The following is a 72,089-nucleotide window of genomic DNA, read 5'->3' as shown; positions in this document are numbered from 1 at the left end:
TATGATCAATATGCTACGGTCAAGTGGGACCATTAGCATGTATGTTGTGAACCTTGCCTGTATCTTGGAATTGAGCTATGATTAATTTACAGGCTATCATACACTACAACACCTCACCTAATGGCATATGGTTGTGTGCCTAAATCAGTCTATGGTGTTTAACCAATATGGTGTGTGATATGTTCCAGGTACAAGGATACGATGGTACGTACTAGATCCGGTAGTAATGCCCGAGGTACCTCGCGGGGTCCTCGTCGGGTCGGTCGACCACAAAATCCCAGAGGGGCCCGTTCTGTGGGGCATACCTCACCTCCGCTACCTGCAGAGACCCATGGTCAGGGTGGGGCACATGGGGACCCACCTATGACTGCACTCCCGGACCCTCCACCGGTCATTACACCGGGAGATGTTGCTACAATAATTCAGCAGTCCCAACAAGCTTTCCAGCAACAAATGCTTCAGCAACAGCAAGCATTTATGACTGCCATCCAGCAACAGTTGGATTTTTCTCAACCGGGTCAACCTCCCCGGGTACTCACCCCACGGGACCCACCTGTAGGGTCGGGAACGGGACCACAAGTGGGTACACCTCCAATCCCACCATTCGGTATTCCTCAGCATGGGATGCCCCATCCGTACTCCTACTATCCTGCCTATGCTCCTAACTTCCCGGCGACGAGTAATACGTCAAGGGTAGTGGAGTCGTTCAAGAGGAACTTACCACCGGTATTCTCTAAGGTGGGGAGTGATCCTCTAGAACCGGATCAATGGATCCAAGAATTGGAGAAGATATTTGAGGTGCTTGAGTGCACGGATGCCCAGAAGCTCATTTGTGCTGGGTTACAACTCAAGAAAGAGGCAAATTCGTGGTGGCAAGCTTCCAAGCCTATATTGATGGCTGCTCATCCAGAACCCACTTGGGAGCAGTTTAAGGAATTGTTCTTGGATAACCATTATCCGCGCAGTTTCAGGGACCGAAAAGAGACTGAGTTCATGGCCTTAACTCAAGGAGGTAAGACTGTCCTTGAGTATCAGCAACAGTTCGAAAGTTTATTCCATTTTGCCCCAAGGCATATGCGAACAGCTGAAGAGAAGGCAGCAAGGTTCCTAAAGGGCCTAAAAGCGTCTATTGGGTCTGTGCTGGAAGTCTTGGATTTAACCGAATATGGCCAGATTGTACAGAAGGCCAAAACGATGGAAGATAAGCAAAAGGGTGAACAGTCCCTCACTCCTGGACTGTGGAAGAGATCAAATCCATTCCCAGATGTGGGAAATTCCTCCAAGGCATACCGTGGATCATACAGTTCTGGGCCTATGTATAGGCAGCCCTATAGGCCATCTGGCTATCCTCCTAGGCCAGTCGGTGGTTCGGGTTCAACCTCTGTTCGCCCGAACACTAGTGTGGCTCCTACAGCTCCAAGGCCACCTCGACCTTCATCTGCATCGGGTCAAGTGCAGAGGGGCCCCGCTCCAGTTTCGACGTCTCAGATTCGTTGTTTCAATTGCCATTCCTATGGGCATTATGCGAAAGACTGTCGGTCCCGACCAGCCTTGCCCTCCAGTCAGCCCTCTGCTTACCGACCTCCCTTGCCTCGAGGCAATCAACCGCAGGGAAGGATGTATGCCCTATCAGCCGAGGAAGCTGAGGCTAGTACAGAAGTTGTAGCAGGTACATTTTAAATTAAGAAGTTCATTATGATTAATATTGATGACCTGCTGAAATTATATACATTGTTATATTAGGTATCCTACCCATATCGGGCATACCAGCCTATGTTTTATTCGATTCAGGAGCTACTCATTCATTCGCATCTAAGAGATTTGTAGGGAAGCTTGGGATGTCACCCAGGATCCTAGACCAGGGGATGATTGTTAGTATGCCTACTGGTAAAATTGCACAGTTGAAGGAAGTGTATGGACCGTGCCCAGTGGAGATTAGTGGGAAGAACTTTGATGCACAACTTATTAAATTCAATATGCAGAATTTTGATGCTATATTGGGTATGGATTGGTTGTCGGCTCATCGAGCTAATGTGATCTGTGCGGAAAGGCTGATTAAGGTAACAGATGACGAAGGGAAAGAGTGGGTGTACCGAGCAGATACCATGAAAAGGGTGAGGAAGGTTCTGGTCTCCGCTCTCCAAGCGGTAAAGTTACTAGAAAGTGGATGTCAGGGTTACATAGCCTCGGTACTCGATGTTGATGCAAGAGTTACACCTCTAGAAGAAGTAAAGGTGGTTAAAGAGTTTCCCGATGTTTTCCCAGATGATCTGATGCATTTACCACCTGACAGAGAGTTGGAGTTTGCCATAGACTTGATTCCTGGAGCAGCTCCAGTATCAAAGGCTCCATATAGGATGGCACCAGCTGAATTGAAGGAGTTGCAGATGCAGTTACAGGAACTATTGGAAAAGGGGTTTATTCGCCCAAGTGTTTCACCTTGGGGTGCCCCGGTGTTGTTTGTCAAGAAGAAGGATGGTAGTCTGCGTATGTGCATAGATTACCGGGAGTTGAATAAGCTAACCATTAAGAACCGGTATCCATTGCCACGCATTGACGATTTATTTGATCAGTTGCAGGGAGCCAGAGTATTTTCGAAGATAGACCTTCGGTCCGGCTATTATCAGCTCAAGATAAAGAGTAGTGATATACCCAAAACAGCATTTAGGACTCGATACGGCCATTATGAGTTCCTAGTGTTGTCCTTCGGGTTAACCAATGCGCCGGCAGCATTTATGGATCTAATGAATCGAGTATTCCAGGATGTGCTCGACAAATGGGTAATTGTTTTTATTGACGATATCTTGATCTACTCCAAGACCGAAGAGGAGCACACTCAACACTTGAGAATGGTATTACAGAGGTTGAGAGATCAACAGTTGTTTGCCAAGTACAGCAAGTGTGAATTCTGGCTTGAACAAGTGGGGTTCCTGGGGCACGTAGTGTCTAAAGCCGGAATCGAAGTGGATCCTGCTAAGGTAAAAGCAGTAGTGGAATGGGAAAGTCCCAAGAATGTTACTGAAATTAGAAGCTTCCTGGGTTTGGCTGGATACTACCGGCGTTTCATCGAGAATTTTGCTCGGATCTCAGCACCAATGACCAAGTTGACTAAAAAGGGTGTGAAATTTGACTGGGCAGAAGAATGTGAGAAGAGCTTCCAGGAATTGAAAGAAAAGTTAGTGACTGCCCCTGTGCTGACTATTCCTGAAGGCACAGGTGGAATGACGGTCTATACCGATGCTTCCAAAGTTGGGTTTGGGTTGTGTTCTCATGCAACGCGGGAAGGTAATAGCATATGCATCCCGACAACTAAAGGAATATGAGAAGAATTACCCCACTCATGACTTGGAACTAGCGGCAGTCATTTTTGCCCTTAAGATCTGGCGACACTATTTGTATGGAGAGAAGTGTGAGATATACAGTGACCACAAGAGCCTGAAATACTTCTTCACCCAGAAGGATTTGAATATGAGACAGAGAAGATGGCTTGAACTCATGAAGGATTATGACTGCGATATTCAGTATCATCCCGGCAAGGCTAATGTAGTGGCAGATGCATTGAGTCGGAAGACACAGACTGTGTCGCTTTCATGCTTAGCAGTAAGCTCACCACTTGTGCAAGAGGCGATGCTAATGGAAGAGACCCTCTTGTATGAAGGGGCAACCCTAGAGCTTGAACCTCAACCAGAAAACCTTAAATGGTTGACGGCATCCTTATCGGCTCTACAGGTGCATCCGGCAATTAGGCAAGAGGTGATACTGAAGCAACCTTTGGATCCTGAATTGCAGCGAATCAGAGTTAAGGTTCAGGACCAAACAATGAACGACCCAGATTTTACTTTAGCCAGTGATGGGGCATTGATGTTTCGAGACAGATTGTGTGTACCCGATGATTTGGATATACAGGATAAAATCGTGAGAGAAGCACACAGCTCCGAGTACTCACTTCACCCAGGAAGTACCAAAATGTACAAAGACCTCAAACAGAGTTACTGGTGGCCAAGCATGAAAGTCACCATAGCTTTGTATGTGGCGACTTGTCTTACCTGTCAGAAGGTGAAAGCTGAGAGGCATCGACCTTATGGTACCCTTCAGCCACTCCCAGTACCAGAATGGAAGTGGGAAAGGATTACAATGGACTTCGTCACCGGACTACCAGGTACACCTAAGGGAATGGATGCGATATGGGTGATGGTGGATCGGCTTACCAAGACTGCTCATTTCATTCCTATCAAGACCAAGTTCTCCATGGCCAAACTAGCACAACTTTACATGGACAACATAGTGCGTTTACATGGAGTGCCAGTGAGCATTGTTTCAGATAGGGACCCAAGGTTCACTTCCAGATTTTGGAAAAGCTTACAGCGTGCCTTGGGATCGCAACTGAACTTGAGTACAGCTTTTCACCCACAGACGGACGGTCAGTCGGAGCGAACCATACAGATATTGGAAGACATGCTCAGGGCGTGTGCAATGGAGATGAGTGGCAGCTGGGAAGAATATATACCTCTTATGGAGTTTGCATATAATAATAGTTACCAAGCTACAATTGGGATGGCTCCATATGAGGCGTTATATGGCAGAAAGTGCAGAACTCCTTTGTATTGGGATGAGGTAGGTGAACGTCGAATGTTAGGACCTGAGATGATCCAGATGACTTGTGACAAAGTCGACGTTATTAGAGAACGGATTAAAGCAGCTCAGTCCCGTCAAAAGAGCTATGCGGACACCCGCAGGAAGGAGATTGAATTTCAGCCAGGAGAAAAGGTATTTCTCAAGATCTCTCCTACTAAAGGTTTGCAAAGGTTTCACAGAAAGGGGAAGTTGAGCCCAAGATACATGGGACCATTTGAGATCTTGTCCCGGGTTGGCTCAGTAGCCTACATGCTTGCTCTGCCACCTTCACTTGGAAATGTTCACAATGTATTCCATATATCCATGCTGAAGAAGTACGTGCATGATCCATCTCATGTACTACCCGTGGAACCAGGGTACCTAGAAGCTGATATGACCTATACAGAGCAGCCAGCTGAAATTTTGGACCGTAAGGTGAAAACCCTTCGTAACCGCTCCATTTCCTATGTAAAGGTGCGATGGGCTGATCATTCACTTGAAGAAGCATCTTGGGAGGTAGAAGAAGAAATGCGAGCCAAGTACCCTCATCTTTTTGATCAACCAGGTACGCAATTTCGAGGACGAAATTTTTCAGAAGGGGGGGGTAATGTAATATCCCGCTTCTTAAACCCGGTCTGATTTCGTGGTTGAACCGGTTTAACCATGCAGGAACCGAGCCAGAGGATGTTAGAGCGGGTTCCTTATGAGCTATGATGGCACGGGTGACCTTAAACACCGGCTGGCCCGACAAGTCCGAGCCAGTGCCAGAAGAGACGGGAGTGCCCAAACCGTGTACGTGCACCTACCATAAGGCTATATACGGATAAAACAGGTATTATATCTGTATTTTAAGATATATACGTAAGCTACCATGTATGTCTGGGGTGGGGTTTGAGCCGGGGTCCAGAGCCCGGTCAAAATCCCAAGTTTTGACTCTCGGGTGGGTATGTCAGGTGGGTACACCCACCCACCTGAGTGACCCACCCAACACTATTCACTTAATTAGGAATAGTATATAAAGCTTTATGACTTCTTTTCTTTCCATTTATTACCCCCGTACGTTTGGTGAGAAAAGTAAAGAGGAGAGAGAAAAAGAAAGGGAAGAAGAAAGGAAGAAGAAGAAAGGAAGGATTTCAGCGGCGCCGAAGCTCGATCTTGCCATTCCGGTGCCGGGAGTGTAATCTTCAACTCGAGATCTACAGTTGGAGGTAAGAAAAGCTGGGTTTTATAAACATTCGCCAAACCCACGCTTTAAACCCTTGATTCGAGTATGATTTCTTAAGATCTTGTAAACACCTCTTGAAATGATTGGTCTAAGGTTTAATAGATGATTTATGTGTTGATCTTGAAGGATTTGAAGAGATATTGACAAGGTAGAAGGAGCATTGTGAGTTGGAAGTGATTTGGAGGGTTTGAAGTCATTCTTGAGCAAAGAAGGTAAGATGGTTCCCCTCACTTGAATCTAACTTAGATCTAAGCTAGAACCATCCTATAGGACTTTAAAGGTGTGAGGAATGGGTTGAGAAAAGCCCTATTTGGGTCCCCAAGGAATGGGGGAAGTTGAGAAGAAACTGGAGTTTTTCCGCCAAAACCGGCGGGTAGGACCGGTGGGTAGACTACCCGCCTGAGTCACCCACCTGAGAGGACCAGGGGGGTTCTGGCCAAACCGGCGGGTAGGACCGGCGGGTCCATACCCGCCGGTCCAAAACCGGCGGGTAGGACCGGTGGGTAGACAACCCACCTGAGTGACCCACCTGAGTGGCCAGAATGTGATTTTTAGGTCCGATCGAGCCCAAATCGGACGTGGGACCTTCTTTCGACGTTCTAAACACGATTTTGACGTCGGATTTCATTAATTTTGATTCTAAAATGGTGAAGTACTAACCCCTCTCAATTTTGTTAGGTTCACCAAAGCCTACCCGTTTCGCTCCGGATCTCACCCGTACCGAGCGGGAATCCTTGTACGCTACAAGTAAGTGGAGAGAGGACGTTTGGCCTTGTTTCAAGGCATTTGTTTGGCATTCATATAACTATATCTAATCTAGTCATGTCATCATGAATATGCTATATAGATTAGTCATTTCACACATTGATGTGCATTTATGCTATGTTTACTTTTCAAATGCAAATTGAATGAGATGTTATATGTCGAATGTGTACATCATGTTGCATAATGCATTGATAGACTAGATGCCGTGGTCGGCTTGGAAACGAATGCATTGGTGGCCCGTGGTATGGGACACGGTGGCACTATGCAGTCGTACTACATATAGGAGCATGCGGTATTAGGATTTTCACCATCCCGTGCTACGACCCTTCCCAACAGGGGTTGAGGTGTTGGGTTGCCATTTGGGGGGAAGCAGGGGTCGCGGTTGTCGGACACTGTGGCGGTTAGGCATTACGCTCGGCGAGTCGTGTAGGACAGCCGGCAACCCCGGTGGTATTTCAAGAGGGCCAATCGTACTGCTTTTAAATTGCTGGAGTCAGCACTGTCATTTAATTTATTTACATTTCTGTTGAGAGCCGGTGGACGGCATTGTCTTTATTTTTCCGAGTACTCACGGTGGGCCTTCTCCAACAGCCCTATGGGCGTATCGCGGGAGGGAGTTCGCGGCTCGTACCCGGAGTATACGCGCACTGTGGTTGTAGTAGCACTAAAACCAAAGACTTAGTAATGTTGACTAGGTGTATGTGATTTAAAATGACTTGCATGGCATGTAGTGCATATGATGTGTTGTGATGTGTGGACTGTTGTGTGTGGTCCACCTCTCTACTTACTGAGCTAGTGAGCTCATTCCACGTGCACACCCCTTTTTAGATGATTTTGCAGGTCATGCATCTGAGGAGCAGGGGGTGGGTCCCACAGTCGAGTTTCCTGAGGAGGACTGGTGGACCCCTGAGGAGTTTGAGCACGGCGTAGACTGCGCGTGTGAGAGCTGTGTTGCGGGGCAGCGGTTCTGAGGCCGAGCTGAGCTCCAGCCTTGATACCGATGCCGGGCTGTGTACTCTGATGTTTTTGATGATTTCCTGTATATATTTGATATTCAAACTTGATTCTTTTTGTGTATATATATCATGCCTTCGGGCCCAAATGTATATAATTATGGTATCACCATTTGGGTATCAGGTATATGAGAATTATTTACAGGTAAAAAAAACTTAGTCTTCCGCTGATATGATGAATTGATGTTAGTGTGTGTATGCTGTGGTGGAATACAGTATCTGATGATCCTGGCAGGTTTGGGTTAACCGGTGTTAACTCGGTCACCGCTCCGGTTCAGGGTGAACGGGGTGTGACAAACGGTGGTATCAGAGCGTGATGCTCTGCTCCACTCACAGCATACCATTAGAATCCCGTAGATTCTATAATAGGAAAATGGGGTTGGGCAAATATAAAAGCTTTAAAGATTAAAAGTCAAAGAAAGGAAGTATAAAAATGGAGTTATATTATAAGTTGCATTCATGGCATGCGTGAGTGTAGATAAAAGGTAATTAGGTTGGTACTATAACCTATAAAGTACTATTTCGACGAAATTTCGGCAGCATAACGGCGTAAAGTGGGATTTCCAAAAATTTTACACAAAACCTGATAAACAACAGATAATAATATAACAAAGAGCACAAATAGAAAAGTCACATCACCACAAAACCACACAGGTACTCCACATATGAAAACACCATAACAGTCCACTATCCAAAGATATTTCATTCCATAAATGAAATTCAAGTTACATCGCAATTACAAGGAATGAGAAGAAATAAATCTACAAGGTCTACAAAAAGAGAAAAAAATGGATAAATAGCTGGGTGGGCAAGCTAAGCCTCACTGGGCGTCGTCATCGTCGTCGATGATCACCACGTTCGCTGGAGGCCTGGAGTTAACGTCGAAGCGGTGATCGTAATAATCGAACCTCGCGTTCACCACCTGTACCTCCCTCCTAAGCCGGCCATAGTCTGCTGAGATAGCATTGGCCCTGGTGTCCAAGTCCTGACCCAGCCTACGGAAGGAATCCTCCAAGGTGATCTGCCGGGAGGCAATCTCGTCCAGCCGCCTCAGTATCTGGACCTGGCCATCCTGCAAGGCCCGCATGGAGGCTGTCCTACCCTCATAGTCGTAGTCACCACTCCCAGGTGGTGGGGCTGTAGCTCTGGAAGAACTAGGACCCGGACCTCTCGACTCCTGAGGCGCCTCCTCAGGGATACTGCCGCCCATCAGATCCGCCTCCTCGTCCTGAGGAACGTAGTCCTCGTCCTCCTCACTGGACTCCTCCTCCATGAGGACATCCTCTACAGGGGCAGCCCTCCTACCCCTACCTCTCCGAACTCCCGATCTAGGAGGTGAATCCATGAGGGTGTGGAGACCCATCTTCAAGAGGTTGCTTCGATCGAACCTATCAGCCGGAGTCTTCCCCTCCTCTCCGCTTAGATCCACCCTGAAGAACTCGAAGATCCTAGTGAGGATCCTACCGTAGGGGAATCCTCCGTCCTCTGGGTGGGAAGCATGGTGCTCCATCGCTCTGAGGATGATATAGGGAAGGCACAAGTGCTCCCCGCCTCCCTCTGCGGCTGTGAAAATACAAAATGCTATGAAAGCCGCCATGAAACCTACCTGGTTCCGATGACCTCCTCTGGGGAGCAGGTTGAACTGGATCAACCGGGCGAAGAGACGGACCTCAGGGAAGAAAGATGTCTCGGACTCCGGGCGACTGCTGCTGCCGCAGATGGTCTCGTAAATGAAGTCCGGTGTCTCCATGCTCATGAACGGTCCCTGAGGCCTACTCCTGGGGGGACTGTAGTATCGGTGTCCCGCCGCCGATATGCCCAGAATACTGGCCAAGGTGTCTACCGTCAGCTGGATATCCACTCCCTTCACCAGGCTGCTGATAGTGAATTCCCCGTACTGATACGACACCGCGAGGTTGCAATAAAACCGACGGACGAGCTGCTCGTAGCACGGTCGGTCCACCTGAAGAATAGTGTCCCAGCCCAATGCTGAGAACCTCTCCTGAAGTTGGGCCTTGTGGAAGTCCTCGACTACCACGGTCTTTTCCATCAACACTGGCCCCTTCAGGAAGTTAGGCCAGTTGGCTGCGGCCTCTGCACTAGTGAAGTGCTCCTCATCATAGTCTGAAGGGTCAGATTGAGCAGGTGCAGGTCTCCCTGTGCGATGAGCTGAAGTGCTGGTCTCCGCACTTTTCCGCTTAGAGGCGGTGGTCTTGCGTCGAACGCCAGAGGAAGATGGCCCTTTGCCGGTGCGAGAAGACATTCTGGCAATAAGGAAAGAAAGATGGGTTAGTACAGCAAGAAAAGACAGCAGCATTAAAGAAGGAAAGCCAAAATCCAATTTATGCAAAACGGGAACGGCAACGATCTAGGAATGATAGAAAACTTATGACATGAACATGGTAGATGACAACGCATGGAAAAGTGCCAAAACAGTAAAATGACAGCAAAGGAGAGAATGAGTATAAATAACATGGAAGGGTTCGGTTTCGATGCACCGACCCATTCATAGGGAAGTAAAAGTTTGAACCCTAGGGTCTAGAACGAAATGCCACCGTAGTGGGATGTCGAAATTTGCAAGAACATACCCCCAAATAGGTTATGGAATTAGAAGAATACAAGTATGGGATGAAAATTTAAGGAACCAAGACAAAAAGAGGGATTTCTACGGAACTACATGGGGATTTCAAGCATAATGGATGATTCAATGAAATCTAACTCATATCTAGCGTAAAACAAGCGAAATGTATTACAAAGGAGTCGTCAATTTGAGCAAAACAGTAAGGATTGAAGAAACCCCAAATTTGGGAACCTAGGGCATCAATTTGGGTTTTTCTCCAAATAAAGAGAGATAATTCCTATAAACTACAAATGAGCACAGTGGAATCATCACAAACACATGATAATACTTTTCTATGGTGGAAAATAGAGAAAGAAAGCTTAGAAAGTAAACCTATACAAGCATTTCACCCAAATTGAAATTCTGGAAAAAAAAGAGAAGAAGAGGAACTTACTTGGATGAAGACGAGTTAACTCTTCACTAAAGCGCCGTGTGGATGAGTGGAATCGCGAGTAGGAGCGCCGAGTAAACTCCCAAAATCGTCCAAGGGGAAAAGGAAGAAAGAGAGGGGAGAGAGTGAGAGTGACAGACAAAACAGGGCCTTTTTGGCCCTGTTCGTGTTTTATCTCGGGCAAGACCGGGCGGGTCCCTACCCGCTGGTGACACCCGCCGGTTTGGGGTGTTGGGACCGGCGGGTCACACCGGCGGGTCCCTACCCGCCGGTTCATCCCACCGGTTTGGACAGAAGGGAAAAATTTTAAAATTTTAAAAATTTTCCTTCTTTGTCTTTTCCCTTCTTTTCTCCTATTATGAATGCATTGGTTTTATGGTGGATATTAATCCTATGATCAATATGCTACGGTCAAGTGGGACCATTAGCATGTATGTTGTGAACCTTGCCTGTATCTTGGAATTGAGCTATGATTAATTTACAGGCTATCATACACTACAACACCTCACCTAATGGCATATGGTTGTGTGCCTAAATCAGTCTATGGTGTTTAACCAATATGGTGTGTGATATGTTCCAGGTACAAGGATACGATGGTACGAACTAGATCCGGTAGTAATGCCCGAGGTACCTCGCGGGGTCCTCGTCGGGTCGGTCGACCACAAAATCCCAGAGGGGCCCGTTCTGTGGGGCATACCTCACCTCCGCTACCTGCAGAGACCCATGGTCAGGGTGGGGCACATGGGGACCCACCTATGACTGCACTCCTGGACCCTCCACCGGTCATTACACCGGGAGATGTTGCTACAATAATTCAGCAGTCCCAACAAGCTTTCTAGCAACAAATGCTTCAGCAACAGCAAGCATTTATGACTGCCATCCAGCAACAGTTGGATTTTTCTCAACCGGGTCAACCTCCCTGGGTACTCACCCCACGGGATGGCAAGATCGAGCTTCGGCGCCGCTGAAATCCTTCCTTTCTTCCTCTTCCTTTCTTCTTCCCTTTCTTTTTCTCTCTCCTCTTTACTTTTCTCACCAAACGTACGGGGGTAATAAATGGAAAGAAAAGAAGTCATAAAGCTTTATATACTATTCCTAATTAAGTGAATAGTGTTGGGTGGGTCACTCAGGTGGGTGGGTGTACCCACCCGACATACCCATCCGAGAGTCAAAACTTAGGATTTTGACCGGGCTCTGACCTCGGCTCGGACCCTACCCCAAGCATACAATGTAGCATACGTATATAACCTTAAAATACGGATATAATACCTGTTCTATCCGTACATAGCCTTATGGTAGGTGCACGTACACGGTTTGGGCACTCCCGTCTCTTCTGGCACTGGCCCGGACTTGTCGGGCCAGCCGGTGTTTAAGGTCACCCGTGCCATCATAGCCCATAAGGAACCCGCTCTAACATCCTCTGGCTCGGTTCCTGCATGGTTAAACCGGTTCAACCACGAAATCAGACCGGGTTTAAGAAGCGGGATATTACAGGATAAGTTTCTGCATTGCAAATCAATTTTTCTATTCCATAACATGCTTAAGTTATCGAGTATATAATTAAAATTCTACTATCAACCTTAATTAGATGGTTATTCTTGTTCCCATTCCCCTTTTTATTAGTTCTTAGTTCAAATAAGATTCCCATTCAATTATGTGATTTCTGGGATTGAAGTTTATAAATACTAGAACCATCAATTAAGGACTACATTGTCCCTATTTATACGTATTATAGGTCTTAAACAAGTTTACAAAGATGATAGGTCCAATAGTAGCCATACTATTTTCTGGAATCCCAACCGACGGGAGACAGTAGGGACAACCGACTGGCCGGTCGTGTCCCACCGGTTCCCTTGGCTCGCAGCAAATTTTTTTAAGAGAATTTTGTAAAAATTTCATGGAACACCTTTGTTCCTATTCTGTTTTTAGTATATACACACTGTATGTACCATAGATGTGCAGGGTTTCAATCTCAACTCATTAACCCTAAGTTTTATTAACTCAAATTCTAGCCTTTAAACATAAATGATGAAACCCTAACTCAATTGGGACCTTTAGTAACAGCTACTCCTACCCTATTTCATTTCTACCATACTAACACTATTTATAGCTTGAGTAAAGGGTAGTACTTACCTGAGGGTACAGCCGATCCAAGGTGTGCCTTAGGTAAATCAATTCCTCCCTTAGTTCTCTCTCCTCTTTCATTTCCTTCTTTTCTCTTCTTCTCCTTCTTCTTTCCCTCTTCTTCGCCTTGCTGTTTACAATAGGTAGCAGCTCAAATGGGTGTTCGGTGATAACCTATCTGCTTATATATATCTCTCTCCACCGAACTTGGCTGAGGGCCTATTTGGGTGGAGAGATATATCTATATATATAGTTATATTTATACCTATATATACTCATTTAATTAAGCTTCATGTATTTATACAATTTTTCCTTCTGTACATCATTAAAATATAGGGGAGAAGGGTTGCATAGTAGGGAGATGTGTTGGGCCCACAAAAGTTACACAGAATTCCAAATTCTGTTTCTGCTAGGTAAACCAGTTAGCCGGTTCTCTCCCACCGATTGTGCCAAAATTAATCCCCCTATGGTTTGTAACATTCCCTTCCATACTTAACCCATTTCCAGGTTAAAATTATATGTTGGCCCATACTTCTTGTTGTTTTCTCTAGTACTATTGGTAGGCTGAATAGGTATATGTGGGATCATTTCTCTTCTCTTAGCATTCCACTGCTACCAACCAAGCTAGTATTGGCCTTCTCTTCCTAGTATTTCTGCCTATCCATAGGTAAAGTATAAAAGTGAAATTAGGGTGTTACAATCTCCTCCCTCCTTACAGAAATTTCATCTTCGAAATTTGTGAGACATACCTAGTAATCCATACAATTCTGGATATTTCTCATTCACCTTATCTTTCCTCTCCTAAGAGGCTTCTTGCTTGAGTGGTTCTTTCATTTGATCTTCACATAAGGTATGGTATGATTCTAGAGCTGATATTCCTTCCTATCAAAGATCCCTTTAGATCGTTCTTCATAGCTCAGATCGTCATCTAAGTCCAATGGTTCCACAGTGGGCATTGCATGTGAAAAGTCAGGAATATACCTTTTTCAACATGGACACATGAAACACATTATGGAATCTTCCCAATTCTGGAGGTAATGCCAACTTGTAGGCTGTTTTGGAAACCCGATCTAGAATCTCAAATGGTCCCACGTATCTAGGACTTAGTTTCCCTCTCTTCCCAAATCTCTTAATACCTTTGACCGGTGAAATTTTCAAAAACACTTTATCACCCACATCAAACTCCAAAGGTTTCCTTCTATTATCTGCATAGCTCTTTTGTCTGGATTAAGCAGCTGTAATTCTTTCTCTTATCATATCCACTTTCTCACAGGTAGTTTGAATCAACTCAGGTCCCAAAATTCTTCTCTCTCCAACTTCATCCCAATACAATGGGGTCCTGCACTTCTTTCCATACAAGACTTCAAATGGTGCCATACTAATAGTTGTTTGATAATTATTGTTATATGCAAACTCAATCAATGACACATGCTCATCCCAACTATAGCTCATATCTATAGCACAGGCGCTCAACATATTTTCCAACATTTGGATTGTTCTTTCTGATTGACCATCAGTTTGTGGACGAAATGCTATGCTAAAATTTAACTTGGTCCCCATTATTTTCTGCACACTTTTCCAAAATTTAGAAGTAAATCGAGAATCATCATAAGAAACAATGCTAACTAGTACTCCATGATACCATATAATATTATCAATAAACAACTGTGCTAATTTCTCTACGAATAAGATATTTTCATAGGTATGAAATGTGCTACCTTTGTTAATCTATCAACAATTACCCAAACAGTATCATTTCCTTTCCTGGTTCTTGGTAGCCCTGTCACAAAGTCCATGGTAATATGTTCCCATTTCCATTCTGATATTGGAAGAGGCTATAATAATCCATGGGGTCTTTGTCTTACTGCTTTCACCATTTGGCAGTTCATACATTTTTCTACATGTTATGCCACATCATTCTTCATATTTTGCTACCAATATAATTTCTTCAGATCTTTATACAATTTAGTACTTCCAGGATGCACAGAGTAAGGAGTGCTGTGAGCTTTATTTAAAATCAACTCTATCAATTTCTCCTCCCTCGAAACACATAGTCTATCTTTAAACCATAGAATTCCATCCTTTAGCAAGAATCTAGAATCCTTCTGTCTTCCAACATTGATAGTATCAATTGTTTTCCTCAAGATATCATCATTAGACTGAGCTTCTTATATTCTCCAATAAGGAGGGTTCAATAACTAAAGTGGCAAGTGACACATCCTCAGTTGTTTAATTCTACCTCAGTAACTACTTCCAGATCAAACTTCCTAACTTCTTCTATCAATCTTTGATTAGTTGTGAGTGCAGCAAGTGTAGTAGTCTTATGCTTCCTACTAAGGGCATCTGTTACTACATTGGCTTTCCCTGGATGATAATGAATAGTATAATCATAATCCTTTAGTAACTCCAAGCATCTTCTCTGTCTCATATTAAATTCTTTCTGAGTGAAGAGATATTTGAGGCTTTTATGGTCACTATATATTTCACATTTTTTACCATACAGATAGTGACGCCAAATCTTTTAACACCCTAAATTCACTAATCTATTTTACTTGTAGACAGGTAAAGATACTAGGCAAAGAAGGCCAATACTGTCTTGGCTGGCAGCAGTGGAATGCCAAGAAGGGAAAAGTGACCCCACTTGTACCTGTGCATTCGACCAACAGTGTTGGAGGAATCAACAAGAAATGTGGGCCAATAGGTAAATATTAACCCCTAATAGGAGATAAGAGTGATAGGGAGTGGTACAGACCAAAGGGAAACTGGTTTTATCCCAACCAATGGGAGAGTCTGGAATCAATAGGCCGGCTGGTTGGCTTGGCAGAGAACAGATTTTGGGTTCTGTGAGCCCCATGCATTTTCTGCTATGTGTTCCTTTTTCCCTATGTATTTATACTAATAATTATGTAATAGGTATGGGAAGGTGTATATATATATATACTTTGAACAGCAAGAAGAAAAAGAGAGAAAGAAGAAGGAGAAGGAGGAAGGAGGAAGGAGAAGGAAGAAGAAGAAGAAAGAGAAATAGAAAAGGAACTCATATACCTGAGATCACTCTTGGATCAGGCTTGTAATATGTAAGTATTAAATCATGTTCCATAGTAAAAAGGGTAGAAAGATAATTTCCCATACACTAATTTAGGAATTTCTGTCACATGCAGTGGAAGCCCTAAATTATCCACAAACTATAGAAACCCAATTGATGGAATAGACTTAGGAATATACCAATTCGGTTAGCTATCTGTTTGCATGGATACAATTCCAATTACATGGACAGAATTCCTATTTGCATGGATAGAATTCCAATTATATGGACAGAATTCACATTTGCATAGACAGAATTCCATTGCATGGATAGAATTTCAGTTGCATGCGCAGAATTGTAGTAAACCCTAGTTAAGAGAAGGGTATCTCCTTTCTTAATCCCACTTTAACAGTAATCAAATTGAATTATGGTTGTGTATAGTAAGGGATATTGGGAATTCTGAACTAATTGGGAAGATTTGAAGCTATATGACTAATTTCTGAAGTAATTTCATTTCTTCCCTGCAATTCTGCTGAAATTAAAGTTTACCCATGTAAACAGAATTTATGAGACTCCACACACTTAGTTTACATGGTCAATTGAAGAAGGAATTGGAAAATACACCTTCCTTGTGGACTTCAGATATCAGAAACTAGAGAAATCCTAAGTTAAAACACAGTAGGAACAACAGAGGAGCCTAGCAAATCAGATTCTACAAGTTTGGCCCAACCGGTGGAAGACTACAGGCCGGTCGGTCGGCTCCACTGCCTCCACCCGGTTAGGCTTCCAGAAGCGAAAATGGTTCCAGATTTAATCTGAAACCCTCTAGGTCCAACAAGAACCAATAGAACACAAAAGTAGGACAAAAGTGACTCTAGTTGGATTGAGTTGAGTTGATTTCAAGTTAGTTGTATTTTAATACCCTATATATATGTTCTGGTTTTAGGAAATCTAATTAGCAGTGTGGGAATTTGTTCAGAATAGAAAGAAAGTCACCCAGTACAGAGTGTCAAAGTGAGTTGGTGCCTTGACTTATTTTTGGAGTGTTTCTTACATTTTTCCTTTCCTGCATTGTATGTTCATGCAAAACTTGTTTGTGGATGTGCATTATATTTTTATTTTAATGATCTCTACAATAGTGGATTGGTGGACATGAGATGTGGAAGGTAAGACAGGTAAGAAGGGACATGTGTAGGTTCCCATAATTTTGTGTGTGAATATGGTAAATGGATGTGCGTCATATAGTGTGCTAGGCTAGGATATCACCACCTTAAGTGCTACAACCTCTTATCCATAGGGGGTTAGGTATGGACTAATCCCGACATATGTGGCTGCCTGATTAGTAGCACACTATTTCATGGTACGACGTACTGTACCTGAGACGGATGTGGATAGGATATGACGTACTGTATGCGTGATGTGTATACTTTATGGGGTTACTAATTAAGGATTAGCTAGGGGATCGAGGCTCTGACCAGGATTGGCTAACTCCTGCTTGCAACAAGCTTGTATTCCTGAGGCCCAACGTACAGGGTAGGGAATGCCACCTACATTGCGTAGCACTATACCCATATATGATGAGACTTAATAATGGGCTAGGAAGTAGAGCAACTTAATAAAAAGAATTTATGAGCATCATTATTTGTGTCGAATATGAGCATGTATTACATCATATGTATTGTGTGTGCTTACTTTCCCCCACCCCCTCACTGAGCATGACGTGCTCACCCCCATTTATCTTGATCCTCTAGATGATGAAGATGGTGTTTTGCCGACTCTCGATACTGATTATGAGACAGTGGCCATGGATCACATGGCCTATATTCAAGAAGATGAACTCAACCTTGGACCCACCTATGACTGTGATGACTGCACCTACAGAGGTTAGTATTACTAGGGAGTAGGTCTGCTACTGATTATTATTTTGTGTTTATACAAGCTCCCCGAGCCTTTTTGGGAGATGTTATAACTTTTATGTATATATATTTTTTTTCTGATTATGAATTATTCTGGATAACTATAAAATATGGATAACTATAATTATGTATGGTATCACATAGAGACACTAGATGGTTATGATTTTAATTTCCTTTATAACTAACTGTCTTATATGTGAGACTTCTTTGAACTATAGTTGGGTATTGTGGTATTGTGGACTACTTGGAGTTTGGATCCTGGGGAAAAATAGGCTGATTGGATACGGTGAGGTGTCCAGTGCCGGCATACCTATTCCATATTGAGGGCAGGGTGTGACAACTCTTTAATGCAAAGATAATTGTTGCCAACTCTAGATCATGAGTAGGGTAATTCTTTTCATAATCCCTCAACTGTCTAGAAGCATATGCAGTCACTCTACCATTCGGCATTAACACACATCACAAACCTCGTTTATATCACTATACACTACCATGATTGAAGTACCATCTAGAATAGCAAGGACTAGAGCTGCCACTAGTCGGTTCTTTAATTATTGGAAACTATTTTCACACTCTTTTCTCCATTCAAACTTGACTCCTTTTCTAGTCAACTGAGTCATAGGAGTAGAAATTTGGGCAAAATTCTCAATAAATCTTTTATAAAAACCTTCCAATCCCAGAAAACTTCTAATCTAACTAACATTCTTTGGAGACTCCTAATCTAATAGTGCTTTAAACTTACCAGGATCAACTTCAATGCCTTTTGCAGAAACAATATGCCTCGAGAAATTCACTTGTGTCAACCAAAATTCACATTTACTAAATTTGGGATACAACTATTTCTCCCTCAATCTCTGTAGTACTGACCTCAAATGAATAGCATGGTCTTCTTTGATTTTGGAGTAAATTAGAATATCATCTATTAATACCATGACATACTGATCCAACATATCATGGAACACCATGTTCATCAGTCCCATAAAAGTTGCTGGTGTATTAGTCAATCCAAATGGCATGACCACAAACTCATAATGGCTATATCTAGTTCTGAAAGTTGTCTTCTGTATATGACTCTCCTTGATCTTCAACTGATGATACCTAGATCTCAAATCAATCTTGGAGAATGTAGTAGCACCTTGTAATTGGTCTAATAGATAATCAATACAAGATAATGGATATCGGTTCTTAATTGTCAACTTGTTTAATTCCCGATAATAATTACACATCCGCATACTCCCGTCTTTCTTTTTTAGTGATATATCTGACACATGCCAAGTAGGCTTCACACCCTTCTTCTAACAACTTTTGTACTTGGGTAGTAGAAATTAATAACTTCCTAGCCTGGTCCTTCTTGTGCCCCTAAAATGTAAACTTATCTTCATCTTGGGGTCTAAATAAGATCTTATTTTCTGTATAAAATAGACAAGCCTGATATGCTGACGACCAATCCATGCCTAGTATCACATCAAAGTCTTTCATATCTATACGGATCAAATGATCTATCATTTCTCGCCCACATAGCTAAATAATACAAGGCTCATATACATCCTCTAGGTCCACAATAAACTCAATAGGTATACTAGCCATCAGTTTATGTGCTAACCTTTTTGGTTCTATTCCCAATCTTGAGGCAAAATTAGAGGACACAAAGGAATGAGATGCACTAGAGTCAAATAGTACATATGCTGGTATCATAGAACAATCACTGTACCTGTCACCACTCCAGGTGCAAATTCAGCTTCTTCATCTGTCAATGCAAACACCTTCCTAGATGCCCGTGGCTTCTTAATAGATGCAGATGAAGAAGTCGCATTAGGTTCTCTAGACTTCCTCTGAGGATAAAACCTTGCATAATTTCTGGCTACTGATAGACATAGCATCTCACAGAAATGGGTGGAGTAGTAGTGATGGGTGGCTGAGACTGGGCAGAAGTTTGACTTGAATCTGTTTTCCTAAGTACAATAGCAGAAGAAGTGGCTCCCTTTACAAATCTCCCAAACTATTTTCCTGTATTAGCTGTCCTTCTTGTTGCTTGAACCTAATAGCTTTCTCTCTGTTTGTCTTCAATTGACTTGGCAGTTTGGACCATGTTTGCATAAGTCTGAAGCCGATGTGCAACCAAAAAAGCTCCAATACTGGACCACAAAGCCTTCTCAAACTTCTTAGCTTTTGTAGTATCATTCTTCATGTGCTCAGGTGCAAAGTAATATAGGGCTTCAAACTGTTGTTGGTATACCTGTACTGATTTAGGCCCTTGCACCAATGCCATGAACTCAGCTTCCTTTCTATCCTTCACACTGATAGGAAAGTAATTTCCATAGAAGGCTTCTACAAACTTTTCCCACATAGGGTGTGGATGTCTGGCTAACAGTATGGATTTGGTAGCCTTCCGCTAGGCATGGGCTTCATTCTGCAGTTGATAATTGGCACACATGATCTTTTTCTCATCATTACAACCTAGAATTGCCAGTGCCTTCTCAAGTCCTTCTATCCACTTGGTAGGGGCCAGTAGATCATGACTCACTCCAATAAAATATGGGGGCTGATACTTCTAGAACTTTTTAATCAACTTGCTGGTATCAGTCCATACTTCCAATGCTGGAGGGGTCTCCGGTGTCTGTTGTCCTGTAAGTGTTCCCATGGCTGGCACTGCTTGAGGTGCCTGTCCATTATTAGTTTGTGTTATAACTAGTACCCAGATGTAGACTAAAGAGCGGGGACTGTGGGAGCTAGAGGTGGTGGTGCCATAGATACATGATTAACTAGTGATGCCTTGGCAGGTATAGCTGTGGCCAACTCCTCAATCATAACCTGGTTTTGTTGTTGCATGTTTTATTGTATTGCTTGTTGCAACCCCTCCTATATTCCCTGTACCATATTGGTCACTATTGCTGCCAGATCCTGTGTTGTAAGTACTAGTGGTGCAGGTGGTGGCATGCATGCTGCAACTGTAGGGATGGATGCTTGGGTAGGGATGTTTGTCCCAGATGCGGTTGCACTTTCTGCCACATTTTCCATTGGCACATAAGGGGTAGCTCTGGTAAGTTGACCCCGCTTTCAGTGTCGTGGTTCTTATTGAGGTTGAGCACGTCTTGGTGGCATTTTTGGGAATTTTTGAAAATAATAATATATATTAATTCCCAATGCTCAACACATATTCCACAAGGATGAGTCATGCAGCGGCTTTACATAAATCAATGTCTTGGATCTCACAAAAAATATACAATCCATAACCAAAATTTACACTTTCTATCATTTACATACAAGCAGTATCAACACTCAAATATATATATTTTATCCTGAAGCTTTTATGTATTTAGTCCTACGACACTGGATAGCCTAAAGTCTTGTGGGTTATGAGACTTTATTTCCCGAGTCTTGCTCCGATACCACCCTTTGTCACACCCAGCCTCTACCTAGGTCAAGGTATGGGGCACTGGACACCTTACCATGTCCAGTCAGCCTGATTCCCTAGGATCTAAACTCAGGGTAGCTCATAACACCACAACACACAACTATAAAACTGAGTTTTTAATGATATAAATAGTCCAGATGCAAAATATATGACATAATCACTTCCAGTGTCTCCAAGGGATACTTTATATTACAATTATCCAAATGAAAGAACATATATATGTACATTTTTCTTAAAAGAATATTTAAGCAAAAGTATAACTTCTCACAAGTAACTATATACAATTATAGACATTAGAATGCTCTCAATAGAAGTATATACAAAAAAAAAAATGATAGGATAATTCTCTACTCCTCATTAGTACTGGCCTCCGTAGGCACAGTCGTTATAGTCACAGTCGGGTCCATGGACGGTCTCATCCTCTGAAAAATAAGCCAAGTGATCCAGGGCCACTGTCTCATGAGCATAGCAGGAAGTCAGCAAAATATTGATGTCATCATCTAGAAAAGTAAATAAGAGGGGTGGGCATGTCATGCTCAGTAGGGGTGGGGTAAGCAAGCACACACACGATACAAATGAAGCAATGCATGCTCCACACAATTAAATAATGCTCATTAATTCATTTAAAATTATACTACTTCCTAATCCATTACTAAGTCAGATAATCAAGAGTATAATCTACGCAACGTAGGTGGTATTCTCTACCCTGTATACTGGGCCTCAGGAATACAAGCTAGCTGTAGGCAGGAGTCAGCCAGTTCTGGTCAGAGCCTTGGTCCCTCGATTAACCCCTAGGTTAGTAACACTGGGTAGTCAGGCATACAGTACGTCGTCTTTTGTTTTCATCTATCTCAGGTATAGTATGTCATATCATAGAAGTGTACTACTGATCAGGCAACCACATATATCATGATTAGTCAGTACCAATCCCCCTACTGACAAGGGGTTGTAGCACTCGGGTGGTGATGTCCTAAACACACAATGTCTATATAATGCACATTCCCTATCCATATTCCACAATAATGCAAAGCACACTGGGCACTCATCAGTGTCCCAAGTTACCTGCTTGACCTATTCTGATCTTCTCTGTCCATAACCAACATCAACACAGATAATAGGTATATGCACACATCAAATGCATGAATTGCAAGAAAGGTTAACTGATTACACTCCATAAACAAAATCAAAACACCCACTCACCTTGGTATACAAGGTTAAAGAAATCTTCCTTTCGAGTTGGATAAGTCCCCTATTCCATAACATGCTTAAGTTATCAAGTGTATAATTAAAATTCTACTATCCATCTAAATTAGATGGTTATTCTTATTCCCATTCCCCTTTTTATTAGTTCTCAATTCAAATAAGATTCCCATTCAATTCTGTGATCTTTGGGATTAAAGTTTATAAATACTAGAACCATCAGTTAAGGGCTACACTGTCCCTATTTATACATATTATAGGTCTTAAACAGGTCCAACAGTAGCCATACCATTTTCTGGAATCCCAACCAGCAGGAGATAGTAGGGACAATCAGCTGGCCGGTTGTGTCCAACCGGTTTTCTTAATTTCTGCAAAATTTGATTCTGTATCTTCCTCTGGACTCTATAGGCCACTATGAGGTATGTTCAAGTCAGGTATTATGATCCGAGCCTTGTTTTTGGTTAATTCTACCTTCTTATAGGTATGTTAAGTGGAAATTCAACCCAATTTGTCTCAAGAGATTTTTGTAAAAATTTCATGGAACACCATTGCTCCTATTATGTTTTCAGCATATACACATTGTATGTAGCACAGATGAGCAGGGTTTCAATCTCAACTCATTAAGCCTAAGTTTTATTAACTCAAATGCTACCCTTTAAACATAACTGATGAGAACTTGACTCAACTGGGACCTTTAGTAGTAACTATTCCTACCCTATTTCATTTCTACCATACCAACACTATTTCCAGCTCAAGTAAAGGGCAGTACTTACCTGAGGGTACAGCCGATCCAAGGTGTGCCTTAGGTAAGTCAATTCCTCCCTTAGTTCTCTCTCCGCTTTTCTTTCCTTCTTTTCTCTTCTTCTCCTTCTTCTTTCCCTCTTCTTCTTCTTCATGTTTACAATAGGTAGTAGCTCAAATCGGTGTTCGGTAATACCCTATCTGCTTATATATCCCTCTCCACTGAACTTGGCTAAGGGCCTATTTGGGTGGAGAGATATATTTATATATAGTTATGTATTATATATTTATACCTATTTATACTCATTTAATTAACCTTCATGTATTTATACAAATCTTTCCTTCTATAACATCATTAAAATAGAGGGGAGAAGGGTTGCATAGTAGGGAGATGTGTGGGGCCCACACTAGTTACACCTAATTCCAAATTCTATTTTTTCCAGGCAAATAAGCTGGCCGGTTCTCTCCCACCTGTTATGCCAATATTAATCCCCCTATGGTCTATAACATTCCCTTCCATACTTAACCCTTTTCAGGTTAAAATTACATGTTGGCCCATACTTCTTGTTGTTTCCTCCAGTACTGTTGGCAGAACAAGTACATGTTGGCATTTGTATTCTCTTAGCATTCCACTACTGCCAACCAAGTAAGTATTGGCCTTCTCTCCCATGTACTTCTGCCTGTCCATAGGTAAAGTATACAAGTGGAATTAGGGTGTTACAAATATTGGTTAGGTACTCCATAATGCACCAAAATAAAAAAAGGTTTGGTAATCCATAGTCTATAGCCAGTGCAAGTGTAGACACTCAATTTTGTTTTACTCGCCATGTAATAATGATTTATAGGAAGCGGGTGAGGCCTATGCTTTCAATCCAAGAAAAATATGGTCCTTTAGAGTTACTCGGACCCAACAACAGTTTATAACCCTAATCCAGCCTTAATACTAATTAGACTACAAACCCTAATCCAACTTGGGACTTTTACATAGCCAAATCATGTCTAATGCTATGGGAACGATATGGACAAGGATTTTTGCATATCCTGAGGGTGTAATCGGATAAGATTCCTTCTTTGTGAATCCTAAACTTTTCTAAGTTGAAAAATGGGCTCAACCCTGGCACCAATGGATAGTACTCGGAAAGATGATTTTGATGATATATTGTATATACAAATCGGAGCACTGGATCTTCCTAAATCATGCTCGAAACTCAAAAACCATAATTAGGTTGACTAGGCCCATTGTTCGTCAAAAATCCTGACGGGCCCACCAACTTTCCACTACATTTTTATCTACTTTAGGCCACGAGCCTTCCAAAATTTTGACGAGTCCCACCAACTTCCCAGTCGTTTTATGACCATTTTGGTTGTGGGTCCACCAAATGAGTATATTCTCAAGTTGCTGGCCCCTCAAGAACAGATGCTTTTTTTATAGTGTAGACACCCAATTTTGTCACCCTTCCTCGGCTATGATGACTTACGGATCATGGATGTGACCTCTCTCTTCCGATCGACAAAGATGACAATTGACTGAGGTAACCCAACCCAAAAGCATTCCATATTCACCCAAATTTCCCAAAAATTCTATCCAAGAGAAAAGAATGGTCCAATTATGACTTCTCATATACGAAGGAATCTAGTCCAAAGCGAATGTATAGATGGATAATACTCAAAATCACGATTCCAATAATAAATGGTACATCAAAATCGGACCATCAAATCTCCCGTAATCATTCCTAGAAGTTACACCTTAAGTACCCAAACCCCACCTATGCAAGCACCCATGCCTTGCCATGACCCAAACCCTACCCATGCAAGCACCCATGCCTTGCCATGAGCACCCAAACCCTACCCATATAAGCACCCATGCCTTGCCATGAGCACCCAAATCCCACCCATGCAAGCACTCACATCTGGCTATGGATACCCTCCCTACCCTGCCTAGTCCCTTGCGCCTCGCATGCACCTGCACAACCTCTCGCGCCCCGCACTGCCTCGCGTGCCCCCGCCTTACCTTATATGCCCCTACACTGCCTCGTGTTCCCCTGCCCTACCTGTGTGTCCATGCCTTGCCTCATGCTCCCCTGCCCTTTCTTGTATACCCCCACCCTGCCTTGCACACCCCTTCCCTGCCTTGCACACCCCCACCCTGCCTCGCGCCCCCTACTCTGCCTCATACGCCCCCACCCTGCTTCACGCGCTAGCGAGCCCCTACCCTAGCTTGTGTGCTCCCACCTTGCCTTGCATGCCCCTGCCTTGCCTCGGGCGCCTTTACCCTGCCTCGGGCACCCTTACCCTACCTCGTGTTCCCCCGCCTTGCCTCGCGTGCCCCTGCCCTGCCTTGCATGCCCTTGCCCTACCTTGTGCTCCCCTGTCGAGCCTCACGCACCCCCACCGACAATTAGAATCCACACTCCGATGACTGAATTTGTTAGGAGATTCCCTCTTCACCCGCTTGTGTATCCTGCACTACCTCGCTAGTATACCCTACACCATGACCTCCCATTGGCCAAAAAAAGTATCTTTTCACACTATTGGCCAAAAAAGCATCTTTCTTTTTCACTGGCAAAAAAATTATCTCTTTCCTCCTATTGGCCAAAAAAGTATCTTTTAACACTATTGGCCAAAAAAGCATCTTTGCACCTCATTGGCCAATGAAATTCACCCTTCACCCCATTGGCCCAAAAATTTACTTTGTTACCCCATTGGCTAAGAAAATTCACTTTTTAACCTCATTGGCCAAGGAAATCCCTCTTTCCTCACCATTGGTCCAAAAAATCTACAAATACCCCCTCCCTCTAGTTTTTCACATTTAAGCCTCCTAGTGAGCATCCCTTGTAGAGAAGCTCTGCCCTCTCTCCTCACCCTTCTTGAGGTTCTTCAAGTCTTCGGAGATATCTTCATAAGATTCGAAGTGTTTTTCGGGCCTTCGAGGTTCTTCAATCATCTGAATTTTTGAGTGAGCATTTTGTGTAGGAGAAAATTTGCTTTAGTCTCCCCCCTTTGAGGTTCTTCAAGTTTTTGAAGTGATCTTCATAGATTTGAAATTTTCTTCGGGCCTTCAAATTTCCTCAATCATTTGAGTTTCGTTAAGCTCTCCTATAGCCTATTCCTGGCGAAAGCTTTATCGGAGTGCCACCTCAGCTTAATCCTCCCATAGCCTATCCCCAACAGAAGCTCTGCCGGAGTGCCACCACAACTAACCCTCCCATAACCTACCCCTAGCGGAAGCTCTACTAGAGTGCCACCTCAGCCTAACCCTCCCATAGCTTATCCCCAAGGGACGCTCTGCCAGAGTGCCACCTTAGTCAAAATCCAGAAGTAGCCCATCCTAGCAAAAGTTTTTCCAAATTGACACCCAGTCAAAATCCAGAAATATTCCATCCCTAGCAGAAGCTCTGCCGAATTGACACCTCAATCAAATCTAAAAGTAACCATTCCTAGCCGTAATTCTATTTGAATATTACCACAATCAGCATCTCTCAAAAAAGGAAGTTGGAGGTCAAGACTATCTTCCCCTAAGCAGGGAGAATCCATAAGAAAGTTTGTGTAAGCATTAATCAGGGGGTCTACCCCTGTTGACCCTAAATAGGCGTAAAGCTCAGGTATAATTTCTCACCCAATTCAGCATAATGTAGACTTTATATTGACCCTATTTTAGTATACATAATTATTTAAATTCAGTTAATATATATATGTGTGATAACTTAGCCATGCATGCGGAATAGGAATAATTGTAGAAAATGTTCGTTCTTAAGCATCTAGTAGGAAGACTGGTTGAACTGGTTACATTAGGGCCTAACACCTTCCCAGCTCTACAACTTAACATGTACACTAAATCTCTGGACCAGACCAACTTTCGGGCCCTTTTCTTAGGAATTGGGCCCATCCCTGGGTCCTAGGCCCATAATCCTAGGTGGTAACTTTAAACTTTGTTGTATGATCCCAATCCCCTGTATTGGACCGTCATCAAATAACCATCTCAATGATGACCTTTACACTCCTATGAAATAGGCCTTGACATATCTCCGAGTAGTGGTGTCCGGCCTGCGGGTAAGCACACACAACACACCCCTCCCGAAGAAAGAGAAATAGAGGAGAGAGGGCCGAATGCAAGTTATTTTTCCCCTCCCACCAAAGGGGAAGAAGAGAAATTTTGGCTGCTACACTCACTGTGGCGACTCGACTAGGGAAATGCCAAGCTTTCGACACTAGATGCTACCAATAAATGTGAGAACATTTTCCACCACATTTGTTTGAAAACATGTTTGGCTAACCCCATTTTGTAATTGTATTCGCTAACTACATCATGCATTATGCTCGAAGTGAAATCATTTGGCGAGGGACTCCCTGTCTTGCCCACACCCTCGGGGTGGTCAGTGCATGTCATGGAGAGTACTCTGAGAGCAAATGGTAGCCGCTTCCTATACAAGGGTGCGGGGTACTGTTGAATGGCAAGGATGCTTGTAATTGTCAGGGAGGTCCATGCACTTTATAACATTCTGAGATCGAATAATGATATTCCCGCATTACACCTTTGCACATAATCACTCATGGTTCCACCACCCCGTTGCCAGTAGCTTAACCTCATGTGTAGTTACGAGTAATGGGCAACGAAATCACCCCCTTTATCTCGTACCTTTAGGTATATCAAAAGGATCACATACCTTGTGTATATAGATCATGTCAAGGAAGCCTTATTAGTCCTATTGCATCCTCTGCATACTCGCATGATATAGGAAATAGATGGAGAACGCTAGGAACACCACAAGTTGATCTGTAGAAATTGTTTGAGGTCTTGGAAAGGAATCTTCCTATAATACATTCTAGTCATAAAAAAGTGCTCTCCTAAGTGGGTTTTGGATAAAAGGTGTCCTTCCTCCTTAGAAATGAGATATGGATGATTTGGTATATGTGACTCTGAGGTGATTGCTATCTAAGTCCCGTAAAATGTTGAATTATCTAAAAGACCTGAGAAAACTAGGAGGAAGGTCACCTAGTGGGCTAAGATTAAGGAAAGCATGACTTTATTCGCAGATATTGTCTTACAATAATATAATAGTCAAGCCATTTGTGTGTATCTACCACCTATGACATTAAGTGGACTAAGGGCATCAACCCCTATCTACTCCCTATCATCAAGTGGACTAACTTTGGATGAATCATTGGTTGAAAATTGAATGGATGAATGAACAAAGGGTTGAGAATACAAGAATCCTAAAATAAACCACTATTGGTTCAGGCACAATTCCACACCTCAAGTATTCTTCGCGGTCCGTTTGGACCCATCAGGGTAATCGGTTGACTCGCTTAAGTCTAGTGTCACCTCCATCGTATCTCTATGATTGTCTACTTCCGAGTGACTACAGCCCAGTTCACATGGATCCACAGAACCATGAATCACCCGAGCAAGTATGGGTCCACCCCGTAGAGACCTTATAGACAGAAATGGCCGAGGTCAAGAGAGGATTAGCCTAGATATTGTATATGCTCCAAATCCTAGGATTGATAACAAGACTGAACTGGCATCGAATATAGGAGAGTTAGAACAGAATGGAGCTATGGGTTATCATGGAAATTCTTTCCATGTTAACTCAGGAGAACCAGAGCAAGTCAGGCCAACCAATCAGCGAGGAGTTTCACCTACTCGTTCGAATGGTGAATAAGGAACCTATTCCTAGTTCCCTCCACCCAGGGTAGTGATTGAAGATTAGGAAGAGGAGTTTATGGTGCACGTCTGAATGGAACCTCCAGAGATGGAGAGAGAAAGAAAAATTAGAGAGCAGTTGGAAAAGTTGGAAAATATGCTCCGAATAAGAATGAGTTTCGAAAGTCAAGTGGTGGATTCTGATGAGATAAGTTTCTTCTCTGGGGCAAGAATTTTCAAGAAGTTCAAATGGCAGACCAAAAGATTTGATGGGTCAGGGGACCCTAAGGCTCATCTCAAAGTCTTCCTCAGCATCGCCAAGTCATAGTAGCTTGCTGATAACCAAATGAGACAAGCCTTCATGTTAACCCTATTAGGGCCAACACTGAGGTGGCTCACACAGTTGGAGTTTGCCTAAACCCAGAATTGGACAATAGTGGTGAAAACCTTCACTAAGCAGTACTCGTACAACACTGAAGTGAATGTGAAGCATCGGGAACTTGAGGTGCTGAGACAGTAGCCCAAAGAAGGATTCACCGCCTTCCTAATGAGGTTTAGAGATAAGGCCTTCAAGATGGCAGACCGACCTTATGTAGCAGAGCAAGTAGAAATGTTGATTGAAAATTTGTCTAAGCCTTATTATGATGTTCTCTATTACCAACATCTACAGACTTTTGATGCCTTGATAGCCACCGGCACACATGTGGAAAACAAAATCCTATAGGATGCCCAGTATCAAGGATCCTCTTAAGATGTGGTAAAGAACACCAGAGTTGGACGAGAAAAGGGTCCCGAAACCAATGTGGTAGGTGCGGTCCAATAGTAGGTATCACCCGTCATCTCTTCACAACCTTCTGTGATACAAGCAGATGCTCCTGTTCAGAAAGCTCCTCACCTAAGGAGACAGTTCATTGATTTGGGGATGCCAGTGGTAGCAATATATGAGAAGCTAAAGAAACAAGGACTACCAAGGATAGTAACTCCAATGGCAATCAGCAACCCTCCTCTAGCTTGGTATAGGGACCATGAATATTGTGCTTACCACACTCAGAAGGGGCACACCACTGAAAGATGCATAGGTGTTCTACATGCAATCCAAGACCTGATAGACAATGGGACTATTGTGGTTAAGGTCAAACAGCCTCCCAATGTCAATACCAACCCACTCCTAGATCACGTAACCATCAACATATTGTCAATGATAAATGATCGACGAGATTTGGAGCCCCGATTCTTTGATCCAACTCATCTCATTAGAGAATCCAAGAAGTATCATATCTAGAGGCAATATGAGTTGATAGAGAAGTTATTGCATGTGAAGAGATTGTCTCTTCCCTTGGAAATAGTAAGGCACATCATCAGCTTCATTAAGGTGGCTTATCAAAAGGAGTACAACTCTTTCCAAAGGGCCCTCTACATGTATTATGCAGATAGACAATTCTATCGTCCCATGTTCTATGATTTTGGAGGTCCTCACTCTAATCATGTGTACAACCTAAAAGAAGAAGCAACAGAGAGTGATCCCACTCGACTCATCACACCAAGAGCTTTGAAGAATCACATGAATGCCCGTGCCAATAGAAAAGCCATGAGACAAAGGGCCAAGGCCATGAGGACTCCGAAAATAGAAGAGTCATCAGAAGAAGAAGATCAGGCATTCACTATTCCTCTATCATTGACAAGAGAATCCACCATATCATACCTCAAACCTCCACTATACTACCAGGCTCCACCATGCCATCAACCTCCGCCATACCATCAAACCCCCCCATACCATCATCATTCACCTTACCATCAAGGAGAAGGAACCTCATCATCATCTTACCACCCCCTATCTTCATCACAATATTATATCTCCTACATCACATCACCTTCATATTACTCTGCCTCATACCCCTCATCATCCTCATACCATTACCATTCTCAAGGTTCAGTGGATAACCTAAAAAAAGGATGGATTGACAGTTACAATTGGAAGGATATGCTTACCTTGCCGGATTCTACGACGATAACCTCTTTAACAGGTTCAGTGAATGTCTTAGGAGGGAGTCAAGATGGTGATCCCACTTCTCTGATTCAGACAACCATACGTCAAGAGGATGGTCCAGAGACAATTGAAGAAGTCATAGATGACCTTCTCAGAGCAATAACAGCATTGGCAATAGGAGAACAAATCAAAGAGCACACCTCCCTAATCCACTTAGGGAGTGACATAGAAGATGATGAGCTGGGTTTGATCAGCTTCTGAGCCAATAAGGTCGAGTTTGGTCCTATGGAGGTCTTTTGAACCATACGCTCTAAATACTATGAAAGTTTGGATGCAGGAGAATTCGAGGGTTATAAGGAATCTAGTGAAGAACCAAGTGAGGGGGAAATCAGTGAAGAAGAGGACAATGATGATGATGATGATGATGATGATGATGATGATGACGATGAGGATGAGAGTGAGGATCTGGATGATGATGATGACTCTAATCCTCGAAGTGATGATGAGTACCAGAACTAGGATGATAGTGATTACCAGGGACCTTGGAATAATAATGAAGATGATGAATCTGGGTATTATTTATCCAGAGATCTTAGAGGATATTCTGTGTATGCAATCGGTGAAGATAACCTGATGATTGACCCCACAGATACTATCAAATCAGCACTCACGATCCACATGGGAGGGGATGAGCCAACATCAGATTCAGAAGATAGTGAAGGATATGAGATCATTATTAAAGGTGAAGTATACCCTATGACAGAGCACATGAGTAACATCTATGGGTGCTTGGTTGAAATAAAACTCAAAGTTGTTGAAATTGACCAAATGTTTTGTGAAGTGGCCATCAGTGAACCATACTACACCAAACAAATGGGAAACCTTGAAAAAGTAGGGGGACATGATGGACTTGCAGAAATGGTGGATACAGGGATCAAATGCCTTTCCAATGTGGTCAAGAAATTATGAGCGAGAGCTCTTGATATCTGTAGAGGACTTCGACTTCCCACCCCAAGCAAGGAAGGAGAATCTGAAGAAGAGGATGATCCTATGGTAGGGATAATTACCAAAATAGACAGTGATGACGAGGATCACTATCCCACAGAGATTATTGTGAAGAAACCTACCAGTGTAATAGAGACTCGAAGTGGAAGAGACTACAAGGGCAAGGCCCTAGTAGTAGAACAATCAAGGACCAATGAGGCTGGAACAAGTGGCTTGAAGAAAGAACCAGAGAACCTAGTTTTGGCTCAGCTCAAGAAGGCCCAGGCCAATATCTCAATTTGGGGATTATTGATAGCCTCCCCTTCACACCGTAAAGTAGTCTTGAAGTCCCCCACCAATGTGCAAGTGCCAATCGAGATAGATCCAATGAATCTCTCACAAATAGTAGGGGTAACATATGCACTGCAGTCACTGATGTTCTCAGACTCTGAACTCCTCAAAGGAGCCCAGCACAATAGGGCTTTGCACATCATAGTAGAATGCCTTGACAAGGTTGTTCCCCAGGTTCTCATTGACAACGGGTTCGCTTTGTATGTTCTACCCTTGAGGTCGGCCAAAAGTATTGGTGTTAATATGGAAGAAATGAGGCCATCAAATCATATAATACAGTTGAATGACAACACCAAAAGAGAAATCCTTGGAATCCTTGCCATCGCCATAATTATTAGCCTAGTAAAGTTTGATATTGATTTCCAAGTCATTGACATACCAGCATCTTTCAACATGCTCTTGGGAAGACCATGGTTACATCATGCAAGGGCTGTATCCTCTTGCCTCCTTCCGAAGATGAAGTTCATTCATGAGGGGAAAGTGATTATAGTAGCTGGAGATCTTGAAGTGGTTAACACTTTAGCCAACATTGAAAAGGGAGAAGAAAAAGACCATGAAGTTTGACATAGTGGTTTTGAAATAGAAGTAACTTACGTGGCCCTCGCCAAGGAAACACCAAAAGAAAAAGTCCCAACTAACTATGAAGTAGTCTAGAGCCCACCGGTGAGTCAAATGATGAAAAATATGTAAGAATTTCTTGGAATGGGACTAGGGAAATATCATCAGGGTGTTCCAAAGGAAGAAACGGTCTAGGGTAAGTTCCTCAAAGCCCTGGACCAAGAAGCATCAATGTCAGCAAGGGGCAGAAGATACTAAGAATGACCCAAAAATATTAGCCTCTTACTACCCCACTCTCAATGGGTATTTTCTAGGGGAAGGAAAAGATTTTCTCTTTTGTGGGAATGTTGAGCCATAGTTTGATGAAATCACCACAAAAATACAACCATGATTCAATGTTCTTTTAAGACGAGTTCAACTAGGTAACTCATGAGGTAGAACAATAGCAAACCAAGGAAAGTGATCAGGATAGCTACGTCACTAGGATAGAAAAAATTGCATTGATTGAGAATGGGTCTTCCTCTAGCAACCCCACAGCATTGATTTGGTTAACGGGGGTGCCAAATCCCCGAATCCTCTTGAAGAGAGAATGGGAAAACAAGATAAGACTTGTTTGGAATTTACAGCATTCCACTGATCTGAAGAGCCACATCTGTTCATTTTTGCAAGAACCATGAGCTCAGGAGCTATATGAGCTCAAGCCTAGGCCCTTCAATGGAAGGAGCGTGTATACAAAGCAAAGAACAACACAAAGAATGATGGTCTGCATATACTATGCCCGAATCAACTAAAATAGGAAGGTCCATGACAGTGGTCAGAGATGTGACCAAGGAGCAGAGATAGCCTCCAGTAGGCTTGAAAAATTGGACTTTGTAGAAAGAGGATTGAGCAGTCTCTACCGCTTCTCACCCCTCAGAAAGTTTGGCTTCAGAGAACATGAGGTTAATCAACTCGTATTTGTGAAGAAGCAAGCATCTGTCAGAGAGAACAATGGCAGTTCCACTGAAGAAATAGCAGTGGCCTTCTTAGAAGAAGAAAAAGGCTCTTTACCACATCTATTCATCCATAGAGCCGTTGAACCACTCCTGAACTAGACAGGCATTGGAGAGAATTTCAAGTTTACTCATGCTTCTGAATCAACCAGCCTAAATACCATTGATGAAAGCATCAAGTCAGTTGTCAAGTCCATAGTCAAGTTTGTTGTCGAGTCTTTTGTTTATGATTACGTGTCTATCTTCCCTCTTGAGGAAAGTCCAGAGTCCATGTATGTCGAGTCTGTTACTCCTTTCATGAATGAAATTTTTGATTTCGAGTATGACTTGCCTCCTTTTTCTAATGATGATTTAATAAATATCATAATCTAATAAAATATTGAAAACCAAAGAAAGCCCAACCCATCTGTGAGGATACCCAGGTTATTAATTTAGGAACTGACCAATGCCCTTAAGAGGTAAAAATTGGTACTACCTTAGATGATGAAGAAGTAGAGTAGATGATCAGTCTTTTGAAAGAGTTTGCCAAAGTCTTTGCCTGGTCTTACGAGGATATGCTTGGGATAGAACAATCAAGGACCAATGAGGCCTGAACAAGTGGCCAGAAGAAAGAACCAGAGAACCCGATTTTGGCTCATCTCAAGAAGGCCCAAGCCAATATCTCAATTTGGGGATTATTGATGGCCTCCCCTTCACACTGTAAAGTAGTCTTGAAGTCCCCCACCAATGTGCAAGTGCCAATCGAGATAGATCTGATGCATCTCTCACAAATAGTAGGGGTAACATATGCAGTGCAGTCACTGATGTTCTCAGAGTCTGAACTCCTCGAAGGAGCCCAGCACAATAGGGCTTTGCACATCGTAGTAAGAATGCCTTGACAAGGTTGTTCCCCAGGTTCTCATTGACAACGGGTCTACTTTGAATGTTCTACCCTTGAGGTCGGCCAAAAGTATTGGTGTTAATATGGAAGAAATGAGGCCATCCAATCATATAATATTGGTGAATGACAACACCAAAAGGGAAATCCTTGGAATCCTCGCCATCGCCGTAATTATTAGCCTTGTAAAGTTTGATATTGATTTCCAGGTCATTGGCATACCAGCATCTTTCAACATGCTCTTGGGAAGACCATGGTTACATCATGCAAGGGTTGTATCCTCTTGCCTCCATCAGAAGATGAAGTTCATTCACGAGGGGAAAGTGATTACAGTAGTCGGAGATCCTGAAGTGGTTAACACTTTAGCCAACATTGAAAAGGGAGAAAAAAAAAAGACTTTGACACAGTGGTTTTGAAATAGAAGTACCTTACGTGGCCCTTGCCAAGGAAACACCAAAAGAAAAAGTCCCCGCTAACTATGAAGTAGTCTAGAGCCCATTGGTGAGTCAAATGATGAAAAATATGTAAGACTTTCCTGGAATGGGACTAGGGAAATATCATCAGGGTGTTCCAAAGGAAGAAACGGTCTAGGGTATGTTCCTCAAAGCCCCAGACCAAGAAGTAGCAATGTCAGCAAGGGGTAGAAGATACTAAGAATGACCCAAAAAATATTAACCTCTTACTATCCCACTCTCAATGGGTATTTTGTTAGGGAATGAGAAGATTTTTTCTTTTGTGGGAATGTTAAGCCATAGTTTGATGAAATCACCGTAGAAATACAGCCATGATTCGAAGTGTTCTTTTAAGATGAGTTTGACTAGGTAACTCATGAGGTAGAACAATAGCAAACTAAGGAAAGTGATTAGAATAGCTACATCACTGGGGTAGAAAAAATTACATTGATTGAGAATGGGTCTTCCTCTAGCAACCCTACAACATTGATCCGGTCATAGGAGGTGCCAAGTCCCTAAATCCTCTTGAAGAGAGAATGGGAAAATAAGATAAGACTTGTCGGAATTTATGGCTTTCCACTGATCTAAAGAGCCACATCTGTTCATTTTGCAAGAACCACGAGCTCAAGAGCTATATGAGCTCAAGCCTATGCCCTTCAAAGAAAGGAGCGTGTATGCAAAGCAAAGAACAACACAAAGAATGATGGTCTGCATATATTGTGCCCGAATCAACTAAAATAGGAAGGTCCATGATGGTGGTCAGAGATGTGACCAAGGAGCAGGGATATCCTCCATCAATAGGCTTGAAAAATTGGACTTCGTAGAAAGAGGATTGAGCAGTCTCTACCGCTTCTCACCCCTCAGAAAGTTTGGCTTCAGAGAGCATGAGGCTGATCAACTTGTATTTGTGAAGAAGCAAGCATCTGTCAGAGAGAACAATGGCAGTTCCACTGAAGAAATAGCAGTGGCCTTCTTAGAAGAAGAAAAAGGCTCTTTACCACATCTATTAATTCGTAGAGTCGTTAAACCACTCCTGAACTGGACAGGCATTGGAGAGAATTTCAAGTTTACTCATCCTTCTGAGTCAACCAGCCTAAATACCACTGATGAAAGTATCAAGTCAGTTGTCGAGTCTATTGTCAAGTCTTCTGTTTATGATTACGTGTCTATCTTCCCTCTTGAGGAAAGTCCAGAGTCTATGTATGTCGAGTCTGTTACTCCTTCTTTCATGAATGAAATTTCTGATTCCGAGTATGACTTGCCTCCTTTTTCTGATGATGATCTTAATGAATATCATAATCTAATAAAATAATGCAAACCAAAGAAAGCCCAACCCATCCGTAAGGATACGTAGATTATTAATTTAGGAACCGACCAATGTCCTCGAGAGGTAAAAATTGGTACTACCTTAGATGATGAAGAAGTAGAGTAGATGATCAGTCTTTTGAAAGAGTTTGCCAAAGTCTTTGCCTGGTCTTACGAGGATATGCTTGGGATAGACCCTAACATCGTTTACCAACCAACCTCGGGGCAAAGCCCATCAAGCAGAAGCTCAGAAGAATGCATCCAGAATGGAGTGAAAAGATTAGAGAAGAAGTTGTAAAACAATGGAATGCAGGGTTTCTACAAGTGGTGAAATACCCCCAATGGTTGGCTAACATAGTACCAGTGACAAATAAAGATGTCAGGGCACATATGTGTGTAGATTTCTGAAATCTCAACAAGGTGAGCCCTAAGGATGACTTCCCACTTCCTCTCATTAATGTATTGGTGGACAACACAGCAGGGCATACCTTGCTATCATTCATGAATGGATTCTTGGGATACAATCAAGTGAGCATACACCCAGTGGATTGTGAAAAGATAGCCTTCACCACTCCATGGGGAACTTATTGTTATAAGATTATGCCCTTTGGACTGAAGAATGCTGGGGCAACTTATCAGAGAGCAGCTACAACCATACTACATAACATGATGAACAAAGATGTGGAAGTATATGTGGATGACATGATAGTAAAGTCAAGGGATTGACAGGGGCATATTCCCATATTAAGACGATTCTTTGAAAGGATCAAGAAGTACCAACTGAAGTTAAATCCTCAAAAGTGTGTATTCAGGGAAACAACATGAAAGTTATTAGGGTTCTTGGTGAGTGAAAGAGGCATTGAAGTCGACCTTATCAAGATCAAAGAAATCCAAGAAATGCCCACACCTCGCACGAAAAAATAGAGACGAGGATTCATGGGTTATATTTATTATATCAGTAGGTTCATAGCTCAATTGACTACGATCTGTGAGCCAATCCTCAAGCTATCGAAGAAGGATCATCCCACAGAATGGAATGACTAATGCCAACAACCTTTTAATAAGATAAAAGGATATTGTATGAACCCACTAGTATTGACACCATCGGTGGAAGGAGAACCACTTTTGTTGTGCTTATCAGTGGGAGAATATTTCATGAGCTCATTGCTAGTGCAAAAGGAGACAGAAAAGGGGGTACAACATGCCATATACTACCTCAGAAAGAAGTTCTTGGGGTATAAAACATGGTACACATCTTTGGAAAGAACTTGTGATGCACTGATTTGGGCAACAAAAAGGCAGCGACACTACATGGTAGCTTATCCAGCACATTTGATCTTAAGGATGGATCCAATCAAGTACCTATTTGAGAAACCAGCTGTAACAGGAAGGATGGCTCGATGGCTGGTATTGCTATTAGAATTTGACCTCACCTATGTTACTTAGAAATCTATCATGGGACAAGTTATAGCCAATTATTTGGCTGCCCACCCCACAGAAGATGGAAGGGCCTTAGATGATGCCTTTCCCGATGAAGAAATCATAGCAATAGAAGAAGAAGATGAGCTAATGAATGGTAATTATTCTTTGTTGGAGCAGATAATCAAAAGGGGTGTGGTGCAGGAATATTGCTTGTCATTCCAGACGGCTTTACTTGCCTTTGTAATTCCGCCTTGATTTCCCCTGTACCAATAGTATTGCCGAATATGAAGCTTGTGCCTTTGGACTGGAGACAGCCCTGACCATTGGGTAAAATGGATCAAGGGTATGACGATTCATCCATGTTATCTGCCAGATGCAAGGAAAGTGGAAGTCCAGAGATGAGAAATTGTAGCTGTATCAAGAACTTGATTGGAAATTTTGAGAAGATCTCATTCGAATACTTCTAGAGGGATAACAACCGGTTTGCCAATGCCCTTGCAACCTTGGCATCCGTGGTAGAATGCAACCCTATAGCCAGAATCTGACCATTCTTAGTGGAACAAAGAAGTAGGCCTATTTACCAGAATACGGTGAACTATCTCACTATAGATGGTCGGTCTTGGTTTTCTCACATAATGGACTTCATCAGGGAAAGGAAGTATCCGATTGAAGCCACAGATAAAGAAAAGAAATTTCTAAGGAGATATGCCACCAAGTTTATTCTGCAAAGGAACTTGTTACACAAGAGATCCTATGATGGAACACAGTTGCTATGTGTGGATGGAGAGAAAGTAGCAACAATCATGGAGGAAATTCATTGAGGCTTTTATGGACCCCATATGAATGCTAAGATGCTAGCTAAGAAGATTCTCAGACTAGGATACTATTGGAACACAATTGAAGTAGATTGTGTGAGCTTTGTCAAGAAATACTACAAATGTTAGATATTTGCTAATATCATACACATCCCGCCAATGGAATTGCACTCACTCAGTTCTCCTTGGCCATTCTCTACTTGGGGCATCGACATCATAGGGAAGGTTAACCCTAAAACATCCAATGGTCATGAGTTCATCTTTGTAGCCATTGATTATTTCACCAAGTGGGTAGAAGCTCAGTCGTATGCAGTCCTCACTTCTGCTAAGATGACAAAATTCATCCAAGAAAATATTATTTGCCGATATGGAGTGCCTCAAGAGCTAATATCGGATTAAGGATCCCATTTCTATGGCAAAACTAATAAGATCTGCAAAAATTTTGGCATCAAAAGGCACCGCTCTACCACTTACGGGCCACAAACCAATGGGGCAGTAGAAGCAGCTAACAAGAACATCAAGGCCATCCTACAAAAAATGGCTGATACACATAAGGATTGGGCGGATAAATTACCACTTGCTTTATGGGCATATCAAACTTTTGTACGATCCTCGACAGCGGCAACTCCTTTTTCCTTGGTATATGGGGTTGAGGTGGTTCTACACATGAAAATTCTAGTACTAGCCATAAGGATGCTTCTAGATAGTTAGTTAACTGAAGAAGAATGGGTGAAGGCTAGACATGACAAGCTCAACTTTCTCAATGAGAGATGTATGAAGGCCATGGATAGTCTAAGGAAATATCAACTAAGAATGGCAAGGGCTTTCAATAATAATGTGAAGCCCCATCACATAGAAGAGGGTGAGCTTGTTCTTTAAGAACAAAAAGCCCCAATTCATGACCTAAGAGAGAAATTCAAGCCCAACTGGAGAGGCCCATTCATTATCAAAGAAATTCTACTAGGTAAGTTTATGGAACTCATGGACCTCAACGGCGAAGAAATACCCGGATTGGTCAACATAGATCAACTCAAGAGATATTATGTCTGTAAGGGTGAATAGCCCGAACTGCGCTAGACTTGATTCCTTTCAAGGGATACGTAGGCAACTTAATATATGCAAGTGCGGTCTCAACAATCTCAAGGTAATAAATTGGTTCCTAGATTAATAATCAAGGTATCTAAAAAGATCATCATAGCTTGTGTCCCCCAAGAATCGCCATTTGGCATACAAGGCCATTAGGTATCTGTCATTCACCTATGGTCCTCCAAATTCTTATCCAGAATTCCATCCCCCAAAAGTCACCACCCAGCACCAGTATATGAAGGCCCGTTCATTCCCCATCCTTGATTAGTAAAAAAAAAAAAAAAGGCCTTTGATGCAACAGTGGTAGAGGTTTGGTTGTGTCAATAGTTAATGAGTGATACTTTGAAAAAATATCACATCTCCTCTTTGTTTGATGGCAAGAAAGGTCATGGACTCTTTAGATGAGACATTGAGAAAATGGACCTTGGACATAAACATAATGGCACCAGGATTGCTAGAATCTATGAATCTATCAATGTTCAATCGGATTGGGTGTGTAGAATTATATCACAATTTACTCTGACAGGTGCCTCAACACTGGGATACCAATCTTCATGTTTTTCATTTTAGGTCGGTTGAGATCTGCCAACTCTCGAAGAATTCCAAATTTTTATGCTATCTCCACCTAAGGGTAGATTGATTCAACCATCTTTGAAGAATGACTACTCAGAAGAAATTTAGGACTTCTTTGGATGGGAAAAAGAGGAAATGAAGCAGTTCATTAGATATGGGAAGATCGACATTCTGAAGGTGGCCAGGATCTTCATTCGGTATCTATCATTGGGAGGAGTCCATCAGAAAAGATCACAGGATGCTTATCTACTTTACATGATGGCTAGCTATGTTCTTCGAACTCCCGGACGTAGTGCACCACTTGTTCCGATAGAAGTGGTAAAGCAATTGAAGGAAGGAGGTGATATCATCCCCATAATCCTTGCAGAGACAGTCAAGGGATTTGATGACATGAGCCATAGCCATCAATTTGGACTTGATCATTATCAAGGAAGTCCTGCTATTTTCCAACTTTGGCTACTTGAAAAACTGAAGCTGATCAAGCCATTAAATGAATGCCAACTCGGAGCTCTTTGCTACCAAGACAAGAGAGAAATCTCAGAATTTAAGCTCATGGTTGATTGGGAGGAGTACCTACAAGGAAGAACTGCACGGCATATTGCACAGAGATTCCCATGATGGCCACAAAAGGATTTTCTAATGAAGACTCCTAGATACAAGTATGTCAGGCTGATGGGATTGACTCATACGTCCTTTTACTTGCCCACTTACATCAGTCGACAGTATGGACTAGAAGCAGAGGACCCAGAGGAATTGGTGAACTTCTACCCACCCCAAGAACTGTCTCCGCACATGGTTACCTATCTATCTTGTCTGTGGTGGGAAAGTTATTTCCATTCTTTGTAATTCACTTGGTAGTAAAGTAAGGTGATATTTGGATTTATGCGTAATTCTGATTATTATAATGAAGACTTGAGTTGTGGAATTAATTGTGCCTAAAAATTCAAATTTATAAACAAATGAGATTTTCTTTATGCCAAAGATAGATTTCCATTCATAAAATGCCAAGTCTGGCAGAAAAAAAATGAAAAAAAAAATGATGAATAAACATGGGAAAGGAAAAGGAAAAAAAAAAAAGATATACATATGCTTGTGTTTGCAGGAACTACAAGAATAGGTCCCTAAGAATTAAAATCCTCATCTGAGCCATACTCGGGGTCAGCCTCAGGGAACATCGGGGAGTTATCAGGTGCCAATCCTGAGTTTGCCATCCTCCGAGTAAGATCCAGGATCTGAGTATCCTACCGGACAAGCTCTTGTTGTTAATAGCTAACTTGTCTCCTCAAAGTAGCATTCTCCCCATCCTAGGAAATACAAAGAATGATCAAAATAAGAGCAAATAAAGAAAGAAGGACAAGTTAAAGGAAGGATGATACCTTATGGAGCCCCACCTCGCATAAGCCCTGGTGCATTTGCCTAAGGTCAGCATAGGCCTCTGGAGACACTTGATGAAGACCATGTCAGCTAAAAGAAGTTAAAGGACAATCAAATGAGAAGTGTTTGGACACTCAAATAGTCATATGGAATGGGCAGTCCAAGGGAAGCATCTCTATCCAGTCTACGCTCAAGGAGTTATGGGATACTAGGGTGGGCTGCAACAGGATAAGGCCAACCCAGGAAACCGTGAAAGGGGACGATGGCCATGTTGTGAGATCCACCTGCCACAGTAGAAGGCCTGGTATGGGAAGGACTAGCAGTACCCATTTTTGGATGAACAAAAGAAGGGGTCGCAAAGCCGTGTCCTCCCCTGAAAGAACATCAATAAAAAAAAAAAAAGAGAAAGATTTGAGATGTGAAAAGGATACTCAAGAAGGGAAACATACCATTGGGCCTCTAGGACCAAAGGGGCTCAGATTGTTTCTTCCTCAAAGAAGGTCTCATAATCCCCATTCGGATCTAGGAAGGATTCATCCCATACTCCTTTAGCCAACCCCTCAATCTAGTATGTAGGGAAGAGCTCAGGATGATGTATGGTAGGTGGAGGAAGATAAGGAGGGAAGCGCATATCAGAATCGGACCACTGGAGAGTGACCCACTCCTCCAAGTACCAAGCATAGCCCCAAAGACCCCTGAATAGAACCTGACTCTCCATCAAGCATCTGGACTGAGTAACCTCACCAACGTCAGGGAACCTAAGATGCCAGAATGGTCTCTATGTAACCTGCAAGGTCAAAAAAATTAAGTACAACATATAACAAAGGGAAATTCAATGCCAAATATGAATTACCTCTGTAAGCTCATTCAGAAGAGAATGAGTAGTGGTCTTTGGAGGATGGCTGTGGCCCCTAAGTACCTGACCATTTTCCCATCTCGTGGTATAGGGAACAATGATGTCTGAGGAGCCTTCAGTATGGGGGCCATGATCCCCAAATGTTCATAACACCAGGGCTGATTTGCAAAATCAAAGGCAACCAAATGAAAGGAAAGTTGTGTATGGATAAGAGGCTATCTGGACAATGTAGCTCACTCCCTTGAGACTCCGATCTCTATATAATAGAAGATCAAGAGTCCACAACAAGTAGGCTTTGGCAGCCCTGCCCCAATCCCATGTATCCACCTCCCAAAGATTCCTAAAGAGGGCAGCAATGTGGATGTCTACTCCAACTCGGAGGTTGCCAAAAAGACACTGGCCCACAGTATATAGAAGAAAAGAATGGACCACTTGTGCAATTGTATCAGGGTTCACCCTCAGGCCGATCCTCCACCAGCGAGCACTAATCTTGCCTAGACGGACATATTTCTGGTCGGCTAGAATGTCAACACCAGTCAAAAGCATGAAATCAGCTGTCTTCAGGGTCTTAGGCAGGTTTAGGGGCCTCTCCCCAAATGGTATGCTTGTCAAGGCATAGAAGCATAAAGACATGATTGTAATCTCACTTGTAGAGAGATGGAAAGAATGGGTACTCGGCCACCACCGCTCAATCAAACCTCCTACCAATCTAGGGCTGAACTTTCTGGTCTCCTACGAGGCCAAGCTACTCAGGTAAGATGCATCTACTATCTCCTTAACCTTGTAGGGAAGTACCTTATACCAATCCCGGGCTGAATTTGAATGGCCGTATCTGGCCAATACGGGTGGTTCTTCCCCATGGGGCCCCTAAAAATAAAAACTAAAAAAATAAATAGAATGAAAAATAAAAAAATGATGAATGAATAAAATGCATGATTTTTTTTTCAAAAACAAAGACTTACCCATGTGCCCCATATGGAGTTACAAACGTGACCCCAAGTCTTCTGAAGCGTCCATCTAGCATACCAATCCATGGGACCCTCGTCCCTTCGAGCTGAAGTACCACTACTCTCCGCACCATTTAACCGGCGCCCTCCGGGAGTCCTTCTCTTCCTTCTCTTGGCCATATTTTTCAAAATTATAAGGAACCCTAAGAAATTCTATAATTTGCAAAAAAGCCCAAAAAGATTTCAAATTCTCCAAATGGCTCCCTCCTCAGGAACTTTGAAGATCTTCAAAGAGAGGATGAAGATCTTCGAAGAACTTCAAAGAAAACTCGAAGATCTTCGAAAGAAATTCGAAGAAACCCCACAAAATGCAAAGAACTTCGAACGATCTTTGAATCTTCAAGGAAATCCAAAAATCCGAGCTCACCCACCCACAACTTACTCTCAACCAGGAAAAATCGGAATGAGAAGTGAATAGGAGGGACAAAAATTTGTTTTTCTCAAAAAAAAAAAAAAAATCTTCATGATTCTAATTCCAAGGTGTAACTCAAAGATTCTTACCACAAGATAAAAAATACAAATCAAATTCATGTGGGAAGTAAAATTCAAAGCACATTTAAATCAAATTCATGTGGAAGGTAAAATTCAAATCAAATTCATGTGAGAAGTAAAATTCAAAGCACATTCAAATCAAATTCATGTGGAAAGTAAAATTCAAATCAAATTCATATGGAAAGTAAAAAATTCAAATCACCAAATTCAAATCAAATTCATGTGGAAAGTAAAATTCAAATCAAATTCATGTGGAAGGTAAAAATTCAAAATAACATTCATGTGAAAGGCCAATATCCAAATGCAATCACATTCAAGTCACATTCATAAAAAGAAAAATTCAAATCAAACCCAAATCAAAAGCAAATCAAGATTCCAATTCAAAGGTTCAAATTCAAGAGTCCCAATCAAAAGTCAAAAGGCAAAAATCAAGAAACGAAAGAATCTCATTGAACTGGCAATCTCATTGAATAGGCCCCAGGCAGCCCAATCTCATTGAACCGCCCCAGGCAACCTAATCTCATTGAACTGGCCCAAGGCAGCCCAATCTCATTGAACCAGCCCTAGGCGGCCCAATCTCATTGAACCGGCCCTAGGCAGCCCAATCTTATTGAATTGGCCCCAGGCTACCCAAGCTCTTTGAAGTGACCCCAAGTGGCTTGATCTCATTGGTCAATTCCATGGACTGGCAGAAGGAAGCCCAACCTAGGAAGAACAATTTCAAACACTAACATCTTCTGTAGGGAGGGCTCAAATCTTTGCAAATGATGGCTCAAGAACAATTTCAAGCACTAACATCTTCTATAGGGAGGGCTCAAATCTCTACAAATGATGCACAATAACAATTTCAAGAACCAACATCTTCTGCAGGGAGGGCTCAAATCTTTGGAAACAATGGCTCTAGAACAATTTCAAGTACTAACATCTTCTGTAGGGAGGGCTCAAATCTTTGCAAAGCAATGGTTCAAAATCTTATAACAGGTTTGAAAGGGTTCAAATTTCTTTCCTTCAATCAGCGGCCTAGGTAAGAGTAGTTAAGAGATATTACCTGTTGCATTTTCAACACCATCATTGATGAGCAAGATGGCAGTAGTACATGCTTCGAGTGACAAAATGTTTTCGTTCTTTTCTTTTTCCTTCAGTTGTTGGCATAGGTCTCGGCCAAAATGGGGCATTTTGTAGATGCCCAATTTTGTCACCCTTCCGCGATGATGATGACTTACGGATCGTGAACGTGCCCTTTTGCTTTCGAGTGACAGAGATGACAATTGACTGAGGTAACCCAACCTAGAAGCATTCCATACTCACCCAAAATTCTAAGAAATCCCATGCGAGAGAAAAGAAGGGTCCAATTATATTATATATGAAGGAATCTAGTCCAAAGAGACCATACAAATGGATAGTAATCAAAATCATGATTCTAACGACATATGGTACGTTAAAATTGGATCATTGGATCTCCTACAATCATTTCCAAAAGTTACACCTTGACCACCCAAATCCCGCCCATGGAGGCACCCACACCTTTCCATGAGCACCCAAACCCCGCCCATGTAAGCACCCATACCTTGCCATGAGCACCCAAACCCCTCCCATGCAAGCACTCACATCTGGCCATGGGCACCCACCTCACCTTGCCTCATGTGTACCTACCAAGTCCCTTATGCCCACGTGCACCTGCCCAGCCCCTTGTGCCCCGCATGCACCTGCCCAACCCATTGGACCCCGCCCTATCTCATGTGCCACCTCCCTACCTTGCATGCCCTTGCCCTGACTTGTACGCCCCCACCCTACCTTGTCGCTTCTGCTTTGCCTTGTGCACCCCCGCCCTACCTTGCGCACCCCTGCACTGCCTTATGTGCCCCCACCCTACCTTGTGCACCCCCGCCTTGCCTTGTGAGCCCCTGCCCTACCTTGTGCGCCCTCGTCCTACCATGTGCACCCTCACCCAGCCTTGTACACCCCCGCCCAGCCTCGTGCGCCCCCACCCTCCCTTGCGCACCTTGCCAGCCCCTATACACCCCCACTCTCTCTTGCATGCCCTGGCCGACAATTGGAATCCACACTCCAATGATTGGATTTGTTAGGAAATTCCCTCTTCACCCGCTTGTGTACCCAACACTGCCCCACTATCGTACCCTACACCGCGACCTCCCATTGGCCCAAAAAATTATCTTTTCACACTATTGGAAAAAAGCATCTTTCTTTTCCATTGGCAAAAAAATTCCCTTATTCCTCCCATTGGCCCAAAAAAGTATCTTTTAACACTATTGGCCAAAAAAGCATCTTTGCACCTCATTGGCCAATGAAATTCACCTTTCACCCCATTGGCCCAAAAATTTACTTTGTTACCCATTGGCTAAGAAAATTCACTTTTTAACCCTATTGGCTCAGGGAATCCCTCTTTCCTCCCCATTGGTCTGAAAAATCTATAAATACCCCCCCTCCCTTTGGTTTTTCACACTCAAGTCTCCTAGTGAGCATCCCTTGTAGAGAAGCTCTGCCCTCTCTCCTCCCCCCTCTTAAGGTTTTTCAAGTCTTTGGAGAGATCTTCAACAGATTCGAAGTATTCTTCGAATCTTCAAAGTGGTCTTTAGGCCTTCAAAGTTCTTCAATCATCTGAATTTTTGAGTGAGTATTTTGTGTAGGAGAAACTTTGCCTCCTCCCCTTTGAGGTTCTTCAAGTCTTCGAAGCGATCTTTATAGATTCAAAGTGTTCTTTGGGCCTTCGAAGTTTCTCAATCATTTGAGTTTCATCAAGCCCTCCCATAGCCTATTCTTAGAGGAAGCTCTACTAGAGTGCCATCTCAGCCTAACACTCCTATAGCTTTTCCCCAGCAGAAGCTTTGCCAGAGTTCCACCTTAGCCTAACCCTCCCATAGCCTATCCCTAGCGGAAGCTTTGCCGAAGTGCCACCATAGCCAAAATTTGAAAGTAGCGCATCCCCAATAGAAGCTCTACTGAATTGACACCCCAGTCAAAATCTATAAATAGCCCATCCCTAGCGGAAGCTCTATCGAATTGATACCGCAGTCCAAATTCAAAAGTAACCATTTCTAGCCAAAACTCTATCCGAATATTACCACAATTAGTATCTCTCAAAAAAGAAAGTTGGAGGTCAAGACCATCTTCCCCTGAGCTGGGAGAATCCACAAGAAAGTTTGTGTTAGCATTAATCAGGGGGTCCACCCCTCTCAACCCAAAACATGGGTCAAGCACAGGTATAATTTCTCACTCAAATCAGCATAATGTAGAATTTATATTGACCTTGTTTTAGTGTATATAATTATTTAAATTCAGTCAATGTGTATATGTGTGATAACTTAGCCATGCATACGGAATAGGAATAATTATGGAAAATGTTCATTTTTAAGCATCTAGTAGGAAGATCGGTTGAACCGGGTAGATTGGTTGCCTAACACCTTCCAAAGTCTACAACCTGACACGTACCCTAAATCTCTGGACCAGACCAACTTCCGTGACCTTTTCTCAGGAATTAGGCCCACCTCTAGGTCCTAGGCCCATAATCCTAGGTGGCGACTCAAAACTTTGTTGTATGATCCCAATCCTTTATATTGGACCGTCATCAAATACCTATCTCAATGACGACCTTTACATTCTTACGAAATAGGCCTCCACGTATCTTCGAGCAGCGATACAGTTGTGTAAGGCCCGTGGGTAAGCAAATGACACACCCCTCCCTAAGAAAGAGAAATAGAGGAGAGAGGGCCGAATGCAATCTTTTTTCCCCTCCCACCAAAGGGGAAGAAGAGAAATTCCAACCGCTACCCTCATAGATAGACCTGTTAATTTTCACCTTTTTGGCTCCAAAAACCTATAAATAGACCCTTTTTCCAATTCCCAAGATAAGAAAAAGCATGGAAAGAGACCTATGCCCATCTACCATTCTTATGAACCTACCTACCTCTCCGAGCCTAAGTGCTGGAAAAATATTCCCTAGCCCTTTTCTTAGCCAAACAACCCTCTCAAGTCCAAGATCAACCCAATAGCTAAACATATTTCCAAAGCCAAAGTTCTTCCCGATGGGTTTGTTACCTCGTTTTGCTTTCTGAAGTTTAGCCAAAATTTCTAAAGATTCATAAACAGTCCTTAAAGGTGTGAAGTGTCATAAGAAGTTCCAATTCTCCGAAGGAAGAAAGTAGATGGCCGAATTTGCCTTCACCTGAGCTAGGGACTCATCATTAAGGTTCGCACATACGACAAAAGGGACTCACCCCTATTGACCCAAAATGCTGGTCTAGTATAGGTATAATTTCTCAATAGAGTAGGCATAATGTAGACTTTTATTTCATGTAGCATACATTATAGTGTACTAATAACTTAGCCATGCATGTAGTATAGAATAAATTAGGGGTGAATGTTAATTTTCTATGCATTTAGTAGGAAGAAAGGCTCAACCTGGTGGAGTGGATTCTTAACACCTTCCCAACTTCACAACCTGACACTTACCCTCATCTGTAGACTAGAAAATTTTTTAGGCCCTTTTCCTTATGGATTGGGCCCACCCATTGGGTCCTATGCTCTAATCCTAGGTGGCGACTCTAAATTTTATGATTCCAAATGCCCAAATGATTGCCAATAATTGTCATTAATATGCCCGTAGAGAATACCCTAAAAGAAATAGATCGTTTGTAAAATAGGCCTCTATGTGTCTCTGAGCAGGGATGTAGTGCTCCAGGGCCCAGACGCATACACCTCAACAAAAAGGGATCCCGAGGGCCCGAACTTTTGGCTGTTACCCTTACAGTGGCAACTCCACTAGTGATTAATGTCAAAATTTCAACATAGATGCTACCATTAAATGCAAGAATGTTCTCTGATGAGCACATTTATGTGTAAAATATAGGGTAGTAAAACATGCATTTTACATATTTAGAATGGAGCTACCTTGGGCTTTACTCTCTTTTTGTAGGTTTTACTCTCTTTTTGTAGGTTTTATATTTTTAAGGCCTTAAGGACTATCAAGTATTATATCTCTAATTTTACATCTAAAGAGGTTCTGTTTCTTTTTATGGTTATGAAGAGGATGAAATTCTGAGCAAGACAGACTTATTGTATTAAAAGTACACATCCGTTGGTCACCCATACAAGTGATTATTCTTTTCGGGCCAGAAAAAGAATAATGGATCAGAACTAAAACGAGATGCAGAACCAGCCCGTCTGCATTTGTCCCAGGGGCATAATGAATATTCTAAGATGCCAACAAGGATCGATGGACTACACCCTTAAGTGATTGAAGATTCGTTTTTAGTAACAACTACCTAGCGTAGTTGGTGAGTTGTGGTGTGCAAAATCCCTTGCTCATTAGGAGGTCTCAAGTTCAAACCTCTTTCCTACCATTTATTGGAGTTTTTATTAGAAGATTTTCTCTCTCCTACTCATCACAATCGATTCAAGAAAGGAATAGAGGTTGGCAAGGGGGTTTCTTCCGCAAGAAGAAAGAGAAAAAGGAAAGAAAACAAAAAAGAGAAAAAAATCCTTTCCAAATCGAAACCGTACAAGGGTTGTGTGCAAGTTTGAAGAGAGAGAGAAATAAAGAAGGAAATAAGAGAGAAAAAAATAGGAAGTAAAAAGAAAAAATAGAAAAAAAAATATTGGAAAATCGTGGGCTACACTCTCTCTCCTCCACCTCAGAATTGTGGGCCCCCCAAACCCTAATCGTTGTTCTCTCTCTCCATATTTCTCTATAAATAAAAAATGTTCATGGAGAGATGACGGGTAGTTATTATTTTTTGTGCTCTTTCCTCTCTCTACTTAGGCGCAATTCTATTTTAGGGTTTTATCTCTCTCTCTAGTTCTCTTCTCTAGAGACTTCTTTTTATTTTTTGGTTAAACACTTTTGTAATAGAGTTTTAATTGATGAATGTAAGTTTTCTTTCATGTTTATGGTTTATGGTATTGTAATTTTAATTCTTTAGTTTAAGGTTTAGATCTAGGTGACAAGATCTGAGCTTTGAAGCATCTCTATTAAAGTTCAGGTTTCTCTTCCAAATTTGTTTTCTCTAGTAATAGCAATTCTGATTTGGTATATTCCAGATCTGGTTTTTAGTACTGGTAGTATTTCAAATCTCAATCAAGTTTTCAAGTTCAAGTAAGTAGGCTTCTGCAGTAGTCTTCTCACCCCCTCTCATTCCCTCTTCTTAATACCCTCTCATTCTTAAATTAGGTTTTAAATTTTCAGTTTTATATTATTGCTCTCCCTTTCCCCCAAGGTTCATGGCTAGATTGTGCATTGGCTTTGCCTCTCTCTAGCTATGGAACCATCATTTTATTTTGATTATTTATATTGCATCCCTTCTGCTAAATCTAAGTAGAAAAGCCATTGTAAGAATACTCTCTAGTTAAGTAGGGAAGCTCATATTATTTATGGTCTCTCGGGGTAAGTAGAGATACCTACTTGTGTGCCTCTCTCTAGCTTTTTCTCCTTTTTATTTACTTTTCAACACTTTTTATTTTAGTTATTTGCTTTTTAATTGCGTGGTCTGAGTATCTAAATTCCTAGATGACGAATGGTTAGGATTAGAGACGAATGGTTAGGTTGCTTGATTTTTAATTTCAATCCAAATTCCAATTCCAATTTCCTTAGATGTGTTGGTAAGGACCTTTTTAGACGCATTTGTGTTAGGATAGTAATTAGAGGTAGATCACCATAATCAATCATTATACTTTTGCATTACTAAAAGAAGCTAAAAATAAAGTGGTTGCTCTTCTTGTGTTCAACTCGTTAGCTACATTGATCCATACACTTGCGGTTACTTTTAAAATTCAAAGAAGTTCTTGGCACCATTGGTGGGGAAACAATTCCATGTTATTTTTTACTTTCTTTTGGTAATTCGGAGTGCTTTTTTTGCTTTATTTTGTTTTTATTTTTCTTTTATTAAATTCCTGAGAAGAACAACTTGCAATAATAGTTGTATTAGTGGAGGTCGCCAAGCCTCATGGTATAATAAAGACAGGTTTTGCCCTATAGCAGTACCTCAGGAATTGAGTAACCCCAGATCCCTGCCAGTAAGCTCCCAAAAAGCCAAAAAAAAAATCAAAATAAAAAAATTAAAGTTTTTCTTTCCATTCCTTTATGCTTGTTTTACTCTAGTTGTGGGTAGTTTTCAAATGCATAAGTGTTAGGTGGGTATGTAATACCAAGAATCAGTTAGAAAGAAGAGATCCAAACAAGTAGTGAACCTATTATACCTATACTCTCATCAATACCTTTCAATATGGGAGACCAACAACAAACCCTCCACTTAAATCTTTGAAAGATCGGTTCTACCCTACTAGAGCAGCCCAACCTTCCTACATAGTTCTACCATGAGCCCAGGGCAATAATTTTACGCTCAAATCTCAGTACATCACTATGTTGCCCCACTTCCATGGGCTGACCTCTGAGGATGCATACCTATTTCTAAGGGAATTTGAAGAGGTATGTATTTTAATTAAGATCCAACAACTTTCTGATGATGTTGTTAAGCTTAGGTTCATCACTTTTGCATTGAAAGACCAAACTAAGAAGTGGTTGTGCAAGTTACCCATAAATTCCATAACCTCATGGGAATAGTTCACAGTTGTCTTCCTTAAAAATTTTTTCTTAACTCACAAGACTAATAAGGTTAGAAGTGATATCCTTTAGTTTAGGTAGAAGCCTAGTGAGTCCTTTCCCAAACTTATAGAGAGATTCAAGGATCTACTCCAAGAATGTCCTCACTATGGCCTAGATTTATTGCATTTATGTCAAATAATTTATGAGGGTATTGATTACCCAACTAAAAAAATGATAGAGTCTATGTTCCCTGGGGGATTTACATATTCATATCCTTCATAGATGAAGGAAAGACATGAGAATTCTTACTAGACTTAGCTAATAAAACCCGTGAATGGGAATTAACCCAAGAGAGTGAAAGAACCATAGGAGGAAAAGGATATTTTTTGGATGGATTAGTAGCCAAGGAAGCTCATTTGGATAGCCTTATCAAAATGATTGTGACTATTGTTCCTAGAGAGCCATCATCAGTCAATATGGTTAAGATGTGCAATTGGTGCTATTCCCCTGGACATGTCATAGAAGAATGCCCCAACACCTCTAGGGGCACTTCCAATGAAAGTGTGAATGCCTTATATCAAAATAATTCATATAGTAACACTTACAATCCAGGATAGAGAAATCACCCAAATTTCTCCTAGAACTAGGGCAACTAAGCAGGGCCTCCCAATTTCCATAATCAAGGTCAATCTAGACCCCAAAAGCCTCCTTTTGCACAATAGTCTTTTGCCCAAAATACTTTTCCTAGGACAAATGCAACATCTCAGGTTGGTTTTCCTAGGCCTCCTCTCCTATCATCTTATCAACAACCCCTTGGGTTTACCAACACTGGAGAGGCAAGTAGAGTAAGATTTGAAAAAGAATATGACCCTCCTCATGACAAGCCATCAAAATCTTATGAGAGATCTCATCCAAGTTGTCTCAATTTTGCATGAGAGGGAGAAAGGAACTTTACCCAGTCAATAAGAGCCTAACCCTAGGCATCATCAGCCTGTTAGTTCACAAGCACCAACTAATGCATCACTGAATGTAGTAAAAAGTCAGACCCAACAAGGATCCTCTAATCAATGTAATGTTGTTTATACCTTTAGAAGTGGTAGAGAGTACCAACAGAGTGTTCCTAATTCTTCCCCATCTATTATTCCTATTAACTCTCCTTTTGTTGAGGACATAACTGTGCCTCTTATTCCAGGTTTGTCTGATGAACCTAAAGCAACTAAAGATGATTTGGTTGAGGAAACCAAACATGATTCTTCTGAAAAAGAGTAAATCCCAAATAGTCCTTATGTTTCCTTGTCCCATTTTCTAATCACTTGGTAAATAAAAAGAAGACTGCTTCCATGGATAAAATTTTAAAAGTCTTCAAGAAGGTAGAAGTGAACATCCCTCTTTTGGATGCCATACTCCAGATCCCCGCCTATACAAAGGTCCTGAAAGATTTGTACACTCACAAACGTATCACTAGTGTACCAAAAAAGGCGTTCTTGGCAAGTAGCATTAGTTCTATAATTACTCAGCCTATAGCCACCAAGTATAAGGATCCAGAGAGCCCTACCATAGCTTGTGTCATAGGCAACACCTACATTGAGCATGCCTTACTTGACCTTGGTGCAAGTGTGAATCTTTTGCCTTACCATGTGTATAAGCAACTAGGATTGGGAGAATTGAAAACCACTGGAACTACTCTTCAGTTGGTAGAGAGACCTATTAACATTCCTAAAGGGATGGTTGAGGATGTCTTACTTAAAGTTAGAGAATTTTTATTTTCTGTTGACTTCATTGCTTTAGACACCCAATCAGTTGTCAACATTCGGGACTAGATCCCAATTATTCTTGGTAGGCCGTTCCTTGTAACCAGCAATACATAATTAATTGTAGGAACGATACTATGAAACTTTCTTTTGGAAACACTTTTGTGGATTTTAATGTCTTTAGGTAGGGTAAGCAACCAAATCCCCATGAGAAGGATGTTCATATGCTCCAGGAAATTTCAGATTCCATTGAAACATATTTTGATATTGATTTTGATTCTAAATTTCAAGAGTGTATGGAACAATCAGGTGGTTTTGACGATGGAATTATGTCTGAGGTTTGGAGTCTCCAACCACCTATAGAGCCCTTAGGACCCCCTTCAAATTCTATTCCCAAACCTTCTATAGTGAATCCCCCTAAGTTAGATCTTAAGGAGTTGCCTTCTGATTTGAGGTATACTTTCCTAGGGCCTGACCAAACTCTTCCAGGAATAAGTTCTTCAGATTTTACTTCTAGACTGGAAGAGGAATTACTTAAAGTGTTAAAAGACAATAAAGAAGCCCTAGGTTAGACCATGGTTGACATAAAAGGAATTAGACCTTCTATTATTCAACATCACATTCGCCTCATTTAGAAGTCCAAACCTTCAACGGAACCCCAAAGGAGAGCTAACCCAATGATGAAGGAAGCCATTCAAAAAGAAATTCTAAAGTGGATGGATAATGGGATCATTTATCACATTTTTGACAGGGGCAAGCATTTTTGTAATAGATCATTTGAGGCCCTCATGAAGAAATATGTGATCACCCATAAGTTGAAGCCCTTCATTGAGTTGTCATCTTCTACTCTGAAAGAGGTTATGGATCTCCGAGAACCTCTTTATACTGATGACTAACTTTTAATCAGGTATGAACCCCTTGCATTATCTTTACTTTTAATCCTTTCTATACATTGAGGACAATGCATGACTTAAGTGTGGGGGAGGGAAATTAGTTTCTTTTTCTTTTTTTTTGTTTTTTTATTGTTTGTTTTTCTTTTGTTTTTGAGCTTGCTAAGGATGAAATCCTACTTTGGCTTTTGGCTAATGATCATACCATTCGGTTGCTTGATGTCTGAAAGAAATAATTTTGATTGAGGTACCCATCTTGAATGTATAAAAACCCTATTGAGAAAAAAGAAACAAGTCTGCGTCTTGAGATGGGACTCTCTTTTTAAAAATAAGAAACCCTTGTTTTATGGTGTTGGACCATATGTAAGCTTGTGGGTTTCTTGTACTCTTGATTTGGAGTTGAGACCTTATTTTTAATTTGACATATGTTGACAAATACACAATTTTAAGTGAAGTGTGGAAAGTCGTATAAATGAAAAGTAAGAGTTGATTTCCTTAGAACTAGACAGGGCATTGCACCTCAGGAAGCGTGGTGTCTTGATCGAAATTACTAGGGAGGAAACTTCTAAAAGAACTCTAGCATCACTGTCTATGTGGGCATATGCAAAAAAGCGAAGCTACATAGTAACTTTGGTGTCTGGTGTTTGCTCCAGGATAGGAAGTAAAGAGAAATATATATATATATATATCTATAGGAAAATTGTGGGCTACACTCTCTCTCCTCCACCTCACAATTGTGGGCCCCCCAAACCCTAATCGTTGGTCTCTCTCCCTATTTCTCTATAAATAAAAAATGCTCAAGGGGAGAGGACGGCTAGTTATTATTTTTTGTGCTCTCTTTTTCTCTAGTTCTCTTCTCTAGGTTTAGTCTCTTTTTAGTTCTTCTTACTTTTTGGTTAAACACATTTGTAATGGAGTTTTAATTACTGAATGCAAAATGTTTAAAGTATTATAATTTTGATTCTCTAGTTCAAGGTTCAGATCTAGGTGACAAGATCCAAGCTTTGAAGTATCTCTGTTCAAGTTCACGTTTCTCTTTCATATTTGTTTTATCTAGTACTAGCAATTTCAGATTTGGTTTATTCCAGATCTGGTTTTTAGTACTAGTAGTATTTCAAATCTCAATCAAGTTTTCAAGTTCAAGTAAGTAGGCATCTACAGTAGTCTTCTCACCCCCCTCTCATTCCCTCTTCTTACTACCCTTTCATTCTTAAATTAGGTTTTAAATTTTTCTGTTTTACATTATTGCTCTCCCTTTCCCCCAAGGTTCATGGCTATATTATGCGTTGGCTTTCGCCCTCTCTATCTATGAAACCATCCTTTTATTTTGATTATGTATATTGCATCCCTTCCCCTAAAGTCAAGTAGAAAAGCCCTTGTAAGAGTACTCTCTGGTCAAGTAGGAAAGCTCATATTATTTATGGTGCATCCCTCAAGATAAGTAGAGATACCTACTTGTGTGCCTCTCTCTAGCTTTTTTCCCTTTTTATTTAATTTATTTACTTTTTAGCACTTTTTATTTTAGTTATTTGCTTTTTAATTGTGTGGTTTGAGTATTTAAATTCCTAGATGACAAATGGTTACGATTAGATGTGAATGGTTAGGTTGTTCAATTTTTAATTTTAATTCTAAATTTCAATTCCAATTTCCTTAGATGTGTTGGTTAGGATGTTTTTAGATGCATCTGTGTTAGGATGGTAGTTAGAAGTAGATCATCATAATCAATCGTTACACTTTCGCATTACTAAAAGAAGCTAAAAATAAAATGGTTGCTCACCTTGTGTTCGACCTATTAGCTACACTGATCTGCACGCTTGTGGTTACTTTTAAAATTTAAACATTCTCCCCTCATACTCATTTTCTTGAAAACATGTTTGGCTACCCCATTTTTGTAATGGTATGTACAAACTACATCATGCATCATGATCCAAGTGAAATCATCGGATGAGGGTACTCCGTGTAATGCCAACACCCTTAGGGTGGTCTGTGCACGTCGTACTAAGCACTCTAAGATCAGATGATGGTCGCTTCCTTTACAAGAGTGCTTGAACTGCAATTGTATGATGAGGATATCCATTATTGTGCCAACAACCTTAGGGAGGTCCTCACACCTTATGGCATTCTGAGATCGATCGATGGTACATCTTGCATTACACTTATGCACACACTCACGAAATGGTTCCATTCACCCCTGTGGCTAGTCGTCTAACCTCGTGTGTAGTCTCAAGTAATGGGTAGTGAAACCACAGCCCTTGATACAATATAGTTTGGTATATCAAAAGGATCACGTACCTTGAGTATATAGATCCTGTCAAGGGTAGCCGGTACTGTCTTATTAAATCCATAGCATCCACTCAAAATGTAGGAAATAGATGGAGAACCATTAGGAATGCCACAAACTAACTTGTAAAATTGTTTGCAGTCTATGTTACAATTCTCTTATAACATATTTTAATCATCAGGGATTACTCTTCCAAGTGGGGTTTGGTCGAAGATTCTTTTCTTATTTGAGAATAAGAGCATAGCCTCAACGGTTCGGTAAACATAACTCTGGGGTGATTCCCATTAAGTTATGCGGAATATTGATTCACCAATAAGACATGCTCTTTAAATCAGGAAGGAAGGATCACGAAGTGGGATAAGTATAAGGAGAGTGGTACCTAATGATACGAAATATTTATAAGAGTACTCACAATTAGACCACATTGTTTGTCCCTCACTCCGTGAATTTAACCAAGGGTCTAGAATTTGGTTAAAGTCTTATTATCACATGGACCAACTTTGTGTGAATTGTTTGTTTATACATAGGCAAGATTACAAAGAGAAAAAAAAAACATTTTTATGGGTCAAGCACGATTCTACGTCTTAAAGATTTCTCATCGTCCGTGTGGACTCGTCAGGGTAACTTGTTGACCCACCTAAGTCTAGTGTCATCCCATTCATCTCTTCAAAACTATCTCTCATTGGACACCGTGGACCTAGTGGTCCAAAGGGATCCAATCCTGATAGACCCAACTAGCAATGGTGCACCTGAGGTAGCATGGATCCTTCCAATGGAAGTGATGTAGGCCAAAATGATTGAGCCCAAGAAAAGGTATGGCACAGATAATGCACATGTGTAGACACCCATTTTTGTCACCCTCCCCCAGCTATCATGACTCACGGATTATGGACGTGACTATTATTTTTTATCGACAAAAGAGATGACTTTCTAAGGTAATCTAGACTCGAAAAAACCACTTTTGCACCAAACCCTAAGAAACCCTAAACCAATATTATAGGGAAAGGGGTCCAACTATGGTATAGTATATATTGAGGAGTAAAGCACAAATAACCATATAGATAGATGATGCTCGGAACAATGATTCAAATAGTATATGGTATGCCAAAATCGGACCACCAGGTCTCCCGTAATCATCCCTGGAAGTTGAGAATACTACGGATAGCCAAAATTAGAATCTGGATATTCCTAGAGTATTCTCTCGCAGCCCCATGAAAAATCCCCACCGGTGAGTGTCCAAAAGTGCCAGGGCTACAAAATTTCCTTCTTGGAGTGCGAAAAATTATAAATAGCTCACTATTCACCCTTCGCAAGTCACTCATGGAAGGCCTACCTACTCTCTCCCTTTTGGTGAGTTACCCTTGCTAACCTTGCAAGCCTAGTCCCTTCTTAGCCCTTACAAGCCTACAACCTGTTTAGCCTTTGTAAGATAGACCTCTGCTAAAATCCTAGTTTGAGAACTAGCCTTTTCAAGCCAAACCTCTACCTACGTCTTAGTCCGAGAACTAGCCTTCAAAATCCGAACATCTGTCAGAGTATTTAAAGGAATCAAAAGGGATTATAAGAAAGTTAGAATTTTTGGAGAGAGAAAGTGAGGTCGAGGCTACTCTCCTGAGCCGGGAGAACCTGAGAGAGGATCCATATTATTCTCAGTAGGGCCCACCCCTTTTGACTTGAAACAGGGGTCAAGCTCAGGTATAATTTTCTACTCAATCAACAAGATGTAGACCTTTGATTTATATAGTGGTAGTGTAGATATTAAATAATTTAGTTATGCATGTGGTATAGGAATAATAGAGTGAAATATTCTTTCTTAAGCATCTATAGGAAGACCGATTGAACCAGGTGGAGTGGGTGCCTAACACCTTTCCAATTAATAACCTGACACGTACGCTATTCTCTAGACGAAACCAATTTTTTGGGCCCTTTCCTCATGGATCTGTCCCAACCATCGAGTCCTAGGCCCTAGCCCTAGGTGGTGACTCCAATTTTTCATGATTCCAGTCTCTGATATTGGACCACTATCATTGTTGTGGCATACCTTTGTCTGGCTCATCCTCACAAAATGGGCCCCCAATTTATCTCTAAGCGGGGATGTTGCGGTATAGGCCCCCTGGGTATAGGAAAAGGAGGGCCCTATGTGAAAACCATTAACCCCACAATGGCGACTCCACTGGGGACTTGTCAAATTTCCAAAACTAAATGCTACCTCTAAATGCAAGAACATTTTCCAATAAAACTTGTTTGAGAACATGTTTGGTTAACCCATGCTACAATTATATGTACTAACCATATCATGCATCGTTCTCGAGGTGAAGTCATTGGATAAGGGTACTCCCTGTTATGCCAGCACCTCGGTGAGGTCAGCACATGTCTTACTAAGTACTCTGGGATCAAATGATAGGCACTTCCTGTACAAGATTGTTTGAAATACTATCATATAGCGAGGATGTTCATAATTGTGCCAGCACCCTCGAGGAGGTCCATGCATCTAATGAAATTCTGAGATTGGTTGACAGTAACTCTCGCATTACACTTATGCACACACTCATGACATGGTTCCATTCATCCCTTTCCTAATTATATAACCTCATGTGTAGTCACGAGTAATGGGCAATGAAACCCCCTTGATACAGTATTGGTGAGTACATTTATGTGTGAAATATTAGGGTAAAAAGAATGCATTTTACATATTTAGAATGGAGCTACCTAGGGTTTTACTCTCTTTTTACAGGTTTTACATTTACAAGGCCTTAAGGACTATCAGACATCGTATATCCAATTTTACACATAAAGAAGTCCCGTTTCTTTTCATGGTTGCAAAGAGGATGAAATTCTAAGTAGGATATGTTTCATTAAAAGTATACATTCATTTAGACACTCGTACACTCAATTATTCTTTTCCGGCCAGAAAAAGAATAATGGACTCGAACTGAACTGAGATGCAGAACTAGCCCGTATGCAGTTGTTCTAGGGGTATAAGGAATATTCCAAGATGCCAACAAGATGGAGGGACCAACATGGGATGTTGCATTCTCTCTCCTCACCTCTTGTGTGATTTAGACTCTCTCTCCTATCTTTTAGGAGATTTTGTTGAAGATTCTTTCCATTCACTTAAAGATGAGGGGCACGGATGAAATTTCCTCATAAATTAGAATATTATCCAAATATTTCAAGCAAAGAATAGAAAATTATCCAAGGTTATGCACAAGTTTGAAAAAGAGAGAGAGCAAAGGAAAAAGAAATAGGAAAAAAAGGAAAGAAATTGTTGGAGTGTTACACCTGTGCCCTAATCCGGTATAATTTGAAACTATTGTTGCAGGCCTCGGATCAGAGATCAAAAGTACTATTGGGTTTTAGCTCGTGGCTGTGTATTGCCAAAGGGGTAGGGATGAGCCCACATGTTTGTCCATTGCATGCCTATCTAACTGGAGGGGGTTCTTACCTTCTGATCCCAGACGGTAAGTGCCTCGACTCCCCACACTTGATTTTTAGCACGTGTCATAATTGCTGAAAGGCCTTATGCATGTCAGAGGGAAGCCACCCATGCGAGGCCAACCATAGGATAGCAAGTTGTCAAGACAGCAGGCTGTCTTAACCACCGAAAACAAGCCACCGGAAGCAGCCTGGGCATGAATCCGGTGCCTGTTTCCAGTGGGTACACTGGCTGCTGTCGAGGTTTCGATGCCCGTGGGTCCTGCCAGTCAATCATAAATGGTTCTGAATGATCCCAAATCATCATCCACACCTTCCTCTTGATGTGAACACCTTATGGACCTAAATGTGTGGGTCCTCGTGTCCCGAAACTCATTTTAACCTGATTGGTTCAAAAGTGGCCCAAACCAAATAGACCCTTAGGCCCAACTTAAGTTATAAGTTGGGAAATGAGGATTCATTTCCTCATTTACCTTATGCCCAATGTAGGAGAGGAGAGAAAGAGGAGAGGAAGAAGAAGAAGAGGAAGGAGAAGGGGATTGAAGGCCTACCTTGGTGCTGGCTGCTGGCTTGTTGCCAAAATCACTGCCGGAGGTAAGTACAACCTCCCGTGCCACTCTCCCTCTTCATTTTGACCTAGAAAAAGCTAGGAATAGATGGAATCTTGGTGTACACACCATGTTAGGGTTGTAGGATGGGTGTTCTACCCTCCCAGTGTTGTTATTGAGCTCGAACCAAGCCCGGTGAGCTCCGACAACATGTAATGCCAAAGGACTGACTAGGGTTTCAATCGTTCGATCATCGTATCTCCCAAATGGCTCAGTGGAAATGGAATTTTATTGGCTTATAATGATGCTCAAAACATCCCCTACAAACTCCACAGAACAAATCCCGACGATTGGGCCTGAGCCGAAAAGCCCCAATTCGAGTTGGACCTTTCTGTGTCTACAAAAAATATGGCACAGGAAGCACTATAGCTATTTCTGGTGGGTTGTTTCTAGTGGAAAAATGAGCCTAATGTGCTCTCTATCACCCCCACCAAAAATAGGTCTGATATTTCCAGTGGAAATGCCCTGTTTCCGGTGGGTGTTTCCGGTGACAGTACTGTCACCTAAGAACTGTGTCTGTACCCTTTGGGGGTGATCTATGTGGGTCCCTCCTGATGTTTTTGATATGTACTGATGTACAATTCCATTGTGTTTAGGATAGTGACGTGCATGTGCCTTGAAGCCAGAATTGAATTGATCGATCGGTGATCGTACTTGAACCCAAACAAAACTGATTATAAAACAGGTGAGGGATGGATTGTGTTTAGTTTTTGAAATGTTTATTATTTATTAAATTGGTCACATGCTTATAATTATATGTTTAATTGAAATTATCATTTTATGATCATGATATGAATTGTATGGAATGTATGACGGGATCCGGTGTGGCCGAGGTGGTACTGGTACCATGATTGCCGTATGTATGTTGGATGTGTGTGTGTGTGAGACAGAATCCGGCATGGCTGAGGTGGTACTGGTGCCATGATTGCCATATGTATGTTACATTCATGCATTGATTATGTGCGTTAGAGTAAGTTGTAGTCACGGGTTAGACTTTGTGGCCAAGGTCTCGCTGGTATCGTGTACCCCGGGACTACATTTGGAAATAGATACGCTTCGTGGCTGAGGTCATACCGGTGTTGCATAGTCCATACTCAACTGTGATATGTATGCTAGATTAGGTAAACGGGCTCGAGTTTCACTTTGTGGCCAAGGTCTCTCTGGTATGGTGTACCCGAGACTGTATTTGGAGATGGATTACACTTTGTGGCCGAGGTCTTTCTGGTATCGTGTAATCCATACTAACTGTATCATTATGAAGGCATGTAGTATATATATGGTTAGGTATCACCCCCTATGCTACACACCCTTGCCAACAGGAGTTGAGGTGTTGGATAACCCATTGTGGTATGTTTGATGAGGCTTCCCGAAGTGCCACTCCCACGGTACAATGTGAATCTTGCTGGAGGCGGGAACTTGTCCGGCGTGGCCGATGTGTAACCAGTGCCGTGACTACTAGAACGGGTTTGTCAGGGGTTTGTTGGGTGACCCATGGATGCATATGGGGATCGGCAGACTTCTAATCATGGCTAGGGTTTGTATCGCTAGATAGTCGATGTCATTTATAAGACGAGGGATACAGCCTAATGCACCGTAGTAGTATTTACCAGACTTAGTTTGTATTTTTAAGTGGATAATGAATAAATGAACTGCATCACGAGCATCATGGACTATGTCTTTAATTTTTGCAATCATACATAAATTATTACTACTATTATCATGCTTGGATGTGCTTGACCCCATCCCTCACTGAGCGTGTAGAAAAGCTCAGCCCACGTATACACCCCTTTTTAGATGATGATGCAGGTACCATGGTGCCCATGGAAAGTGACCCAATATCTTCTGGGTTGGAGTATGGTGTGAGTGACTAGTGGATGCTAGGAGAGGAGGAGCACGATCAGGACTGTGCTTGCAATCACTGTGCTTACGCCACACCATGAGAATGTACATCACCTTTTGATACTTTTGGATATAGGTGTGGATTCTATATATATTCTTGAGATTATATTATATGTCATGGATGAATGTAATAGACTAACTCGATTATTGCTATTATATTATCATTAGATGTTTCCCCATTTTATTTATAATTCCGCTACTATACTCTGATTTCGCTGCTTCTAATGGTTTTTGTTGTGAGATTATGAAAGTGTTAAGTTACTGCTATCAGAGATCCTAGTAGGTTTGTAAGATAGGTTCGTGTCTTACTCACACCGCTGATATTCCTAATGGTAAGTTGGGTTTCTCGGGATTGGGGTGCGATAGCTGTGGTATCAAAGCGAGATGCTCTACCTTAACTCACAATCTCAGCCAAACCATGATTTTGGGGAATTTAGGATTTAATAAAAATCTCAAGACAACAATAATAGAATTTGCACAATTAGAAGACAAGTGTAGGTGTTAAAGCCATTTTATTATAATGAAGAACTTGAATACACAACTTACACTTTTTATAAAATTAAAGTACGAAAAGCAGGAAATCCTAACTAGCCCAAGACTAGGAAATTAAACAATTGAATCATATGACATAATGAAAAAGTTGATGACTCCCATACAATTCTTGCAAGAGTTGGAGAAGCGTCTACGAGTAAAGCACCGTATCCATATAACTGCTTGCCACCTATGCTCCGCCATCCATTCCAAGTTTAGGAACCTAGGTAATAGTATCCCAATCAAAGAGTTGCGAAGGGGATGAGCAGAATAGGGAGTCTACTGGAAACAAAAATCCTAAAAGCTACAGTGGCAAGCATGCCACCACTCTTGCTGCTGCTGCTGCTGGTTCTGTTCTTGACCCTGAGCTTGATTCGGACCATGCGTTCCTGGAGGAGGCACCGGGATACCCAGATGGAAGACCATCCCCTGCATCTATGCCTTTAGGGAGGCCACTTTATTGTGCATAAGACAATAGGTCCTATCCATGCTCTCGAGGCGGGCTGTCCATACTCCTCATCAGTGACATAGTGGTGTCCAGTCGGGCCATAACGTCATTGAGACCATAGGGCCTCACACCCGTAGTGCTCTGAGATGTAGAAGCTACCATAGAATCCATAGCCTAGGGATCAGGTGGTGGAGCCCCACCAACCCTAGCAGCTTCTCCTCCTGCCTCACTAGCACTGGCACCCTCTACCTCCATAGGCTGCTGACCCTCTAATGGGATAGGTGTCACCTCCCTTAGATCTATGGTCATCTTCCTCAAGGAGTCTTGGTGAAAGTCTGTGACCTCTTCACCCAAGCGTGCCTCACCCTCCAAGTCCACCCCAAAGCGGCGTAAGATGTCTGTCAATATCCTGCTCTAGCATAAGTTCCCTACCCAGTGATCCTGCTCTTCAGACCAAGCTACCATAGTCCACCTTAGGAGGTAAGGCAGACGTATCTGTGCCCCCATAGACACGAAGTATGTCACATAGGCTTAGAAAGCGGATACCTCAATATAATGTCCACAGGTGGGGAGGACATTCAGCTAAATTGTATGGTAGACAACCTTTGGAGTGGCAAAGTAGTTGACTGAATGGCTCCGTCCCTGGGCTTCCTTAGTCAGCATGTCATTGATCTCCTGGAAGGTGTCGGGACTCTGAAATTCATATGCCGGAGTCCGAGGTGGGCAGTACACTAGGTCATCAACATTGCTGATCATCAAAATGTTTGACAGTTGCCCCATGTCAAAGGAGATCTCCACTCCCTTCACATAGGAGGTGATCTGCATCTCTTCAGTACCTCGGTTCATACATTCCATGTTGGAGTAGAATAGCCTGACCAAGGTGGGGTAGTAGTATCAGTTGGGTTTTAGGATGCAGTACCACCCGATCTCCTTAAACCATTGATAAAGAAGGAACACACATAAGTCATTGGTCCTCACATAAACTCTTGGGTCGACATTACGACGCTCAAAGAATTCCCAACGGTCTTGCTCAACCACAGAGCGAAACAAGATTGGGTTGAACTACTCGGTGGCATCTTACACCTCTTGTATAAGAGCACGTCGGGTATGTACACAGCATCCAGACATTGTTCAAGATGATCCCTAAGGATTTGGAATGGAAAACCTAGTTAAATGGCTGCATGCAAAACTCACGGAGAAGAAAATCATAAAAACTAGGTTTCAGAGAGAGAAAACATAACTTGGATGCAAATGCAGCTCCAATCGATCGTGAAATAGCGCAAGGAAGGTAGGGAATGGGTAGCAAAAGGCTCCTTGGCTGTTTCCACACCTTTCTCATAAGAGAAAATAGGGTTTTGTGTGAATAACCCATGGCCTAAGCCTATTTATGGCCTATTTGGTGCCATCGGAAACAAGTCACCGGAAACACTGGGCAAGCTTCCGGTGCCTGTTTCCGGTGAAAGGGAAAAATTGGTTTTAGCCTCTGTTTTACTCGTCGAAAATACCACTGATATTTTTGGTGGGTTAATCCATATTTTTAGTGGTTTGACTCCCTGTTTACGATGGACTCAATTAAAAAATAAATCATGTTAAATTTTCAAACGTAAGTTTTTATTTGGGTCCTTGATGGTGTGCCGCTTTGGGATGTGTTCGCGATCGGATCTTAATATGTGTGGATTCCACTTATGCATGCCCTAACCCTAATTTTGACTATGGTATAAGTGTGGGATCCACTATGTATGCTTATGTTCCAATTACATTCAACCTTGTTAATGCATGTGTACTAATAGGATTCCTTCATAGAAATCTTATCGCCCTGGAACACCCGATCCAACACCCAATCACGCCCATCACCTCTCGCTTCCCCTACACAGAATTGGGGTAGACCCCATAATACACCTTTAGCCTCGCCTATACTTACAGCCTAGGATGTGGCATCCATCATGAATAACATGATGCGGGAAGTGGAAGAAAGACAAAATCAGTTTATGGCCGGGATTGATAATAGAATCCAAGCAGCAATAGATGCCCGTAATGCACTGACTACACCTCCTACTCCACTAGCACCCGTTCTAATACCAGTTGGATTGGCTACCCTTCAAACATCTGGTGGGGCACAAGTACATCGGCATGTACAAGATCTGATGCCAGAACAAGCATAAGCACATGTAGAGGGCTAGACAGACTTGACAAAGATGATGGAGAAGTTTCAATGGCTTAGGCCCCCATGTTTCTCCAAGGTGGGGCAAGAGCCATTATATCCATCAAGATGGATTGGTGGAATGGACAAGGTTTTTAGACTGATAGGCTGCACCGATGAGCAGAAAATGTTGTGTGTGGGCTATCAGTTATAGAATGAAGTAGATGATTGGTGGAGTGCCACCAACCCTATTCTGAGGGCTAGTAACCTGAACCCTACTTGGTCAAACTTCAAAGGGCCCTTATTTAAGAACTATTTTTTGGAAAGCTTCCGAGATAGGAGAGAGAGTGAGTTCTCTTAGTTGGTTCATGGTTTACGGTCTATGCTCGAATATCAACAACAGTTCAAGAAGCTATTCCATTTTGCTCTTGAGCATCTCAGAGGTGATAGAGCCAAAGCAAAGAAGTTTGAGAAAGGGTTGAGGCCAGGTATTGGGTCAACTATTGTGGGGTTAAAACTATAAACCTATGCTGAGGTGGTCCAAGTGGCTAATTCTATTGAAGACCGGCATAGGGATAACTACACGGCATAGCAAGGAATGAGAAAGAGGCCAATGGGATCTATTGATTTTAGAGGACGCAGCAAACCTTTCCGAGTGCCTTACGCCAACCCAACTCCAGTGCATTTTAGGAGGCCTGATGGTAGTTGGACTTCCCAATCCTCCTGATCTAGTGCAGTATCACAGTCTTCGAGATTGGGCCTGAGATGTTTTCATTGTGATTATTCGGGCCACATGGCAAGGACCTACCCCCACTGAAGGCTAGGTGATGCACCCTACACTCTGCCACCCAAGCCCCAGCAGACATATTCAGCCCCTAGGCCAGCACAACCCCTACAGGGCCAGAGACCACAGGGCAGAGTGTTTGCTATGACTGCAGAAGATGCTGAGGATGCACCCGGTGTAGTGATAGGTACATTGTTGATATCAATATTTCCTACACATGTGTTATTTGACTCAGGAGACTCGCATTTGTTCGCGTCACTGGCATTTGCGAAGAAGATGGGAATTCCACCTAAGGGACTGACTCAATGTTTGGCTATGAGCACCCTTACAGGAAGTGTAGTGGGTTTGAACTATATTTATGAGACTTTCCCAGTGACCATAGGTGATCATGAGTTGAATGCTCACTTGATTGAGTTGGATATGATCGACTTCGACGTGATTTTAGGAATGGATTGGTTGTCTGCATATAGAGCCAGTGTGCTATGTGCGGAGAAGGCTGTCATTTTCAGACCTTGTGATGATGATGAGTTTGTGTTCCAAGGGGTAAGCCTAAGAAACCCAAGAAAGTTATCATATCCACACCCCAGATGAAGAAGCTTTTGGATAAGGGATATCAAGGCTACTTAGCATCTGTGATGGATACTGAGGTAGAGATTAGGCCATTAACCAAACTAGATGTGGTGAGGGAATTTTCTGATGTATTCCCGAATGACTTCACAGGTTTTCCACCGAACCGAGAGACAGTTAGATAAACCTACTCCCTGGTTTGGCACCAGTGTCAAAGGTCCCTTACGACATGGCCCCCATAGAGTTGAAGGAATTACAGGTGCAACTTCAAAACCTTCTGAAGAAGGGATTCATTAGACCTAGTGTGTCTCCATGGGTAGCACCGATTTTGTTTGTCAGGAAGAAAGATGGAAGTATGAGATTGTACATTGATTACCGGGAGCTTAATAAGCTAACTGTCAAGAACCGATATCCTTTGCCAAGGATAGATGATTTATTTGATCAGTTGCAGAGTGCCAAGGTGTTCTCCAAGACTACCTTAGATCGGGCTACCACCAGCTCAGGATCAAGGATAGTGATGTCAGCAAGACAGCCTTCAGATCAAGGTATGGACATTATGAGTTCTTGGTAATGTCATTTGGGTTGACCAATGCACTGGCAGCGTTTATGGATTTGATGAACCGGGTATTCCAGGATGTCTTAGACAAGTTTGTGATAGTGTTCATTGATGACATTTTGGTCTACTCCAAGAGTGCAAAGGAACATGATGTTCACCTGAGGTTGGTACTGCAACAGCTGAGAGAGAAGCAACTCTATGCTAAATTCGATAAGTGCGAGTTTTGGTTATCACAGGTGGCATTCCTAGGCCACATTGTTTTAGCCAAGGGTATAGACGTTGACCCAGGCAAGGTGAAGGCAGTATTAGAATGGGAGACTCCCAAGAGTGTAGCAGACATACGTAGTTTTTGGGATTGGCCGAATACTATAGGAGGTTTATTGAGAACTTCTCTCGCATTGCTACTTTGATGACCCGACTCACACGGGAGGGTGTAAAATTTGAGTGGTCTGATGCTTATGAGAAAAGCTTCAAGGAGCTAAGATAAAATTTGGTATCAGCTCTAGTTTTGACTATTCCAACCTGTACAGGTGGTATGATTGTTTATAGTGATGCCTCCAAGCTAGGATTGGGTTGTGTATTGATGCAGCATAGGAAAGTCATTGCTTATGCATCTCGTCAATTGAAGGATTATAAGAACTACCCCACCCATGATTTGGAGTTGGCAGCTGTGATTTTTGGACTAAAAATCTGGAGACACTATTTGTATGGTGAGAAGAGTGAGATCTTCAGTGACCATAAGAGCCTCAAGCACTTCTTCACCCAAAAGGAACTCAACATGAGGTAGAGGCATTGGTTGGAGCTGATGAAGGATTATGATTATACTATTCGCTATCACCCAGGAAAGGCCAATGTGATAGCTGATGCACTTAGTCAGAAATCCCAATCACTGACTTTGGCATCACTGACCACCAATGAGTATCTCCTAGAGGAGGCCAGGAAGCTAGACTTGGAGCTGTTAGTAGAGGGTGTTACCTTGTCACTATCGGCATTGGTTGTAAACCTAGTCTGGTGGATATGATCACTATAGCTCAGGTTACTGATGCAGAATGCCAGGAAGGAACCCAAAAGGACCTAGATTTCTTAGTGACTGAAAGTATGATCATCAAGTTCAAAAGGAGGTTGTGTGTGCCCAGTGATGGTGAATTGAGATACACAGTTTTGAGAAAGGCACATAGCTCTCCATACTTCATTCACCTCGGCAGCACTAAAATGTACAAGGACCTCAAAGGCTCCTACTAGTGGAGAGGAATAAAGAATGATGTAGCCATGCATATGTCTAGATGCCTCACATTCCAGCAAGTCAAGGCTGAGAGACAGAGGCCCCATGGGTTATTACAGTCCCTAACTATTTCAGAGTGGAAATGGGAGAATATTAACATGGACTTCGTCACGGGCTGACCTCATACACAAAAGGGTATGGATGCCATTTGGGTAGTTGTGGACCACTTGACCAAGGCAGCTCACATTATCCCAATCAAGATTACATTTTCTATGGACAAGTTGGCCAAGTTGTATGTCAATAACATCATCAGGTTGCATTGTGTACCAGTTAGTGTCATCTCTGATCAAGATCCTAGGTTCACTTTCAAGTTCTGGACTTGTGTGCAAAAGGTCATAGGCACACAGTTGGCTTTCAGCACTGCCTTTCACCTTCATACTGATGGTCAATCAGAGAGGACTACTTAGACATTGGAGGACCTACTCCAAGCATGTGCCATGGATATAAGTTATAGTTGGGAGGAGCACATTTCTCTTATTAAGTTCTCCTACAACAACAGTTATCAGGCCACCATCAGGATGTCCCCATTCGAGGCATAGTATGGTAGGAAATGTCAGACTCCACTCTATTGGGATGAGGTTGGTGAGCAATATATTTTGGGTCCAGACTTGATACAGGCTACTAGTGAAAAAGTGAATGTGATCAGAGAAAGGATCAAGGCAGCTCAGTCCAGGCAGAAAAACTACCCAAATGTTAGGAGGAAACATCTGGAATTTGGCATTAGAGATTCCAAATCAAAAGCCAAAAATCAAAAGTCAAGATTTCAAATAAAAAATCGAAGTTCAAAGATTCCAAATCAAAAGCCAAGATTTCAAATCAAAAGCTAAAAATCAAAGTTCAAGATTCTTAATCAAGACCCAAATTTTTAAGAACCAAGGGCTTGAATTCAAGGTCCCAATCTCATGACTCAAATTTAAAAGAAAAAATCTCATTAACCCGGCCCCAGATGGCTCAATCTTATTGAATTGGCCCCAGGTGGCCCAATTTCATTGACCCCGCCCCAGCTGACCCAATCTCATTGACTCAGCCCCAGGTGGCCCAATCTTATTGACTCAGCCCTAGGTGGCTCAATTTCATTGATCCAGCCCCAGGTGGCCCAATCTTATTGACTCAGCCCTAGGTGGCTCAATTTCATTGATCCAGCCCTAGGTGGCCCAATCTCATTGACCCTGCCCCAGGTGGCCCAATCCCATTGAATGGCCCCAGGAGGCCAATCTCTTTGAATCGGCTCCGAGTGACCCTATCTTATAAACCAAACTCCCTAAATTGGCACATAGAAGCCCAGCTAAGGATAATCCAAGAATCAAATGTTTTTTCCTGTTGCAAGATTAGAAGATCAGTGAATTTCTCTCTTGTAACCATTGGTCCCAGATAGTCCAGATTGGTTTGAAATACCCAGCCTCGAGACCAAACTCCCTAAACTGGCACATGGAAGCCCAACTAAGGAAAATCCAAGAATAAAATATTTTTGCTTGTTGCAAGATTAGAAGAGTAGAGAATTTCTCTCTTGTAACCATTAGTCCTAGATAGTCCAAATTGGTTCGAAAGACCCAGCTTGGAGACCAAGTTCCCTAAACTGGAACATGGAAGCTCAACTAAGGAAAATCCAAGAATCAAATGTTTTTTCCTGTTGCAAGATTGGAAGAGCAGCGAATTTCTCTGTTGTAACCATTGGTCCTAGATAGTCTAGATTGGTTTGAAAGACCCAACCTAGAGATCAAGACCCCTAAATAGGCACATGGAAGCCTAGATAAGGAAAATTCAAAAATCAAATACTTTTGTCTATTACAAGATTGGAAGAGTAGTGAATTTCTTTCTTGTAACCATTGGTCCCAGATAGTCTAGATTGGTTCGAAAGACCCAGCCTGGAGACCAATTTCCCTAAGCTGGAACATGGAAGCCCAGCTAAGGAAAATCCAAGAATCAAATACTTTTGTCTGTTACAAGATTATAAGAGTAGTGAATTTCTTTCTTGTAACCAATGGTCCCAACTAGTCCCGATTGGTTTGAAAGACCCATCCTGGAAACCAAATTCCCTAAGACAGCACATGGAAGCCCAGCCTAAGAAAAAAAGATTAAAGTACTAACATCTTTTGCAGAATTGGAAGAGCAGCAAATTACTTTTCTACAATCGGCAGCCCAGATAAGTCCTAAACTTCAAAGTACTTAAGAGATATTACCTGCTACATTTTCAACTCCGTCATTGATGAGAAAGATGACGGCAGTGTATGCTCCGAGTGATAAAATGTGGTAGTTCTTTTCTTTGCCCTTCGACTATTGGCAGAGGCCTCGGCCAAAGAGGGGTAATCTGTAGACACCCAATTTTGTCACCTTCCCTCAGCTATAATGACATGTAGATCTTAGACGTGACCTTTCATCTCCGATCAATTGAGATGATAACTGACTGAGATAACTATTCCTAGGAGCATTCCATACTCAACCAAAACTCCCAGAAAACTAATGTGAGAGAAAAGAATGTTCTAATTATGAAATTTCATATATGAAGGAATCTGGTCAAAGTGACTACACAGATGCATAGTACTCAAAATTACGATTCCAATGATATATGGTATGTCAAATTCGTACCATCGGATCTTCCGTAATCACTCCCGGAAGTAACACCTTGAGTTCCCAAACCCTGCCCATATGAGCACCCATGCTTTGCCTTGAGTGCCTAAACCCCACCCATATGAATCCCGTGTGCACTCGACCAAGCCCCACATGCACCCAACCAAGCCCCACGTGTACCCAACCAAGCCCCGCATAAACTTGACCAAGCCCCGTGCATACTTGGCTGAGTTCCAACACCCATGTCAGAATTTCAGCACCCATGACGGAGTTCCATCACCCATATTCTAGCCCCAACACCCATACCGAAGCCACAACACCCTACTGGAGCCCCAACGCCCCTGCTGGAGCTCCAGCACCCCTATTGGAGTTCCACCACCTCTGTTGGTCCTCCAGTGTCTCTGTTGAACCTCTGGTACAACTACAAAAACCTCTGACACTCTCATCGGTGGTCAGAATCCCTCTTTTAACAAATGGTTTTGAGAAGTAATTCCCTCTTCACCTACCAGTGTACCCTACACTGCCCCATTAGTATACCCTACATTGCGGCCTCCCATTGGTCCAAAAAGGAATCTGTTTACATTATTGACCCAAAAAATTTATCTCTCACCCCATTGGTTATAAAAAATTACCCTCCACCCCATTGGTCCAAAATTTCTTACTTTCAGCTTATTGGTTTAGAAAAATTACTTTTTACTATCATTGGTTAAGGAATTTTCTCTTTCCTCCCTATTGGTCTAAAAATTCTACAACCCCCTACCTTTGATTTTACACACCAACACACACCACAACAACCCAAGTCTCTTAGTGAGCAACCCATAGTAGAGAAGCTCTATCCTCTCTCCTCCCCCTCCCCCTTTGAGGTTTTCCAAGTCTTCGGAGAGATCTTCGTAAGATCTAAGGTGTTCTTCGGATCATCGAAGTGTTCTTCGGGCCTTCGGGACTCTTCAATCCTTTTCTTTCTTTG

The sequence above is a fragment of the Macadamia integrifolia genome, chromosome 4, assembly GCF_013358625.1.
Source record: "Macadamia integrifolia cultivar HAES 741 chromosome 4, SCU_Mint_v3, whole genome shotgun sequence".
Lineage (NCBI taxonomy): Eukaryota > Viridiplantae > Streptophyta > Magnoliopsida > Proteales > Proteaceae > Macadamia > Macadamia integrifolia.
Note: the sequence above shows the minus strand (reverse complement) of the source record.